Source organism: Siphateles boraxobius, unplaced genomic scaffold (genome assembly GCF_051911475.1).
Source record: "Siphateles boraxobius isolate OS27281-9 unplaced genomic scaffold, OSU_SipBor_1 3, whole genome shotgun sequence".
Classification (NCBI taxonomy): Eukaryota; Metazoa; Chordata; class Actinopteri; order Cypriniformes; family Leuciscidae; genus Siphateles; species Siphateles boraxobius.
The window spans coordinates 3531220-3600391 of NW_027508919.1; the positions used below are offsets into that span (position 1 = coordinate 3531220).

General features: G+C 36.8%; 6 protein-coding genes across 10 annotated transcripts; 1 reads left to right on the forward strand and 5 right to left on the reverse strand.

Annotated features, from left to right (window-relative positions):
• Window positions 1-3800: 3800 nt before the first annotated feature.
• On the reverse strand, window positions 3801-23308 carry vegfba (vascular endothelial growth factor Ba). Of its 4 annotated transcripts, none has more exons than XM_077247418.1 (9): window positions 22773-23308; window positions 21943-22038; window positions 18142-18184; window positions 16592-16788; window positions 14395-14468; window positions 12236-12268; window positions 10693-10776; window positions 8700-8903; window positions 3801-7314 (listed from the first exon to the last, which is right to left on the reverse strand). In XM_077247418.1, exons 2-9 carry the CDS (start codon window positions 22024-22026, stop codon window positions 7293-7295), a joined length of 741 nt encoding a protein of 246 aa, XP_077103533.1. In that variant the 5' UTR covers window positions 22027-22038; window positions 22773-23308; the 3' UTR covers window positions 3801-7292. The 4 variants fall into 4 exon arrangements, with proteins under 4 accessions (XP_077103533.1, XP_077103532.1, XP_077103531.1 ...); XM_077247417.1 differs by having other exon boundaries at window positions 8700-8906; XM_077247416.1 differs by having other exon boundaries at window positions 8700-8906; window positions 21943-22865.
• A 1909-nt stretch (window positions 23309-25217) lies between these two features.
• dnajc4 (DnaJ (Hsp40) homolog, subfamily C, member 4) lies at window positions 25218-34170 on the reverse strand. Of its 2 annotated transcripts, XM_077247405.1 has the most exons (9): window positions 34125-34170; window positions 33867-33935; window positions 32801-32853; window positions 32233-32356; window positions 31115-31205; window positions 29883-30049; window positions 28639-28806; window positions 27981-28067; window positions 25218-26449 (listed from the first exon to the last, which is right to left on the reverse strand). In XM_077247405.1, exons 4-9 carry the CDS (start codon window positions 32322-32324, stop codon window positions 26353-26355), a joined length of 702 nt encoding a protein of 233 aa, XP_077103520.1. In that variant the 5' UTR covers window positions 32325-32356; window positions 32801-32853; window positions 33867-33935; window positions 34125-34170; the 3' UTR covers window positions 25218-26352. The 2 variants fall into 2 exon arrangements, with proteins under 2 accessions (XP_077103520.1, XP_077103519.1); XM_077247404.1 differs by lacking the exon at window positions 34125-34170 and having other exon boundaries at window positions 33867-33993.
• A 1077-nt stretch (window positions 34171-35247) lies between these two features.
• On the reverse strand, window positions 35248-41617 carry tmco6 (transmembrane and coiled-coil domains 6). The gene is made up of 13 exons (XM_077247403.1): window positions 41344-41617; window positions 41109-41218; window positions 40892-41001; window positions 40547-40730; window positions 40355-40459; window positions 39662-39753; window positions 38951-39067; window positions 38670-38784; window positions 37818-37986; window positions 37580-37674; window positions 36517-36684; window positions 35459-35584; window positions 35248-35376 (listed from the first exon to the last, which is right to left on the reverse strand). Exons 1-13 carry the CDS (start codon window positions 41432-41434, stop codon window positions 35356-35358), a joined length of 1503 nt encoding a protein of 500 aa, XP_077103518.1. The 5' UTR covers window positions 41435-41617; the 3' UTR covers window positions 35248-35355.
• Window positions 41618-41870: 253 nt separating this feature from the next.
• eif1ad (eukaryotic translation initiation factor 1A domain containing) lies at window positions 41871-44243 on the forward strand. The gene is made up of 5 exons (XM_077247407.1): window positions 41871-41991; window positions 42289-42406; window positions 42506-42614; window positions 42701-42809; window positions 43750-44243. The coding sequence occupies exons 2-5, from the start codon at window positions 42320-42322 to the stop codon at window positions 43973-43975; spliced, it is 531 nt and encodes a 176-aa protein (XP_077103522.1). The 5' UTR covers window positions 41871-41991; window positions 42289-42319; the 3' UTR covers window positions 43976-44243.
• A 5386-nt stretch (window positions 44244-49629) lies between these two features.
• LOC143756744 (N-acetyllactosaminide beta-1,3-N-acetylglucosaminyltransferase 2) lies at window positions 49630-53676 on the reverse strand. Its single transcript, XM_077247408.1, has 2 exons — window positions 53488-53676; window positions 49630-51516 (listed from the first exon to the last, which is right to left on the reverse strand). Exon 2 carries the CDS (start codon window positions 51511-51513, stop codon window positions 50161-50163), a length of 1353 nt encoding a protein of 450 aa, XP_077103523.1. The 5' UTR covers window positions 51514-51516; window positions 53488-53676; the 3' UTR covers window positions 49630-50160.
• Window positions 53677-59657: 5981 nt separating this feature from the next.
• LOC143757077 (N-acetyllactosaminide beta-1,3-N-acetylglucosaminyltransferase 2-like) lies at window positions 59658-64096 on the reverse strand. The gene is made up of 2 exons (XM_077248066.1): window positions 64010-64096; window positions 59658-61174 (listed from the first exon to the last, which is right to left on the reverse strand). Exon 2 carries the CDS (start codon window positions 61169-61171, stop codon window positions 59819-59821), a length of 1353 nt encoding a protein of 450 aa, XP_077104181.1. The 5' UTR covers window positions 61172-61174; window positions 64010-64096; the 3' UTR covers window positions 59658-59818.
• Between the last annotated feature and the right edge of the window lie 5076 nt (window positions 64097-69172).

The following is a 69172-nucleotide window of genomic DNA, read 5'->3' on the forward strand; positions in this document are numbered from 1 at the left end:
GACTATCTTGTATGAAGGTAAAATGATGACAAAGAATCGCATGCGCAGGGTAAGATTTGTGAAAGACTACATAAGATTGCAAGCGTAAATTAAATTTGCATGTGCAAGAGAAGATTTGTAAAGGTGTAAATCGCAATTCAAGTGTAAGAAAAAAATATTTGCAGCATTTAACTGTTATTCGTAAGTGTAATTCATGTATTTTGAAGCTGCAGCTTCATGCTAATGCAAAATAAATAGGATCTGTATTCTTCAGACTTTCATTTTTCCGCGCTTATACTTTTGGCACGGTTTTTGCGCACAAATGCGGTCAAAAGCACTGCAAGTCTGTGAACAGCAATTTACAAGCGAAAACGACTGAGGCAGGAACTCTGGAACTGCAAAACAGATTAATTGCGTAAAATCAAACTTTGTGTAAAAAAATAAACTGTTGCAAATGTCTACATGACTCTTTGTGTGTATGAGGCAAAAGGTTTCCGAAATAACCCGATTTGTACAGTTGCGTCTTTCATTTTCCTGCGCTTCCGCTTTTGCCATGATTGTCTCACTAACTGAGTTTTGCATAATTTGCAAGCGCGAAGAGGAGGGCGGGTCCACCTTCATGTAGCCAATCAGATGAGCTTCTCGCTGACTCTCGTTTTACTCTGATCTGATTGGTTCAACAAACACGCCAGTCACCAGAACACATCTTTATCTTCATTTGGCTCAGAAATGTCCTCATTACCGAAATGGTACTTTTAATGCACACATACATGTTAACTAAGTAAATAAATTAATAAATTAATAAATAAATCATGATTTCTTAATAAGCTGTGCACCAGGCCGACTGACATTCATATTGAATTTCGAGCTGGTGTTAATATTATTGGATTGAAATTATATATCTTATAAAATCGGTTACACCACTGAGCTGATGTTAAACTTTACAATCAAAACATTTAGTACCCATTCTTTATGTAATAATACCATTCTGATGCAGTGTTTTTCTCATCATGTCTCTGTTCATGGTATTTAACACTCAATTATATATTTTGAAATATTGTCTTGCACTGTCAATATTGATTCTGATTACATCCGTGTGACTGATCAAGATATTATATGTAGATAGTATGACTACCAAAATGCTTTCTCTGTGTCCAGATTTGACTGTAATGAAAAACCTGATACTAAATCAACATGAACTCAACTTTGACAAAAAGTAACTAATTATTTCTGAATAAAAACCCAGCAACCAGGGAATACACAGCATAGATATGTTTATATATAGGGTTTACAGCCATCTAGTGGTTACACGATGGAATTGCAGGTGATAAAGGGTGCATAATTTAGAGATGCTCTTATGATAAAGGGAAAAAATATTATTGTAACTCATTTTAGTAAAATAATAATAATAATTCTGGAATCCCCCCTAGGCCCTGCAGACTTGCAGTGCTTTTGACCGTATTTGTGCGCAAAAACCGTGCCAAAAGTATAAGCGCGGAAAAATGAAAGTCTGAAGAATTCAGATCCTATTTATTTTGCATTAGCATGAAGCTGCAGCTTCAAAATACATGAATTACACTTACGAATAACAGTTAAATGCTGCAAATATTTTTTTCTTACACTTGAATTGCGATTTACACCTTTACAAATTTACACCTTTAATTTACGCTTGCAATCTTATGTAGCTACACTTTCACAAATCTTACCCTGCGCATGCAATTCTTTATGTCATCATTTTACCTTCATAATCTTGTCTCTTTGAATTTAAACCTATATTTATTCACATTGGCTTATGAAAACCTCAACGTGAACACATTTGCCCGAAAAAGGGTGTTTACGAGTTTACGTTTTTAGGGCCCGCGTAGGCTATTCTACGCCCATGCACACACACACACTTGAAAACCAACATGGCATCATGAAACAGACAAGCATCCATACACACAGACTGCTGCAGTCACACTCACATTACCTCACGGCATCAACTACAGTCATTAAACATGCTGTGAAATATTGATATGAGAACTCGGCGCTCCAGCGACTCGCCGCGGTGATACGCTGGAGAGGATGTTCTGTTTTGATAATGTCACAGGAATCAGATGTCTGGCTCTATATTAATGCAAAATCCAATATGAGAGTGTGATGAGGGAACCAGACAGTTGAATAAAAGCGCCTCTTCCGCTCAGCATGAATCTGACCTTTATAAGAGAGTCTGCAAGCACAGGCCAATAAAACCCCTTGTTACAAACTATAATTTTTTCGTTTAAAAAAGAGAGAAAAAAAAGTGTCATTAAAACTCCAGAAGATCCAAATCTCTCTCTCTCTCTCTCTCTCTCTCTCTCTCTCTCTCTCTCTCTCTTGTAAAATTTATATAGGCTATAGATAAAAAGGAAAGAAAACAAAGCCTATTTCAGGATATTGGTTATCTGTAATAAAATGTAAATAAATAATAATAATAATAATAGTCATGCCACATATAATACGTAATAATAATAATAAATGTATAAAAAATAAATTAAATGGAATATAAATATGCAAACAAGTCCCAGTGATAAAACAGGCTTCATTTTTTACATGAAAAATATTTATTTATTATTTAAAAAATATATATTTATTGTAGGCCTATTTATACACATAATATTAAATTCCCAAATTAAAAGATATAGGCATATAGAAGTTAGAAAATTAAACTTATCTTAGGATTTGGTCAATTGTCATACAATTTGAAGAAACTGTTGTTAAAATAATAATAATATGCAGTATATATATATATATAATCATCTTCATCATAATAATGATAATAAAATAGATTAGAAAAATATTTACAAAAATGGTAATAGAAACAGACTTCATTTTGTGTTACTTCATGCTGTATCACTCCTGATAAAAGCCTAGAGAAAACAAGGATCAGTGAATCAGCAAACAGGAGATATCAGGTGAGGTAAGGCAGGTCTGTGCTGTTCCACAGGCGCCGGGGTAGGTGGGATTATTAGCTGTGTGTGTGTGTGTGTGTGTGTGTGTGTGTGTGTGTGTGTGTGTGTGTGAGTCTGACTCAGCAGCAGTCAAGCAAGAGGAGGGAGAGAGATAATATTATTTCTCACATCATTACGGTGCTGGCGGCCCTCTGACTAAGACTCCCAGACGCAGGTGATAATTATCACAATGTTTGTCTTTCATTACCGTTAAACGGCAGGAAAAGAGAGGGAGGGGTGGAAGATGCAAAATAGGGAGGGTGAATTGGGAATATAACAAAGACTAAAGCAAATTTGTCCATTCCCTACAGAAAAGTTGTGCTGCATTTTCATATAGTGATGGTATTAGAGGAATAGTACTTTAATATATACTGAAAGAGTACTATGCCATTATATTAACATGATACTCCAAGGTCAAAGTCTTCTTAAAACATGTTACATGTCAAGCTAGACCATATTATCACAGTAGATTGCCTCAATATTGTTCAGGACACATTTCACCACAAAAAGTAGGCTATATAGGACCATTAAGATTTATTTTTGCCTTATACATATACAATCTTTTTGCCCTATACATATAAAAAATTATTTTTGACTTATATACACACACACACACATATATATATATATATATATATATATATATATATATATATATATTCTGCAGTAATTGCATTGCAATAATGATAATATGTGTTTTAAAAATAATGCAAACAAATTTTTTGTCTTTTTGGGGTGAAATATAAGGTTGTATGAATGAAAATGAGATTATCAGAGTAATACTGTGGCACCTTTTGAAACGTGTGTGAAACATGCTGTAAATGTTTCAGAATTACCAAATCATCACAAATCTTTCTCAAAAATAAGACATTTCACTTTATTTATATTAATATATAGCACATTGCTTTATGGCTGTTGTGTTTTTCTATATGTGTGTGATCAGACCTACGTTTGAATACACATTAGACATAAAGCAGAGCAGGTTATGTCTCTCTGTAACAAATATTATACACACGTTCACACACACACACAGGAGAATCGGGCACAGATGGTATAGCAGCAATAACCATTATTAATTACGTTCAAACACTCAAAGCTTATATTGTGTATAGACTGTGGTACAGAGTGGGTTCTGTGGTGTCCTGTTCTAACGGGATACATGTCAGACAGATACGGTTCTATGCACAAATTACCTTTACATAGAATAGAATGGAAACACTGAAGTTCTGTCGGTACATTCATATTGTATGCATTTTGTGTATTTTTGATTTATATATTTTCACGGTTCTATATTCTTACTGTGATAGTTACGTTAACTGTACAGACACAGAGGTAGTTGATATATGTTACTGTTGAGAGAGAGAAAATGCTACGTTTATAGCACAGGATATTTCACACGGAACATTTCACAGCGGCAACAGAGTTGAAGGAAAGCCATTCATCAAAGACGAGGAAACAGGACAACATATTGACCAGTCGACACAGAAAAGAGCTGAAAGTCAACATGAACTCAAAATCAACCCTATTCACTTTCATAACACACATTACTGGTCTTATTGTACATGCAGTTCATTTCAAAGAAATTTCCATTCACATCTTTCATCAAAATGGAACGACTTGCTGTGTGGGCCATGTGGGCTATTGGATAATGCTAACCAATAGTCAAACGGCTATTTAGGCAAACTAACATTAAGATTTGGCTCCATTTTGGTTTGGAACGCCCACTTTTTACCATTCAATCAACTGCCAATGTATAAAATGAAGAGCCGTCCTACATATCTTTTCTCACTAAAACACATTACAGACGTAAACTGGGTTGCAATTGACATTTCATGTTGACTTTGACAAATATCAGTAGTTGGGGAATGCTGATAGCAAGTGGATATCCTAGTCTGGAGGGTGAACGGGTGCTTAAGGATCTCAATTTACATTATTGCAGATAATGATTAAACAAATAATCTGAGAAATCACTTAAAGTGAGGTCAGTGAGGCCTAAGTTCCTTGCTTTTGAAAATCATAATTCAGTCAATAATGCTACATATAAGGTGGAAAGAAGTGTTTGGCTAAATGACCACCATTTTAAAAAGTAAGTAACCTTCAGCCTCCCTAGCTAACAAAAATATGTTTTGCTAACGTTACCATTAAGTTATGAAAACGTTATTCCTGAATGTTCAAAACGTCCAGTTTTTTTAAATGTGTTTTTTTTTGGTCTTGGTGAACATTAGAGAAAACATTAAGGGAATGTTTTCTCTAGTATAAAATTTCGCAAGTAGTATGGGAACGTTATTTTTGAATGTTCTCTGAACCATCTGAAAAAAGTAGAAAGTAGTAACTGACATCCAATTGAAATGTTTCAGAAAACGTTCAATGAACGAATTTACATTAACATTGTGCTAATGTTTTGATTATTAAATTTCATTTCAAAAATTGGATTTTTGATTTTGGTTATTGAAGACCAGGGGCCGGATTCAAAAAAGTCTTCTTAGGAAAGAAGTTAAGAATTTTTTGGGAATACAAAATATTCTTATATTTTTTCTTAAGTTAGAAAATAAGAAGAAATTGGCAGTTAAGAAGAATTTTATTCTTAAGAATGTTTCGTGAATCCGGTCCCTGATAACTATGAACAAACATTCTATTAACGCTACTGGATGAACGTTGTTCATAACTTTGAGAGTCAAAGTTCTGAGAACATTCCCCGTTAGCTGGGCCTGACATCGGTGGAAACTCACAGTCCTCAACATCATCGACTGAAAGCTACATCATCTGAGCTGAGCTGTATGATTCTGAAGAAATCACGCAAAAATACTGAATAATCTTGGATCATTACAGCCGCAGCAAATCAAATGTCCCACAAGAAACATTGCAAAGCATAATACAAAATGCATCTCAATATAAAAAATAAATACGTCATCCTCCCAATCCTGTGAGATGATAAAGAAAAACTTAACACACAGAATGGGCCCTTCCCTTTTCTGAAGCTTGCCGGGAGCTCTCAAAGCTTCTTTACTCAAATTCCACAAAGTCGAGACTGTGAATTTGTCTATGACGGCCACCCAGCCTGATTCTATTGGTTGAATTAACAAAGATACACAAAGAAACATTCTTTAAAATAAAATGGACTACAATAACATTAGTATTCTGTACAAAATTAATAAGATAGATAAAATAAATTCTTCTTTCAGTATCAACACAGAAAAGCTTATATTTACCTGCTTGCATTTGTATGTATACGCATAAATGTGTGTGTGTGTGTGTGAGGGAGAAAGAATTTAAAAAAAAGAGACAGATGAGGTGAAAAGAATAAAGAGAGAGACGAAAAATGAGTGTGATCGGGGGTTGTGGGAGAGAGAAGACGTGTGTTTGGTGAGCACCAATTGAATATAGCCAGGTTTCTATACTATTGGCATTCCTCTCACTGGCTAGCCAGTGGGAAAAGCTTTCAATTCCCAAAGGAAGGAACCAAACAAAAAGCAAATCAAACAAACACAAAAAGACTCATTGATACAGTCTGTGAAGCCACATTATGGACTTATAGAGGCCAGGAATAAATTAGGATAGACGAGCAGATCCTTATTATTCACAAATCAGACCACACAGACACCCGTCCATCCGTCTAATCACCCATCCAACTATTTAACGCAAGCAGAGGGTCAGAGGACACATCGGGGACGTTCTTAGGATAAGATACTCTGTTTGTGTGGCAAGACACTTGAGTTCTCTCAACATTGAAGGTCTGTCAACATCCATCCCATCAAAAACTCTCCACTGAAGACTTTTGTAGAAAAAAGGCTCCTTCCTTATTCTGTTTTCCCTTTGAAAGTTCTGAGCGCACTTATCGTCCTTAGCATTACACTAGCTGCGTGTCCATGCCTATGAGGACCCATTGAAGCCGAAGAAAAATCCCAGAATTGGTTTTGGATAAAGCTCAATGAGAACTCCACGGTTCACGTCTTGAGCACTACGTATTCCAGCGATATAGCGACTGACCCACTGAACTTTAACTAAATACAATGTCAAATAGTTAAAGGTGATCTGAAGATTGGTTTACAGTGGAGAAAAAGCTTCCTAAACTTAACAATAGGATCTGATGATATTCCATACACACGGTACAGAAGTGGATATACAGTGCAAAGAGAATGTATATGCATCTAATACTGCTGAAATAGTGTGTGGGACATAGCCAGATGGGCCAGGGGGTGGGTCTGTGGTCTATTCCCAAGCGCAAACCCTCTTTCTGGGTGAGACCCAAACTTCAGAGTCCATGACAAAAGAATAAGCAAACCTTTGACCTCCTCAAAGCTGTGCAAAGTTTGATCTGTGGATTATACGGGTGGTTTGATTTCACTATTCACTTTGGGTTTCACATCTGAAAGAGAATGAGAAGAGGAAAGAGATTACATACATGTTAAAAATAGCAAGCAAAACTTTACTTGAAACTTTTTATAAACAATTGTGATCCGTTGTAATGCATTAAAATACAGTACACTGCCATTCAAAAGTTTAGGGTTGGCAAGATTTTTTAAATGTTTCTGAAAGAAGTCTCTTATGCTCATCAAGGCTATTGAAAACTGTATATTTTTGTGGAAACCCTTTTTCAGGATTCTTTGATGAAAATAAAGTTCAAAAGAACAGCATATATTTTATAAAGAAATATTTTGTAAAATGTCTTTACTGTCGAGTTTGATCAATTGAATACATTCTTGTGGGGAAAAAAGTATACATTTTTTCAACAACAACAACAAAAAAAAAAAACTTACTGACCCCAAACTTTTAAATGACTTTTAACTTTTAAAGTCTACCAATTCAAGGTTACAAGCATTATAACACAAGATAATGCACAATATAAAATTTGTTTTAATCTATGTTTAATTCAGTATAATAAAATTAATTCCCAAGGAACGACATCATCCAGGTGTGCAAATCACGAGCTATAGGCAGAAAAAGACTACAGGAGTGCAAAAATTTTCTCTGCACAATATTTATTTTTCAGTATTCTATTTATTTTAAACATTAAAAAAAAGTCAATCCTGTGCACAATTTACTAATTCGTTCCCTCGATTTACTAAATTGTGCGGACGATTTACAAATTTGTTCCCTCGATTCATAAATTGTGTGCACAATATAGCAAATCAGGGGAATGAAATAATCAATCCTCTGCACGATTTATAAATCGAGGGAACAAACTAGTAATTTTCACATGCATGTCAAGTGCGGGGCTCAGTAATTTTGTACTTTTATAACACAAGGAATGCTTTTCAGTTTTGTAGCTGATTGTGACCAGATACCTTTTTGTTTTTATCAGACCAAAAAAAATAAATAAAAGACCCATGCAAGAGGGCATTCTGTTTACTGCTTAGTGCTTAATACACTAAATGAGACTGTACTGTTCCAAATACCTCAGGGGGGATTAAATGCCACTAGGTGGAACAAACTGAAATTTGCACTGCTGTCTGTTCAAAATAAATGAAAAGAAACCTAGCATTGGGGATTGGTAGCTTTTTCCTGTAGTCCCGAACTGATCATATCGTCTCCCTAAAACCGAGTTGCATAAACAAACCGTGACTTGTGTACCGTTACACCCCTATGTTGCTTTCTCTTATCTATGGGTCAAGGATAGAGAAACGCTTCTTTGTGCAATAAAATCCCAAATGGAGGCCATGCCATTGTGTGTAAGGGTCTATTTTTAGCACATTGAGTTGCATTTGAATAAGTTGTTTGGCTCTGTATGTGTGTGTGTGTGTGTTTGTTTACCGGCAGCTGTGCTCGTTGAGTGTCTTCCCTCTCTTTGTACAGCTCACCTCCCTCAAACTGCACCTGCATTCACAAGAGGGAGGCTGTGATGTCATCCTGTGGGCGGGGCATGGTGGACACGCCTCTCTGGCAGGTGGTGGAGGGGCGGAGCTAGGCGGGAGGGTAGGGGGGGGAGGGGGAGGGGGTGTAGTTGGCACAAGATTCCTGCTGGCATGAGAGGGAAGAAAATAAGCTGTTGGTGAGAAATAAAGATCATGGCTGACCTTCGTATGCCAAATATGAGCATTTTGTCAATGTTTATTGGTTTCCATGTCTTTCCAAACAAAAAAAGCATCATGAAAGTAATACCTACGTCTATTACACTATATTCCAAGTGTGCTAAAGCAATGTAATAGCTTTGTGTGAGGAGCAATTTTGAACCTTAGTGTTACAAACCATCGTGAACTTCTTTATTTTGCATTAAACAGTAAAAAAAAAAAAAAAAATTATATATATATATATATATATATATATAATTGATTAAAGGGTCAGAATGGTATGTAAATTACAACAAAAAAAATTTGAGCAAAAAAAAAAAAAAATACCACAGAGGTCCTAAGGATATGAGGAATTTTAAAATAGTAAGAAAAGCCTCCAAGTGATTGAGTAAAGAAAATCTTATCATAATACTTGCTCTGACAAATCCGGCTCCAAGAGAATTATGTAAAACCGCAACAACGGATAAAGAGCACGTCGGTCCATGCAATCATTAACTTTGCAAAACCAGACCTAAGCCTGCATCTCCACATTAGACTTGAAATTAAATTCAGTAACAAACACAAAAAGACCCATAATGCATTCTGAGCATGCATCAGCCCTGATCTTCTTTTTGGACAGCGGCACCACAGACACACTCTGGATATTGTCTGTGGCCGCCAGTTCTCTGATGTCTCATTTGTGACGTCTCTGATGGGATGCTGGCCTGATGGGGCTGTTTTTCCCTCTCCCCTTTATTTAACTAAACCAAAACTGAAGCGAAGTGTATAGCTGAGAGTTAATTAAGGAAGAAAATCAATCTTTTGTGTGGAAGTGGTTTGAGAGGCTGATAGAACATGTGGAGGGGAGGCTGAGGAAAAGGGAGGGGCGTTCTGGCTGGCAAATTAGCCTGATTTCACACTTGCCACTGACTCCATCCATGGAGGAGTGGATGATGGATGGCAGGGAGGGAAAGACGGTCCAAAAGGAGCGCCCTCCACTTGCCCTCACCAAAAACCAATGACGAAGGAGCGAAAGTAGAAAAGGAAGGAGAGGAACTGATGAATTGTTTCCCTTCGACCGGAATTAATTAATTGTTGTCTGAGATGAAGTCAATGTTGCATGAGTAAATGTGCAGTACGGCACGTACAAAAAAAAGGGATTGAGGAAAATTTTCTGTTCTCTTTGACACGAAACTCATCCATGGGATACATGTGCTTTATTGCTATCGAAATAGGTTTTAATATTTAATATTGATGGTGCTAAATAAATAAAGGCAAAGCAAAGATTGATTATTCAACATCTTGCTAAACGGCTTCTATTAAATGTATATCAATGATACGTTCTACAATGACAAAAGATACCAAAATGTACCATGTAAGTCTTTGAAGTGCCTTAAAGTGCAAATTAAAATTCAATGGTAAATTAATGTACTAATCCTATAGTACCAAAGTTAATCCAAACAGCCTGAAAACAAGATTGCAATACTGTGTACAACATTATGATATCAAAACATAAATTTTTTTTAAGCCTCACCAAATTTAGTAAGATGTGGTAAAACACAATTTGCCAATGGGGTAAATAAACTTATCTCAAGATATATTCTTTGAAAAAAATGAATAATTTACAAAAGTTTTGTTCTCAATTGTATCTATCTTGTTTTCAGTACATTCAGATAATAATAAGAAAGTACTGATTAAGAAAATTACTTTGGTGTAACACCACAGTCATTTTTTGTTATAAGATATAATGAACATACAATGAATTTTTCCCCGTTTGTTTCTTTCGTTTTGGTTTCCCCTTTTGTCGCTTTTTGCCTCTTCTTGTTGTCTGTGGGTCTTGCCTAAAAAAAAAGAGAAAATATAACATACATTAAATATAAATATTACATATAAATAAATAGTTATAAAAAGTAATACATGACCATGACTCCATTCAGCTAACCTTATTGCACAGACTCTCCATACTCTTTAAACATTTTATGTCAACATAAGTCAAGTATTAAACTAAATTTTATATATTTAATTCAGAGAGTTTTTAAGATGACTTTGTCACGTCTTAATTCTTGTGATTTTTTGGCCTTGGTCTGTCTGAGGCTCCAAAAAAGGGCCAGTGGCCTAATTAAGCAATAAAATGAATGTTCTGTTCCGTTTCCCAACAAAGGAGGGTTCTAGGTTTCTGACTCCCGTCCAACAGTGCAAGATGCACGCCAGCTGGACACACACACACACACACACACACACACACACACACACACACACACACACACACACACACACACACACACACACACACACACACACACACACACACACACACACACACACACACACACACACACACACACACACACACACACACACAGACAGACACACACAGACACACACACAGACACACACAAATGTAAGTTGAACCGAGTGAATTCCCTGTTAAATGAACAGATTGGCTGTTCCCTGGCAATAAAGAGGGGAGAATTACTTGTAAAAAAAATTATAACACAGGGAAGTGTGAAGCTGAGGAGCAATGCCAAGTTCACACATTAAATCCCACTTAAATATTTTTTTATGATTTACCGCTTGCTCTCACCAGTTCTAATAAGAGTATTGGTTATAATTAGCATTTACTGATATCAGGATACACACTAAAATGAGCCTCAATCTTGCAAGAAAACTATCAAAAACAGTGGTGCCAAATTATCATTATTATTTCTCATACTTAAAAGTAGTTTGTACAAACAGACTAAGTACAGTTTATGCAACAGACAAATCCTGTGGCACATTGTCTAAGCAGTCGGACTTGTGTTTTTCATCTAGAAGTTCCTAGACAGGACAATGAAAGGCATGTTTGTAAAAAGCAGTAGCCTTTCTTTTTAACATCAGGGTCAGAGTAAACTAGTATTAGAGCAGAACAGACTGAACCAACCACTTCTGCCTTTCACACACAATTAACTCAGCAAGCAGCCATCTCCATGGAGTTAGTGTGTGTGTGTGCAGTGGGGCAAAAGGGAAGAGAGGGCAAATGCTGTTCACACTGCTGGTAAACTTCACATCACTCACTCTCTCACTCACACACACACACACACACACACACACACACACACACACACACACACACACACACACACACACACACACACACCACACACACACACACACACACACACACACACACACACACACACACACACACACACACCCCCCCACACACACACACACACACACACACACACACACACACACACACACACACACACACACACACACACACACACACACACACACACACACACACACACACTTTACCTGGTTGGCTGTGCATAAATATTTGCTTTTAGCCTGTAGGGAAAAGACAGACAGTTAGAAAGACAGAATAATAATGAAATTAACAATTAAAAAGAAAGATCACATTATATAATAGCATACGCACAGGGATATTTAATGGTTGAGTATCGTTATTATTGTTCAGAATTTATTTTTTAAAAACCTATAACCCATTAAAAAGTATTAAACTGTGGCATGTAACTCGTCCTGCACTGCTGAATGAAAAAGAGAGCGTCAAATATATCTACGTTGAGAACAAGTGTTGCTACACGAAGCAACAGAACTAGATACACACATTATAATCGACAAAGCTATTCTAAGCACTTACAGTGAGAAAATCTTGTTTTGTTGTTATGCCTCTGGGTGAGTAATAAGATTAATTTACAAAAGGTTTTGCAATTCATTAAGTCATACTTTTATTAATAATTGTGAAACAAAGCATCTGGATATGCTAATACATTCACCACTGATTGGTGCACAGTAATTGCTGCTTGTTCAAATAAGTGCCATCTATTATCCGTAGCAACACAAATAGATAATATTGAAAACTTGACAGTCAACTTAACTCAAAATGTGCAGATTTCTAAACTCGTTCCCGGCTTTAGATCATTCCCCATATACATGTCGGATTTATATACAGTATTTGTCATAAAATAATGGCTTTAGCATGTCAGAGTGAAAACGTTATCAGTGAGATAAATGTTTTATTGCATGATAACATGAGCATTAGCAGAGCGATCAGAACGGGCGCAGGTAAACAGAGTTCAGGCTGTTTGCCTGCGTGGGAGTTTGAGTAACTCAGGGTTGGTCAACAGTAGTGAGTTGAGTTTGTACGGGGCAGATCAGTATTACAAAGAGAGGATAGAGAGGCGAGCGCATGTAAATGCTCTTACCGAAACCTCAGCTCCAACCATGGCCTTAATCCGAACCCCACAACCTCTGAAAGGGCTTTTGAGGAGAACCTCACAATGACCTGATAAAGAGCTGATGGTGACAGCTCGGCTACGTGCCAACAGAACAGTGTTTCGGGGGTGACCACTTTCTGTGACTGGGTTCAGGAAGTACTCCGTGGGGAGATGGGGTCATTCCCAATGTGTCAAACAGGGTGGAAGTGCATTTGTGTGTGTGTGTGTGTGTGTGTGTGTGTGTGTGTGTGTGTGTGCGTGTGTGTGTGTGTGTGTGTGTGTGTGTGTGTGTGTGTGTGTGTGTGTATGGGGGGTAATCTGAAAGTCAGATAGGCTTTGGATTGGTGTGTATGTGTGGGTGGGTTTACTTAGCTATTCTTTGAGGACAAAATTCCACCCACAAGTTGGCAAAATGTTACAAAACCTCCCTTTCGAGTGATATTCAAAGGTTAAAATGATTAATAAATATAGTAACTCTTAAATCCAATTATGCTCAAAAACCCGACAATGAGGTAATGTAAACTCCTTAAACTGTGTTCTTTTATAACATATATTTATGACCATTAACAATTTTTGCTCCAAATACACTTCGTTTAAAAGTTTGGGGTCCATAAGATATTTTTGGAAGAAATTAACACTTTTATTGTACAAGGACAAATTGATCAAAAGTGATATTCAAATATATTCAAAAATATATCCAAATAGAAAACTGTTATTTTAAATTATAATAATATTTATCAATATGACTGTTTTTACAGTATTTTTATCAAATAAATGCAGAACCCAAACTTTTGAACAGTAGTGTATACCTGCTTTCTCAGGAATTATTGAATGTGCAAATGTCATTTTACATTGTCATTTACATTCAAAAAATCTTTTTTCTTAAGTTTTCAGGTTTTTCAATGATCTGAAGTTTTGTTGTACATATAAATTATTTTATTATTGTAAAGATTTAAGCCACAATTTTAAGATTTTAACAACTGTGCATCAAGATAAAAGCAATTAAACTGTTACCATTAAATTTTGTAGTGCTACGTCTAGATGTTTCTGAATACGAGAGCATGTCATGTGAACGGCCTCTTAGAGTTTGGATTCCTCTTTCATAATTTGCTTTATATTAAAACAACACAAATCTATGGTATGCTGGCCCTTATATATATATATATACAAACTGACCTAGCATGTGTATTGCTAGGTCAGTTTGTTGGAATATGTATGTGTGAGTATGTATCTCACCTGCACTCACACTGGTTGTGTTCAATGAAAGGCAGCTGCACAAGTTCATGCTTCATGTATGAGGTCCTCATGAGCTGTGGAGTTTAACAGAGCAGGAGTCAGTACACACACACACACACACACACACACACACACACACACACACACACACACACACACACACACACACACACACACACACACACACACACACACACACACACACACACACACACACACACAATTTGTTCTGCATAGTAATGACTCCATCTTTTATCCTTCAATCTCTCTATACAGTACGTGACCAGGATCCGACCTGATCCATTACACTAGAGACTCCATCTACCCACACTGAATATGTATGACTAACTCATGCTGTGTGTCCTCTGTGTGTTCGTCTCTCTGGCTAAGACATGAGGTTTGAGATCTTGTATTATACGGGGGGTAGTGTGTGGAGTAGTCTTGCATAGCCAGCCCTTTGCCTAATGACATAAGGTCTGGGCTCTGTAGCCACTGCAATTGGCCAATGACTGCACACTTCGTCAGGACGAAGCTGTGTTACTTACATGTAAAGCGATCATTCAGTTTTGTTTTGTTTAAAGTCATGTTTAGGGGTGGGTACAATAACAGACCAGACTATCAATACTTTCATGTTTACCTGCATATGCAGCACATATTTCTTGATCTTCTTTTATAGATGTGAGAGGACACACAAAATATAAAATCACATGGGAATCCAAAGGGTTGGGCAAGCTTGGAAAATAATACTTTCCCTGTATACCGTCGGTAAACATGCCAAAACATCTCTTTTGAATACAACTAAGTGCCTCAAACAAAATACTTGATGTCTTAAAGTTTCAATGCTGTAAACTTCTCAAACTTTTTTTAAATCCATCATTTTTTTGCTCATCTGAAGTATTAATTTGTGCGGCATCAGATTTTTTAAACACTGCTTTTACAGATTATGTGTGGAGGTACTTACTCCAAACTATAAAACCATTTTTGGTCCCACTTTATATTAAGTGGCTTTAAGTACTATGTACTTACATTGAAATTAATAATTTGATAAAATGGACTTATTGTGTACATGCAGGTATTTTCAAAATATAAGTACAATGCAAAAACATGCATGTAATTACAGCTGTAATCAATTTATGTAATTACACAGTTGACCCTTCCCTTACACCTGAACCCACCGTTAAACCTACCCATACAACCACACCTGACCCTAACCTTACCAGTATCACATCTCAATAGCAGCAAAAGTGTTTTACAATACAACCTGAACACAATAAGTACATTGTACTTATTTTTCGATGTAAGTACATAGTACTTAAAGCCACTTAATATTAAGTGGGACCCAATTTTTTATAGGACCTGATCTGTAGGTGTGTGTAATGTGAGTGTCCCATACAGCCATGTTAAGCATGTGAATGTAAGTTAGCACATGTATGTGTGAAAGGTTTCTATGAAGGGAGAAATTAAGAAAATGTTGCATAGTGTTTTATTTAAACTACCGTTCAGAAGTGTGGGGTCAGTAAGATTTTTTAAAAACAAATTAATATTTTTGAAAAAAAAAAAAAATTATGAAGCCACACAACAACATTGGTACAAATAAGAAATGTTTCTTGAGCAGCAAATCAGAATATTAGATTGATTTCTGAAGGATCATGTGACACTGAAGACTGGAGTAATGATGCTGAAAATGCAGCTTTGCATCACAGGAATAAATTAGATTTTACAAGGCATTATAGAAAATATTTATTTTAAATTGTAATAATATTTCACTGCATTACTGTGTTTACTGTATTTTAATTAAATAAATGCAGCCTTGTTGAGCATAAGAGACTTTTTCAAAAACATTTAAAAAAAAATCTTACTGACCCCAAACTTTTGAACAGTAGTGTAGGTCTGATATACAGAGATCCCTCAAAAGTATTCAGACAATTCAGCCACATTTAAGAATATATGAATGCCACTGCATTAGGTATATCAAAACTGACATTAATTTTTACAGATATAAACAGATCTCAAGCACACTTTACAAGCCAAACATTTCAAAAAAAGAAGTTTGTTGAATTATAAATGTTAAAATAATAGATAAACTGTTCAAAATGAAGATAAACAAGTATTGTGACACTGGATGTCAAAACGTGGAATATGTCCACAGTTAATGTGATTAACTCCCCCTACGAGGTGCATTTAAGTGTGTGTGTACCTCCATTACAAGTGTGTGTGTTTGTGATGGCACACACTCGAGCGCCTCATCGGAGCAGCAGCCTCCGCAGCGGCGCAGTGTTACACACGACGGCAGGAAGAGGTGATGCGTCTCCCAAGGAAACTCCCGCCAAACCTCCACCAGCGTCTCTCTGGGATGACATCCGCTTCTCTGATATACATCCAACCACCTCACCACTGAGAGAAAGAGAATAAATGAAAGATACAGAGTAAGAAAACACTTCAGTCTTAAAGGGATAGTTCACCCAAAAATGAATATTCGGTCATCATTTACTCATCCAAACCTGTATGAGTTTCTTTCTTCAGTTGAACACAAAAAAATATATTTTAAAGTTGACTTTAGCCATTGATTTCCTTAGTATTTTTTGCTACAATGGAAGTCAATGGCTGCCGTCAACTGTTTAATAACCAAAATTCTATAAAATATCTTCTTTTGTGTTCAACTGAAGAAAGAAGCTCATACAGGTTTGGAACAACTTGAGGGTGAGTAAAGACACAATTTTGTCATCAATGGTCCAGTTCGGGACAGCATCTTTGACATAAAACTGTGTTTACATTAATGTATTCTGGAAGGTTATTTAGACAACCTACTTACTCATTAATTGAAAATGACATTATATGTAAGTGGAGATCATACAAAATTGGGATGATGTGAGCAGAGCGCTTAGTGTGGGTAAACAAGATTTCCTTGCTTTTATAAACTGTATTTAAATGATTTCCTGTGGTAACTGACCGCATGTCACTATTTATACAGCATAATTTGTATTTAACCCAGAACATTCCTCTGAATATTAAGCACCAATGTGCTGGTACTTTAAAGAAGCCAATACATTGATCCGAAGCACCTATAATAGCATGAAATATCTTTTTAATCTCCAAAACATATGACTATTTTTACAATAGCAGATTCTTTAAGTGACCTTCCGCTAAAATAAACAGTCCTTGAATAGTCCTAGACCACAAAAGTTTGGGGTCGTTATGATAATAACAGTAATATTATTATGCTTTTGAACAATTGTTTTCTATTTTAATATACTTTTAAAAAAGTATTTTATTCCTATGATGGGTAAGTTGAATTTTCAGCAGCCATTACTCCAGTCTTCAGTGTCACATTATCTGCTGATTTACTACTCAATAAACATGTCTTATAATTGTGTATTCTTAATAATGTTGAAAACAGTTGTGAATAATATTTTTGTGGAAATCATGATACATTTAGTCAGGATTCCTGGTGAATGAAGTTCAAAAGAACAGCATTTATTCTAAATAGAATTTTTGTAACTTTATAAATGTCTTTCATTGACTGTCACTTTTGATCAATTATTCCATTCTTTCTGAATTAAAGTATTATTATTATATAAATCTTACTGAGCCCAAACTTCTGAACTGTAGTTTAGTAGACAGTAGCTGGCAAAGAGGCATTTTGCCATGAGCATTGAGGACCAAAACCATCCATTTTATTATATAAGCTCACTAAATGAGTAATGCACCTATGATAATAGGTGTAGAAAAGAAAGCAAGACTCAATACCTTCTCCAGATCTGTGGCTCTCTGTTGGCATCCAGTGGTCTGACTAGAGGAAAGGACACAGACAAGGAGTCAGACACAACATACAGCACAGACAATAACAATACCGCATATATATGCTATGAAGAACTGATTCCAGTGAACATATGCTAAAAACATAAATAATGATTCTTTATTGCTTTTCTAGTGTTTATTTGTGCCAGAGCAAGCATAAAGGTGGACGTTAGCACACATTCACACAAATATGCCCCTCATACAGAGGGGTCCGCGCACTGGAACAAGGTCACCGCTGAGGGAGAGAGCAGACTTTGCACTGCAGCGCAAACAACACATGCATACATGGCTTCCCTGCACCATGCCAGACTACTTTCTGTGAGGGTAGTTTTCTGAGCATGTGTGTCAATCTCATTACAGGTGATCTCACACTGATATAAGCCAGCGCATTCAATTATACCCTCACACACATACTGGGAGAATGAGTGTTTCTGCGCGTTTATTTCGCAACGATGGCATCAAAGCAATAACTAAAGGTTTAATGTAATTAAACACAATATTTATCAGAAGAGATGTCGGATCATTGCACGGCATGGGGTTTAGTTACGTGTGGAGAGGCGTCTGCAGAGTCTGTGTTGCAATGTGAAGGTTGAGTCAGTCAGTTTCTCATCAAACCTCCTGCCTCAGTGCCATTGTGAAATACAGCAGCCAGCTCAGAGCTGGCAAGGGGACTGGCACACACACACACTTTCACACACATATTAACATTCACTTTCACTCCCTGAAATGCACACACACTAAAAATCTCAATGCTGCCAGGTTTTATTTTTTTTGCAGCAGCATTTGGCTGGATTTGGCTGCGTCAGTCCTCTCTTTCTAAAAGCCCTTGAGTTTGAGCACCAATCATCGGCTCAGCTGCCCTGCTCTCCCACAATCCCCCTCCACCTGCAGACCGTGGGTCAGTCTGGTGTTTGTGAACGGACTCGAGCGTGAAGAAATTAGGTTTTCAAACTTTCAATCAAAGGTAACAGGTACTGCTTTATGGCAGATCCAAAAGTCTAAGATAACATGGGAAATGTGGGATTCTTTTTTACATTTAAACTTGGAAGTGATCTGGACATTTTAGGATGTTCATGCATTAAAAAAAAAGAAAAGTTATGATGTCAAATATTTACGATTTTGGACTATTTCTAGGTCAAATATAACAAAAACATGAGAACTCCATTGACAAAAGATGCACTTTGGAATTTCTCTAAACATGCTGGAAAACATGACAATCGGGTTTCGTTCACGTCAGTTCCAGTGCAGCTGTCATTAAAGTCGGCATGAAATGGAAGTTGCGATAGTCTTTTCTTCCTTATTGTGATGAATATCTGAGGGAAACAGCTTCTTGAACAAGACAAAATGTATACTCCTGGGCAAAAAAATGGGCCAAGCCAAAAATGGAAAAATATTTAGTGGTCTTTTCATGGACTCTTAACCATTTCAATCACAAATTACTGGTCAGAAAATGAGCAAGAATTGCACAAATATATGCAGTAACTTAGCACATAGCATTCCCTTTGTATTCTTTAAACGTTTAAGCCGTGTGGTAAACAGCTTCTTACTGGAAGAAGAGTCAATGTAGTTCCACTCAATGTCGATGGCTTCAAATAGTTCATAAGCAGTTGAAAAACACCTCCCAGTTAGTTTTAGTTCAATATGAAACCAAATATTCTCTATAGGGTTCAAATCTGAACTCTGACCAGCCAAAACAGGAGCCTGATGGACTTGTTCTCAAGCCACATCTTGGTTGTCTTTGCAATTTGGGCAGGAGCATTGTCTTGTTGAGAAATTACATCTGATCATTCCAATTTAGATAACTTTTCAGTAGTGGCAAACAAGCCATTCTGCAATATTCTCCTGTACTCGAAAGCATTAAATGACTTTTCACAGTGAATTAGCTCACCAATACCAGCAGCTAACATGACACTCTTCCTGGTAGAGATGTATTAGCAACTTGTGTTTCATTGTGACTCATCACTCTACACACAACTTCCCATATTCTGCCAAAAAAATAATAATTCTGTCTTTGAAGTATATCTGAGACAGCAATGGCTTTTTGAGTAGGCCTAGTCCATTTGTGCTAATTTCCAGTGCAATAATTTGTGGTTAAGAAAGCTTTGTGTTAAGCCATTTTGGGCCTTTTTGTTTTTTTGAGGGTTTTTTTTACTCAGGAGTGTAGGGCGGGACTGGATTTTGTCCATAGAGAATTGATTGGATGGTCGTGGTTTGCTATTGGTGGAGCTCATGTGAGTGGCAGGTTGTCCCGCCCTCACGCCAGTAAACACATCATCAGAGAAGAGAAGAGATGCTGTAAGAAAGAGGGAAAGTTAATTTGATTAAAGATTACGAGTGCACAGGAAAAAAAAGAAAAAAAAGATGTGTACTGTACAGATAGCTAAATCATTTATAATAAATACTGCAATATTCCATTTTTTTTAAAATCCATAAGACAGACAAAAGATTTGTTCATTTTGATTTCATGGTGACTTTAAAGCAAGAGGAGACAAACCAAATACTATGTATATTGTTACATTTTCTCTCACATTGTTATTTTGATAATATTATTTGAAATACAAGTATGCAATATGGAAGTATTATCCCTAGTGGCCTCAGACTTCTGGACTGCACTGCATAAATAAAAAATTCTCACACTGCCCACCTGGCAATATAGCAGCTTCACCATCACTGTGCACGTGACAGGGAGAAACCTAAAGGTCACAGAGTTAGACTTTTAAAAACCGTGCCCTATCATGCACTTTCACCAAGACTGGCAGCATGCAATGTAATGCAATGCAACATTCTGAAGGTTTACATTTCACGGCATCTTCAGCATCATCAAATTAAATATACTAGCGCCTAACTGCAGTCTAAAATAAATAAAAGAAGTTTCGGCTAAACACAACAGGACAAACGACGATTGGAGCTGCATCATTATGAAGACTTATGGTATGCATCCATAAAGCAGAGCTCTGGTCACACGTACACCGACCAGACCACATACCGCTGCGCGTGCGAATAACGGAGATGCGCAAATTATATATTATAGGCTATAATTTATATATTATATATCTAATATATATTGTTATATTAGAAACTGTATGAACTAACCTATATATTGAGACTCAGCACAAAAAAGTAACCATAAATAAATAAAAACGTAATTTAATGTGGTAATAATATATTTTTATTAACACTAGCCTATGTATTTAACTATTTAAAACATAAAAATATTATAGCATTATATTATAGCCATATTATTATAATTAACTATCATCACCACATTATTAATGATCATATAGGCCACACCCCCATGATGTGCTCTTTAACACCCTTAGCTTGCTGTGCTCTCAGACAACAATAAGCACAAAAACATATAGCCACTAGTGATCACAAATAAATTGGTGTGTTTTATCACAGCATTAAAAGCAGCACATTTACCATCCTGCCAAACGTCAATGACCGTCAGGTTATTTCAACATATAAAAGCTCAGAAGAGTGTTGTGCATTAACTCAGCTCTATAAAGTGCCTTTTACAAGCAATAGTGTAAAATCTGCCATAATAAAAGATACTTCAAGTGTGTGATAAAAGACAACCACACCAGAGTAGTAGGCTAATTGAATCAATTTAAGTTTAATTAAAATAATTAAAGAACACACACTTTATAGCAGCTAATTAAAATAATAGGCAGTAGTACTGCGAGAACACCGTAATGCTGCTGTCCAATATTTTAAATAATAAAATTATAATACAGAGCATGTTCTTACCGGTGTCTTGACACATTGTGTGGGTATTCTGGTAAGTGAGACGAAATGAAACATTCCCAGAATAACTCTCAGTTTGATCCCCATTGTTTGAGTTCACTAAGAAAAGTCAGAAATAGTTGAGTAAATAATATAACAAGAGGTCCAACGTCCAGTCCTTACAGTTGTTAATTCTCTATGAATGATTATTCCACTTTCACATCCGAATCCAACATCTTTATTCCAAACAGTGACAATTTACTCAGTAGATTCTCAAAAAACAGGGCAATTGTCATTCCTGTCATGGTTTCACGAGAAAATAAACAAACATCAAATAGCCAATCTTAAGTTTAAAAGCAAACGAAAAGGGACGCAACACGGGCTCCTGGGTATAAAGGCTTTTGAGATGACCAGATGACCGTAGGGCGTATTTATTAAAAATAACTAGCTATAATAATCCCAATTGGCTATATATTATTTTACAGGAGAGTTTTCCATGCATTTCTCTTATACCGGCTCCCTCGCAGCAGAATTCCCGGTGGAAGTAGAGTACGTCCTTATGGTCCAGAGAAACATATATCCGGTAACAAATAAATATATCCTCAAGAATCGATGTAATGAGCCTCCTGAAGGTCTCAGTGTCTCCCGTCTGGTATTTCAGACCCTTTGCTTTGTGTGGCGCATCCCGTGCTACTGTAGGTCACCAGTAAAATCATGCCCACCAAAACCTATGATGACGCTTTGCTTGTCAGACACAAGGTCTTATCATTTAAATGTTCGACACATTTATAATATATACTGTTAACATGCACGATGCAATGCACATGCGCCTAATAGGAATCAGAGAAATGCACCTTGATATGGTTAAGGTCGTTTTCTCCAGTCTCTTATTTGCCCTTCAGGACTCACACGCTCCGCAACTCTCGGTGCGCGTCACCGTCGCGCTCGTGGTGGAACTTTTCTTTTTTCCCCCCTTGACGCGCAGACTTTGCTCGCGCGCAAACCAGCACAGGTGTAATGCTAGCGCATCGTGAGGTGGACAATTATTAACTGACTCCCCCTGTCTATTTTTGAGTAATTGTCTCTGTCAGGGTTTTTGGGTTATTTTTTTAAAGGAGAAACGTAATTTATTTGTTTACAGACAAACTGATCTGACGGATACTTTCGGTTCTGGATGCAGATTGGTAAATATATAGCTGCGATAAACAGTTAAAAGCGGAACTGTGTGGATATTACCTTAATATCTACCTCACTTTGTTCTAACCTTCTTGATTCCATAATATTTAATAATAATTTTAACTTAAATAAAACCAGTTACGACATGAATCGCATTTTAGGTTACCTGACAAGACATTTTTCAGTGTAGAAACGCGAAACCGTTTACCTAGCTACAATATCACTGCGCAGCATCCATAGAGACCAGACTGTCAACCAGGGACTATATCTTCCTGCGGAAGGATGGAACTTAAAGGGACAGTTCACCCATCAAATTAGAATTTCGCCATATTCCCCATATCCTTACAAATCTGTATTACATTTTCTTACGTGAAACAAAAAACAAACAAACAAACAAAAAAGAGTTTATCAAAATGAGTGAGCTGCTTTCAGACAATAAAATTAGATGTGAAAAGGGGGTGTCAAGCTTCAAAAATAAATCTAAATCTTCTGAATACAACGATAAGTTTGAAAAACAACAACAACAACAACAAAAAAACAACAACATTCAAACAGTCACCATTAACTTCAATGTATGGAAAACAGCAGCTTGGACATTTAACTATAAATTAATCCTTTTTTTGTTCTACAAAAATAAGCAACATATGTTTCGAAAGACATAATTTATATTTTGGCCAAACTACTCTTATTCATTTTTACATGATGCAATTATTTTCCAACCAATGTTGTGGACAGGACCATTTGTTGCATCTTTTAAAATTAATTCTGCAGGCGATGCTTATGGTGCAGAATGAAAAACGTTTACGTGCCAATTAAATAACATTTTAAAAAAAATCTAAAAACAATTAAGACTTTGCATTATGTTGATAATGCACACGACTATATTATCAACATAACACGCCTCAGAATTCAGTACTGTGACTATCTATCTTCTGGTGTAAATTCAAAATTATTAAGTTGTGCAGCTTCTGAACTTGAACCCACCACTTTGCTTGCATGTGAAGACCCTCAACATCACCAACAGGTATGTTTGGGTTATACACAGCAAAAAAAAAAAAGAAAGAAAGAAAAAAAAAAGATTCATGTGGGCTACAGGAATGCGGGCTGTTCTATCTCTCCTGGACTGCTTACAGCATTAGAGCTGACAACCGCAAAGAGCCCTTTCAGAGTGTAACTATCTAAAGGCCTTCTGGAAAACCCAGAGTGGTCAGGAGAGAAGGTCCAGTCATCACATATCCAAATAAACAAACTGTGCCAAGGTCACAAGATTTCACCATTGATACTGCTGAACTGTGGGTGATGTTGTTAGCATTTCTGAGAAGTCTCCCCAGACGGTGCCATGAACAAGTTTAGTTTTAAAACGTCAAAATGATAGAAGGTGCTCTTGTACAGACAGACAGGCAGAAAAAAAGCACTCGAAACTGTCCCTGACTCATTCCTGAAAGCTGGTATCTCCAAGATCAGACCTGAGCAGAGAGGAGCACCTGCATATGGGCCCTGTGCGATATCAGAAAACCACATCAGACTGAGACCATGGCTGTGGAGTCACAGAACGTCAACATCCGCACATGGGTTTGGGAATGTCAGGCTTGCACGCAGCTACTGTAGCGGATTCGAGAATGTTGTGAACATTGCTAATTGGGAATGACGTAGTTGACGTTTTTGTTTGCTAAGAGGAGTTAAAAAGTGGGACAATAAACAATAACCAGTCATTGAAGTATGTGGGATGTTTTAGGCTGTTTTATCGTACATGAAGCAAAAAGAGTTGGTCAGACTACTTACCCGGCAAGGTTTAATACTTTTGATCAAGTCACTAATAGCAATAGCAAAAGTGTTGCTTACCTTCTGGAAGAAGTACACTGCCATTTAAAAATATGGGGTCAATAAGATTGTTTCTTAAAAGAATTTTTTTTTTTTTTTAGCAAGCCTCATTTAGCAAGGACACATTAATCAAAAGTGTCAGCAAAAACATTCATAATTTTACAAAAGATTTCATATAAAGGCTTTCTATTCATAAAAGACACCTGAAAAAGTATGTCTGAAATCCACAAAAATATGAAGCAGAACAACTTTTTTCAATTAGAATTACACATTCCATTACAGGAATAAATTAATAAAAAATATTTTACAATATTAAAATGTTTATTTTGTAGTTTTGATCAAATAAATTCAGCTTGGGTACAAGAACAGTGGAGGAGTTTGCAAAAAATTCAAATGAAGAACTTAGTTACATAATTGAGATTCATATCATCTTTAATTATTCATTGCTACAAAAAACAATGACATTAAGGCTTGCATTAGAGTTATTCCACACAGAATCAATATTTGATTTTTAATAATGAAGGCGCTCTGATAATTTAAAGTTACTGACTATTGCAGAATTTACATTAAATGTCAAACCCTAAAAAAAAACATATCCAGTCTTTAAATAAGGCATTTAGTCAATAAGACTTAATTTGCAGAGCTATCCCTTGTGACAGCCAGGGTCTGCCTAGAGTTTATATCCAGGATGAAGGACTTGTTTAATATAATCTTGTTATAAAGTTCTTATATAATAATTTGTAGGAAATGCATTTGATATGCAGCCTAGATCTTTTACATGGGGGAAAGAAACGTCTCATTACTTGCCAAAGCGCCATTTGCTTCCTGTTCAAGAAAGAAAATCTGATGTTGCATTCAATAGGCTGGAAAATAGCCAGCACCTGAAATAAGTCACACTAGACAGCACTGAACATTTTAGCCAAATGTCCATCTTTAGAACATTTTTCCATGAGAAACTCTGCGACACATACACACACACTGAGCTTAACAAAGTGCACCATGTACAGTGTTTTGATGAACTACTTTATCAGGAATGCAATGTTTCCATAACACCCTTTCCAGGTGCAGTTACAATGTCACCTAAAAAGGCAGGCAATACAGTAAATGTACAGGTGTTTTCAACACCTGATGAGGAGCCATGGTCTCCTATAATCAGCCTAATTTCCCTTGCACCCTCTGTGACCTTGTATGACAGAGTTGGGTGAAAGAACAGGCTAGAAAAAAACAGGTAGAAATATTACTGTATGCAAAAAAATGATAATATTTTGAAACATGCAGTGAGCCTTTGAGAACCTTATTCAAGGATCTGACACAATGTGACCCTAGAAAAATGTATAAAAACTATTGACACAAAATACAATTCACATTCATCCACAACCTGCACTCTCTCCATAACCCTGTGCGATGAGCTTTCTTTAGATCTGTCTTTTCCTTGCTTTACTTCTCTTCTCCATTACTGCGGATCTTGTATCTCTCCAGGAACTCGGCATGTTTCTGTCTCAAGATCTCCTGCTGCTTCTTAAAGCCATTCACTCTAGAAGAAAAAACAGATAGCAGCATTATCAAATCAAATTTTTACAATTTCTTAAGAAAAGTGCTATTCCACGCAAAAATCTCTGGTATTATGCTAGGGCAGGGTTTCCCAAATGTGGGTTCGCAAGGGATGGGCAAGGGGTTTGTGAGTTAATGAAAAGCTAGGAATTATGTCTGAACGTCACGATAATCGTGAGATAGCTGAGTGCAATTGTCAATAAAAGGTTGTGATTTAATTAACTACAGTCTGAGTGTTTCAGAGTGAAGCGTGGCACTGTGTTCAGTGCACAGACGAGCAGCTCATGTTTTCAGCAGCTGTTTTCAGCATCTCAGAGCTTCTTGGTTCACAGTAAATGCAGCGAACTCCATCTCTGCATGTGCTGCCAGTTAAACGAAACGAGCTCTAGGTTTACTTTATTCACATATTTGCATAATCTCCAACATTTTTGAAGAGAGAATTTTTCAGCATTCCACTAGTATTCTACCAAAATAAAAGAGGAAAGATTTGAAATGTTAAATGCTTGTAAAAGTTTGAATGTTTGAAGTGAAGAATTTGACATGAATTTTAGTATTAATGTAAAATAAATATATTAAAAAACTAAAATATCATTATTATAATTATATCAATAATATATATTTATTATAGTATGATATTTATGAAGTAAACAACAATAGTAATAGTGCTGTTATTTAATTAATCGATTAATAGCATCTAACAAAAGTTTTTGTATATAGTTTTGTGTGTGTGTGTATGCGTGTATGTATATGTATATATGTGACATTATTATTATTATTATTATTTAGTGCTAAGTATTATTATTATTCAATATGATTGGGCTCCTAAAACACCTGTGTGAATGTAATGTGGACTGAGACTCAACTAAAAAGAGTCCACTTTAAAGTCCAGCTACAAAGTCAAAATTAAACACTTATTTTTAAATATTTTATCTATTTACTTGCCTGTCATGTGATCAACTGATATCAGAGAACTGTGAACATACAAATGTAATGTTAAATCATTGAAATATTAACAAAATCTCATTGGGTGCTTCGAGTACATATTTTAAGGGTTCGGCTGACAAAAAGTTTGGGCATCCCTGTGCAGGTCTGATTTATGATATTCTGGTCCCTCAATATGGCAGCACCATGCAATTTAGCATTATAATAATTACTACATTTTGCACCGCAAAATTTTATTCAAATAAGAAATATGATTTGCACAAGTACTCAAATATTCGACCACCAAATCACAAGTGCACAGTCCTGTTGAACATACTTAAAATCTGTCTTGAATCACTGTGGCGACAACAACCTTCAGTACTTCAACCTAATGAATGAGTTGCTAATAAAATAAATCCATCAAGGCTGTCAAATGAACATGAGATGAACCTATAATCCTCTTACCCTGTCCCACAACTACTCTCCTTTACATTTTAACAATGTCTCCATAGTTTCAAACGCTCCCGCTTTTGTTTTCAAAACCTCTGATGCGCCTCCTGAGGCTACATGTGTAACTTCTAAGTGCTCCCCACCTGGCTCTTTCTTTGGATTCATTGTAGATCTCACTGATGACTCTGTCCTTCTCATCCATGAAGTTATTATGGACCTCTTCCAGTTTCCTGCATGACAGACCAGCCCAGAGGTCAAAGGTGAACAGATTTACTGCCAACATATATATTTGGAGGGGTGAACAGACATCCATGAGGTGCCCACATAACTTCGGGGTCACATTTAAAAGGGCACATGGGCAATAAAACATTTGATCATTTTTCAAAACATTTCAAGTGCACTTCTGCTACGCGTCAGCCGAGCAGTGTCTGTTTATAGAAGATACTTAATCTCAGTCGTCTGAATTCAAGGTGTAAAAACATTACACTGATACTGGAAAGCATAACTAAACATCAGGGATTATGGGAAACCAGTGAACACACTCTACTGGGGTTTGTCTGGCTCTGGGACAGATGAAATGCCTTTCAAAAACAACACACCATTATCACGCACTCATCAGAAAACCGATGCACGAACAAAAGAAAAACATTTTGCACTGCGTTTCATACAAACAGTTGCAAAACACTCACTTATCAGCAAAGCATCATTCAGAGTGTGTTGAAAAATATTAGGATGAACCGCTGTGCATGCATGCTCACCTCAATACTATGTGCACCTCGGTGTGATATGATTAGGTCTCACCTGAACCCAAAGTAATGAGCGGAGATGCTCATTAGCATGGCGAGCACGCAATAGCCCACCAAACGCATGTTCCGTTTCTTTCTCTTTTCCCACTCCTCAGCCGTGTTCTCCTGAGGCTGGGCCTGTCTGAACTGCTCCCAGTAGCGCATGCTCTCTGTAGCCTCTGCACTGAGAAACACAGAGACCGAAAGCAGGTATTTTACCCATTGAACCATAATCTTTTGTAACCACACAACACGTATACCCAGAAGTATCATAAAAGTCATCATGACAAGTGATCCTATTAACTTTCGTAAGAATTTTTTTTTCTCTTATTGTGAATTATACAACAGAGCACATTTTTCTATATAGACTAAAACAAATTTTCATAACCTTTCATAAAAATGTACAAACTTTTCTGAACAAAACGAGTCTAGTTCTTGCCACCGTGATGTTAGGGTGTTCTGGGTGGTTGCTTACTGGTTCAAGTCAAAAGAGTCCATCCCTTAGCATCTATGATATTCTGGGGGCTCAATTATAAAGATGTGCGTATAATAATCCGAAATGTGAACATACAGGGGTTTCCGAAATGTTCCTACGAGTGATTTCTAAAACGTCCGTATGCACAAAGAAGTTCCTAAATGCGACCCTTTTTATAAATTACAGTTAATCTCAAATTCAAGCGTAATGTGTAACTTACACATCATCAGTGGGCAAAGAAATCCAAGTGCACTCTCAGAAAATGTATGTGTGGTAGCAAAGGCCTGATTTCTGTTCGTGTGTGTAGGCATATATTATTATTTTCAAGAAATCATTCATATATGCATGTAATTATCACAAAATAGTTCAAATGTTGCCCATTTGTGCATATAATTATATTAATGCATAATGTGATAACCTAATTATCTTTAAAGTTTAATAAGCAATGTTGAATTCATTTAAGTACTGCTACTGGAGCGCCAAAAAAGTTCATATGCATGCTTTTGTTGCCACATGCATAAGAACAGTTCCACGTAAGTTTATGCTTTTATCAATGCCGTTTTTTTTCCTAACTTTTGACATATGATAAAATCCATGGAATTTAGGATGAAATATGATAGTACGTGTGTTTTAAAAAATGAGGCCCCTGGTTTTCTATATATATATAGCAATGTTATAGCCTTCATGTAGGTATAAAATGCCCCCTTTCACAATTCAGTAAAACCCCTTTTAATAAAGTCAAGTTGGTTGATTGTAGAGCCAACAGTCTCCCAGTTGTTGCTCACCTGGGGCTGTTGGTGAAGCTGGAGGCAGGACCTCCAGAGTTCTGGTACCTCAGCCTGAGGTCATAGTCCCGTCTGGAAACGTCTCTGCTCAGCACCCTGTACGCCTCGTTCAGATGCACAAACTGAGTGTGCAGGCCGGGATTGGAGGGGTCGCTGTCTGGGTGCAACTGAAGGAAAAAAAGAAAAGGGGGATGGAGGGAATAAAAGTTTGTTCAAATATCTTTACCTGTATTATAACTTGATACTTATGTTAGACAATCAAAGGAACATGGAATGAAATACAAATATTTAGTATCCTTAATACATTGAATTCATAAAAGCACTAAATATGAGACATGCATTAATCTGATGGTCTTTATTTAATGAATAAAAAATGCCAAAAGTGTCATCTTTACGACCTTTTCACCTTTCTGCTCTCACTTGTTCTGTATGTCAAATGGCTCTTAAACCTTTTATCTGCTTCTGACTTGGAAACAAAGAGCCCATATCCCCGGCTTGTACCCTCATCTCCTGTCTCTCTCTCTCTCTCACTCACACACACACACACACACACACACACACACACACACACACACACACACACACACACACACACACACACACACACACACACACACACACACACACTAGTTCTATCTTGCCATCACTCTGCCTCCTTGACCTGTAAACAGACGTTTCACATGCATAATTCACACGAAAAAAGTGCTGAATGAAAAGTACAAGAATAAATGCCTAAATATTTAAGATTATGTGAACAGACAACAGTCTCTTTGCCACAACTGAACAGCTCCTTCTAGGGGTGAGGAAGTAAATAACTAGACATCATATATGCACAACCATACAACATTTTCAGAATGCATCAAGGTACTTTTTTTTAACACTAAGGAGCAACTGTATCAGAGAAGAAATTCTGAGGTCTCATTTTTTGAAAAATTAAATGCAAATTGGCAAATACGTTGCAATTTTATACATATTTTGCATGCATATTGCTCACTCCCCTTCCAGTCTCAAAGTATAGATGATACATTAAATAAAATAAAATGTAATGGATAACCGATGTTAAGGCCCATTCACACCATGAAAGATAACTATAGAAATAACCATATTAGCATTCAAACCGGTGGTTGATAACGTTCTGGTTATCATAGGTGCGTTGCAGTTATGTTGCTGTCTGTCACATTAAATTCTCTTTAAAGCAGGATGAAATGACAGCATAATCACGAGAAATTAACCTTTTTGGACTTGTCGAAAAATGCATTCTTAATTTGTTCCAGCGTTGCGTCCGGTTTCACCCCGAGAAGTTCATAGTAATTGGCTGATGACCTATAAACAGAATGAGAGACCATTAAAACAAATAATTTCTCAACACTGTCTTCATGATGATAAGATTTAAAAAAGTTTCTCTACAATAATAATAATAATAATAACAAACAACTGCAGACAAATCTCATAATCGTATGCCCCTGATGATAATAATAATAATTTACAAAATAACTTATGTTTGACTAATATGACAGCCTGATCAGAACAATGTCAAAAGATTTTTATGTTTTCCAACAAAAATGTTGGTGGTTGCCAGGGTGTTGCTATTGTGTTTTTGGTTGTTGTTGTTGTTGTTGTTAGGTGACAAATAGGGTGTTCACACCCCCATGTTTCTATAATATTCTGGTCTTTATGACGACATCAGCTCTGAAGGATGCATTTACATAAATGCTCTGAATCAGGAACAATAAATATAACAATAATATCAGCTCACATTCAGACATATGAAATCAAGTAAATTCAAGTACATTTTAGTTTCAAGTCTATTTTAGACTATTTAAGATTTTCTCTCTTCACAAAATCTCAATGCAAAAAGTGAATTTCTTACTCAGTTTTACTGTAAAAATACTATCTAAACAATACATTTAATTGAGAAGAAAATTAACTTAAGATATTAAGTTTTCGTTTTCTGATAAATTTATACTTAGAAAGAGAGAAAAATATCTGCCAGTGGGGTAATTTTCCTTCGAAATTAAGTTTATTTCTCTTGTCCCACAGGCAGACTTTTTTCTTGATTTAAGCATTAACTCACTTAATTAAAAAAAAATATTCACAGAAAATATTATGTAAAATCTAAGTTACCTGCTCAAGTAAAAGTATCTTGATTAAAGAATGTTTAGATATTTGTACAGGAAAACAAGAAAAAAATACAGAGAAAGACATTCACTTTTCGTAGAGACGTGTCAAATTAGTTTTGAGCATTTGAGGTCAACTATTTTGATCCTGGCAGCTGCATGTATTATTACTGCTGAAATGAAAACATGTTTCATTCATATTTAACAGATAAATGAAGTTTGGTGGTGCGTACCTCTGCGCAGTACAGAGTGAGAACAGCCTTTGAGAACTTTTACAGTACCACAAACAACTCCGACAGAAACGAAGCTGAGCCATCAACTGCATGATGCTCAGAAATAAACTCAATATAGATGAATCTGAAGAACAGGGGAGAGATAAGTTATGTTAGCACAGATAAGAAATACACATATAAAATCAGATATTTATTATGGTAAGAGAAATTAGTTTTTTTGGATGTTTTGTTTGATAATTTTCTGTGGTTTCAGCATATTCAATGTATCCTGCGTTTGGTTGCAGTTTCAGCATGTTGAATGTGGCCTGTCTGAGTGAGGCTTTATTATGTTGTCTTTAAGTTTTAGCACGCTGAATGCAAGTTGTGTTTGGATGAAACTTTATCACGATGAACGCTCGCTGCGATTGGACAAACCTGATTGTGTTCAATGCATGTTGTGTTAGCTTGAAGCTTTATCATGCTGAATGCACATTTCGTTTGAGTTAGGTTTTATCATGATGAATGCATGTTTTGTTTGAGTGAAGCTTTACATGTTGAATGCGTGTTGTGTTTTGTTGTGACTACATACCGCTCAGCAGGATCCCATTGAAATGCAGGCGGTCAGTAGCTCTGCAGGAGATCCTGAATGGACACGAGATTACACAAAAACATGTTTTACATCATATTTTAGGCCTTTCTTTGACATCTACCCCCATTTTCACAGACCAGGCTTAAGCTAGTCCCAGACTAAAATGCAGGTTTGAGCTATATAACTCAAAGCAACTTGAACTTCCATATCTCAAAATATGTCAGTGCCATTGTTTTGTCTCGAGATGCACACCAGTAATATTTGTTCCAAGGCACGTTTAAAAAAGTGACTTAAAATGTCATAATTGAACTAAAGCCTATTCCTAGACTTAATCTAAGCTCTGTCTGTGAAACTGGGCCCTAATCTCAATTACAATCACTACACCCTAAACCCTTGTATAGTTATGTGTGGACATTATTAGTCAAGTTTGGCCTCCACAATGTAGATTTTTCAGGACTTCAGGACCACATAACACACCAAATTAAGATAATGCAATGCATGTGTTTCCTGTCCAAACATCTACATCAACTTGTCCAAACATCTACATTAACTAAACATCATAAATCTGAACAACAATTGATCCAAAAGGAATCTATGACCAATAAATAATAAACCGAGTAACGTTAGATGTAAAAATCTAGTGAGCTGCCTAACGTTAACTAGGCAGCATTTTCTGCACCAAACACGGCTGTCTGGTAACTAAAAAGCTTAAAAATCTGTCGTGGTAATTAGTCAGCTCTCTTGCTTTGAGACACAGCTATTGAAAAGTAACTCAAATTTGCCGATAGCTAATGTAATAAAACAATCTTAAGTGTATGTATATACCAAATAGTATACGATCTTTCAACGTGTCTTAAACCATCTGATAAATGTTTAGTATCAAATTATCAGTTCGTGTGAGAGAAATTCACTTTCCACTCATGCTACTGTTAGCTTAGCTGCAATGCTAAAAACAACAACAACAAACTCAAGGGAAACGTGTAGGTTAGCAGATAAACACTGATCAGACGTGCTGTAAATCTCATTAGTCATAAATCAGCGGATTAAACACAAATAATGGTTTCACCTTCATTCATGGACACGCGCGGGTCGGCTGTGATCATGTTCTGCTCGCTTTCATAACGCCTAAACAGCGCTGTTACATAAAATGACAAAGTGTTTCATATCAGATGCTGCTGTTTGCATTGTTTACCTGTTTTCATTAGATTAACTCTTCATTTACACTAATAATAAAACGATACATTTTAGATATAGATATAGTTCATAAAATAAAAAAATACTAGGGTAATATTTAAATTGCCCAGTTTATCTAGCCGTTCATTACTTGCGTATGTGAATAACAGTGCAGTAATTTCAGGGATCCCGGATACAGCTTGTAATATAACAGTTCAATATATCTGGGTCATTGAAATAAAGCTTTAAAAAAGTGTTTTTTTAAAACCCTTTTCAAAATATAATGCATATTTTTGAGTCATGAACAATGTGTTTAAACAGGTTTCAATAGTTAAAAAACATTTCAAAGTGTCTTTTTTTTATATCATGCAGTATAACTAAATAGCTGTATGTGTATATATACTGTAGTTGTAACACCTGACATGGAAATTGTACCAACCAATCCATACTGGGAATGAGCAGTTTTTACCAGTACTCGAGCTCTACAAACCTTGTCACTCTGCCACATGGATCAGTTGAGCTCCTCTAGATGATGCATTATCATATTTACTGTTATTACCTTGTCTATTCACAATAAAAGAGTCATGTTTGCAGTTGCCATCTTGACATAATGAGAATATACAAATTGCTGGATAAAAGTTTTTCAATGATCTCAACAGCTCTAAAACTACTGATATTTATAAACGTTGTTTATATGAAAGGTTTCAAACCTAAAGTGATGCCATAGCATTCGGTTAATTTTTTTTAATATAATTAAGACACCATTTGAAATAGTTTTCTTAGTCAGTTCATTTGCTCGGACAGTTGCACCACCTGACATTTTGGGAGTTTAAGATAAGATAACAAAGCATAAAATAATATGTATTAGTAAAATAAAACTAAATCGGTTTTATAGAATTAAGTGATATATGTCATGAATTTATCGAATTATTTTTAAAGGATATAATGCACTTGGACACAAAAATATGCACATCGTCTTGTTGACCCATCCACAATAAAACAGTACATTATTATAAATAACTAGTTATATATAATGCATAAAATAAACATTTCAACCAGGCTCTAAATGTACTCTTTTGTCAAGCCCGCAGTTAATGACTGCGTGAATTGAGGAGGAAAAATATTTCTTATTGGCCATAAATCTTAAACAGTATTTGTGCTGTTGTCACAATGATATGAGGGTTGTATAACTACTGTACTGAATTTTGAAGACATGGCAAAGTCCAACTGGGCACTTACTAGGGCACATAGCTTCAAAGGACAGGACATGCTTCACATAACCAGCATAAAAGTAATTTATTTGCTGCACACTTGCATTATTGAAGGAGAAGGTGAAAAAAATGGAAGAGAAAAAAAATCTCTTTGCAATTCTGTCATTGGTGTTATGATGAAAGACTCTCCACCTTTAAAAAAAAAAAGAAAAAATAATAGTGATTCCTAACTTATAATATGCTATTAATATGAACAGGTGAATGCAGTACTGACCTCAGAGAAAGAAGGGAAGAGATGATCGAGAATGTAGGCAGCTTTAAGACGTTGCTCTTCTTCACTGTTATACTGAATCACTTCCAGCAGAGGAACACCATTTAACCTCGTAAACTCCTCAATCACCTGATACAAGCAGGAGTATGGAAAAACTTCAATTGAATTTGCTTGTCAAATGATTCTAAGTAAGCATGTCATGAATCGCCATACATAGATCAATGTAAAGTGATTTTAAATGCAGGGTTAAATAAAACTGAAACCATAAAAAAAACATATTTAAATTTAAATGTAAATAAAATAAAAGTTAACTGAAATAAAAAAAAAATTCAGCTAGTTGCCCACGCAGCACTTCTCATTTTCATTTAGTTTAACTTGATGTATGGAAATAACTATAGCTAAAATAAAAATTCATAAAAAATTCATATACATAAAAAAACAAATAAAGATGACGAAAACACAAAATTATTCACACTTTAAAATTTAAATGATAATGAAACATTATCAAAATCAACAAAATTCTAAAAACTAATTCAAAATATTAAAAGTACATTATGTAGATTAGGCATAGGTTAGTTGTCACAACGAGTGAGAAATATTGCCATAAAGCTCCTAAATCTCCAACCTCCGGAGAATCACCCGTTTGAGAGAAGAAGAAGAAAGAAAAGAAAAAACGCAGAACAGAGGAGAGTCTGCTGGCAAAAAGAGAAGAGACAAAGTTCGTGATAAAACCAGAATCAACATTGGCTTGGCTTTTTGGAGATGGCGAGATATGAAGGATTTGAAATGTTATAAAAGCGATGCAGAGATGGTGTTTATCACTCAACAGGTGAGTTATGCATTTTATTAAACCGATAAATTGCCATTCCTAGCTCTCTAACATAGTTTTTTGTCAAGCATTATCTATTGCGAAGGGTCTTATTAATCCACACAATCAAAATGCATGCAGTTTTGTTTTTTAACCGCTAAAGAGCCAAAAGTTACAAAGTGTACCTTTAATAAAACTATAATAGTCTCTCAATGACACTAAAACAACAGGATTCTTATATGATCCCATTCACCTGAGGGCTGCTGGATAGCAGCATGTACAGCACTTCCAGGCTCAGCGTCACCACCTCCGGCTCGGCCATCTTGAGTGTGGCACAGAGGGCGCTGACCAGCCCTGCTTGTGTCAAACCAACACAGTACTCTGTGCCATGATGCGCGATATTGCCCAGAACTCTCAGTGCCTTGTACAAACATTAATGGTTGTGAGAACGTTAGATGTGCATGTTATCGAAATCTACATGTTTTTGTGAATATGAGTATAGTAGACTAAAGCAGCAAGCACTATATGGCACATTAGTATTTTCACCTTTCAAACATTCATTTTGCCATTAAGTATAAAAATCCAGTGAGATTTTTGTACGCACAAGGAGTCTGACATCAGCCAGTTATGATCCACACGGAGATCTGATCTCACCATCATAGAGTCGGAGAGAAAAAACGGAGACACATTATAAAACGCTTGAAGAAACCTTCCTGCAAAGCTAGCTGAAAAACTATGTGCAAGTGTATGAGGACAAAAACTGTTATAAATGCAAAGGGCGGTTACACCAAATATTGATTTGTTTTAGTTAATAGATTAGTTAATAAAATCTATTTTTAACTTTATTTTTTGAAACATCCTCACTTTACAGCATTTTTAGTGCCTATAACTTTTCACAGTACTGTATCTTTGCAGGCTGGTTTCTTCAAGCGTCTTAGAGACAGTTTAAGTCTGTTAAATCACAGTCAGTTCTCCTGTATTTATTTCGTTTTTTTCTGTTTCTTCTTCATGTAATCACTGATAAACTAGATGATGGTGAGATCAGATCTCTGTGTGGATCATAACTGGCAGTTGTCAGATTCCTTGTGCATACAAAAATCTCACTGGATTATTACAATTAATGGCAAAATGAATGTTTGTAAATGTAGACTTCCTACTGACATACAGCAAGAGATATAAATAACTGGCTTAAAACCATTTTTTGGGTGAAAATACTAATGTGCCTAAGACTTTTGCACAGTACTGTGTATATACACCTCATAATGGGCCGGAGTCCAAAAATGTAGGTATATATGTTAGAGTAATATGTTCCTCACCATTGTGTTAATTCCTTTCGAAAAAGACAGAAATTGTATTAATATGGGAACCATGTTGAGGAGCAGCAGGCCAGAGCAGAACCCACTTGAACCAACTGAAAAATAAATAAAATTGTACAAATCGCGGTCATAATTGTGAGAAATTAAGTTTCCTCCAATAAAACACAAGTTCATTTTAGTTTGAGCTTTACTGCGGAGTTAATTGAGATGAGCAAATGCATGCTAATGTCCTGATCACCGGTGAGGTTGTTGAGCGCCCACAGGCTCTCTCTGGACAAAGCAGGATGAAGGTGAAGGTAAGTCTGACCGATGACACACAGCGCAGCGAGGAGACGAGTGTCCTCTGGCATTACGTCACCTCCACTGACCAGCAGGTTACCAAGGCAACGCAGAAGAGGCCAAATGAGCTGCACAGCAAAAACAAAAGTCAGGGTCCAAAGGAAAGAGGTATGATTTCTATGAGCTTTTCAGAGGATGAGAGACTCATCAGGAACCACATGATCATATTGCTGATGAGCTGTGCAATTTGAACTGTTTGAGAGCTGAAGGTCAAATATTATTGTATGTAAGCTCAACTACGACGTTGCATCAGCATTTATACCACAATTCCATTATGCTTCATGAGATTCAAGAAATAATGTAATGGTAAGAATTCATTATAACAGCATTGATAATTGGATTATACAGGTATATGAATATAGGCACTGTTTCTATTCAGTGAACATGCCAATTTAAAATGACTCTTATTCTAAACCAGATGTGCAGTATGTATGTGATGTACAGGTGAAACTCGAAAAATTAGACTATCGTGCAAAAGTTCTAATTTTTATGATTATGGCTTACAGCTTATGAAAACCTCAAATTCAAAATCTCAGAAAATGATAATATTACATGAAATCAATTTAAAAAAAGGATTTTAAATACAGAAATGTCAACCCTCTGAAAAGTATAATCATGCATATGTATTTAGTTATATATACTAAATATATTAGTTTCACCTTTTAATTTGAAATACGCAAACATTTTTCACGATATTCTAAGTTTTCGAGTTTCACCTGTAGATAATAAATATTTTGCTGTGATGGCTTACCAACTCCAGTCTACCCTCAAGGTTTCCTAGAGCAACAGCGCCTCCTAGTGTGATCAAAACAGCACTGCATTGTGACAGGGCACCTTGTGCAATCAGCATCGAGTTATCCAAATTACTGCAAGCAAAACAACAAACGTCATGCCATATATCAAATGATTAATTTTTTTTACCCCTTTTCCAGAATTTAAGTTATCTTGCAGAACTGGCACTAAACAGGTTCAGAACAATTCTCCATTATTCTGTTTTTGTTGAGTCAAAAGTATGAAAGGAGGAGGCCACACCTGCTGACTAAATAGTGCAAACACCACATACACTCGATCGCTGGCCCAAAACCAAACTCAGGATCTGGAGTCAATGCTGAGATCACATGAGGGACTATTTCTGAAGCCATGACCGCTCTGGGATTTCAAAAACACACAACGGAGACAGAGAGAAGAGTGGCACGTTGAGATTAATATCCTATTTGTCATTGCCATCCACAATTTAGAGTAAACTGTAGCAATTTCAGCATTCCGAGACCTCAGTTCATTCGTTCCACATACAAGGCCAAAGTTATGGAATCACCACACTTAGAGGATGTTCCCAGATTTTTTTTTCTTTATTAGCAAATAAACGAATCACAGATATGAACCAAAAATTTTTTTGTTCAATAGCTTAACATTTGGGCTTTATGAAACACCTCAAATTTTTGGGAACATTTTGAGGGAAAAAGTATGGAATCGCTCAATGTTTAGGACAAAATTAAGAAATCATCAAAAAAATAAAAACACAATTAGTATTTTCTCGCTCTCCCTCTGACTTTTATGACAGTCTAAATTCAATCTCTTTTAACTGGTGACTAACTAGCATTTTTAGCAGCCTCTACTTGATCTGGAAAAAAACATGCCATTATGTGTTTATTTGCTATAAAGTAATAAAGATAGGTGAACATCCTCTAACTTTTGCCAGGGGTTGTACTGAAAATCTTAATGTAACAAGCTCTGGTCACTTACGGGATGATTTTTTCAGTTGCGTCTTTGGCTTGTAGTAGCTGAGACAAAGTGTAACCAACCGCCTCCACCACTGCCAGATTATACCTCTGATTCTAGAAAAGAGAAATCACCTGGTCACATTTCACCCCAAAATCAAAAGAAAGAAACATTTTAATATTTCAGATAGATAGACACAAACACACTGCATTTATGTATACACACACACAAACACGCACACACACACGCACACACACACACACGCACACGCAGTGTGTATGTTGTGCATTGTGAGATTTTTTCTTTATTATTTATTTATTTCATAATTTGTTGCATTACATGACAATTTATTAAGCATATTTACCCCAAAAAATTTCCATTACCGTAATATGAGAAATAAAAAAGTGAAATATAAATCTATTTTAGTAATGAAAATCACAATTGAATATAATAATAAAAAGAAATCCACAAAAGGAAAGTATCTGGCCAGTGGTCAAATTAAAATTGCCCTAAAAATCATAATTTTCATCATGCACAATGTAATTTTGGAAAAAAAAATATGATGCAGAAAAGTTTTTGTGAGATTCATCCTATAAGAATGCACCATCATCCGTATATATGCTAAGGCTTGTGTTTGAAAGCCAGGTTGATTATAACCAGCAAGAGTAAACGGGCACAAAAGTGATCGTTTAATATTAGCAACCCAAATGAGCTTACGTGAATGCAGTTTGCCAGTGCAGAAATGATTCCCTGAGCTAGAAGCTTCTCTCTAACTACAGCGCTGTCAGGACACAGATTTCCCAGAGTGTATAAACAGAGTTCCTAAAGGAAAAGACAAAATAGACAAATTCATGAGGAATGATCGATTGCATCCCTCTGACACTGACTTTACAGCAGTAACTCACTGACCGTTAGCTTGGTGCTCTGGCTGGAGAGGTAGGTGAGGAGGTACGGGCCCGCAGGCAGACAGGCCTGACCTATGATGGGATGAGGAGAGTGAGACAGCTCATGGAGACAGTGTGCTGCTTCCAGCTGACACTGCGCATTATGAGCACTGAGCTGCCCGATCAACATGTGCATGCTGTTCTCGGATCTGAAGGAAATAGAGGGACTGCATTAGTAAGTGAAGTATTCACGGCTACATGGCTATCCAATTATTTTACAGACAGAATAACAGCACTTAATACTGTGAAATATTATATAGGCCTCCTTAAATAAGATGGAGAAACCTCGTGTTGGTTTTTCAGGTTATACTTAATGAAAGTGAGTTGGGTCTCTGGGTTTCTTAGTGCTTTTCTTAGAGATGTAAGACGAACTGCTTTCTCTTCACCCCCAGACTGGACTCCACGTATCAACTCTCTGACCTAATGTTACATAAAACGCACAGTAAATACACAAGTTCTGTGACATAAAAATATTTTTAGTTTGTTGGGGAAGAGAAATAAATGAGCTTTTCTCTCTGAAGACTCACCTGTGCAGGTGACAGAGAAGTGGAGCCAGTCTCCACAGAGTCTTCCTCATTCACATCCTGCAGGAGTCTCTTACTGATGAGCTGTCTGTCTCTACGTGCCTGTCTTAGAGCTATGGACAGATGAAAGCGTCAATCATTTATTATGTTGCCAACATTAAAGCATATGTAAAATCAACATGACAGGGTTAAAATAATATAAAGGCCCAATAGTACAGCACACACATACTGTACACACATTTCTCAAACTCTCTTCTCTTGCGTTTAAACTCCTCCAAATCACTGGCAGATCCACTTGATTTGTGATGGAGGGTTTTTAATCTCCACATCTTTATAATTACTGCATCCAAATGCAAATGAGTTTTCGCCCTGAATATCGTATTCGTTTGTTTATCTATAACAAACAAACAAACCTGAACTCTGCTCTGTAACTCTCATTGCATAATATAACGTATTTTATCAGCCTGGCTGGCTTGATGTTGATATTTTATAATGTGAACCCTGAAACTAATATTTCAAAATAAAAGTTTCCTAGGATCCGGAGAATGACATCCTATATGATAATAAAATGTTATTATTATTAATATGATCATACTAATAAGAATTATTATTATTATTATAAAAAAAATACATGGTTGTGAATAGATATTTTACAGGACGTTCATTTTAACCATCCCTTCCAAAGACATATAAAATATATGTATCTATTAAGTCTATGATCCTCTCACACCGTGTGGCTTTTAATTTGAAATTTTCAAACTGTCTCATCTTTCGCGTTTGGCTTCACACATCACTTTAGAAGATTCGAGTAAACGCTCTCAATTCATCTCAATGCCATTAGTAAATAAATTAAGCAAACAACCAGAGTTTCATGTACAGTTTCTAGGTAAGTGACTATGGCAATGTGAGCTTTTACAATGTAAAATCTAGACATTGAAGGTTTTTATTTGTCAACACAACATGAAGACCACATGTTTCTACAGCATTTATGTGGAATGATTTGCTTTTTGAATAATATATTTATAATTATATAGTGGCCACTGGTTTCCTGGGTGTCAGGATATAGTTTGTGTGTATGTTGATAATGTATTGCAAAGGAACACACTCTGTAACTGAGTTGGCCTAGTGTGATAATTTGCAATAGAAAGTACTACGTACTTTTTAAAATTTACTTTTTTTTCAGGTGACACATTTTTCAGAGGTTTATATCCACCATGTCAAAGGCAACCAAACGCAAACACGTAGTCAAAGAACTTCTGGAGGACTATGTCAAACCCACTGAAGACCAGCAGATCATGAGGGTGCCATTGCAGTAGTATTTGGGATCAGTACGGCTTTGAGAACCCAATATTCTGATTATACTATGTTAGTAATAATTACACACCTCCTTCTCATCACAGGTCTTGGGAAGTAATGGCAATAACCTCCATGAAGCTGTGACTTGCAGTGGCGAGCGCTACCTCGTCAGTATGCCTACTAAGTTCCGCAAGAACCTCTGGATCAAACGAGGTTAGTTTGTTCTGCCTTTCCTGGCCATATAACTACTCTGTTCTTAAAGACCCTCAAACGTTTTCACAATCTTTCTCTGTTTTCAGGAGACTTTGTCATTGTTGATCCTATTAAAGAAGGAGAAAAGGTGAAAGGAGAAATAAGCTTCATACTTTATAGGGACCACATACAGTACCTGAGGAAACTTGGTGTCTGGTAAGGCCATTGTGTCATTTTTGTTTTGTTTTGTAGCCATTTTAGTTTAATAACTCTATAATAACTATTATATTATTATTATTATTATTAGTTTATTATATATACCATATTACTTGTATAATGTATTTAATAAATGTAAATATAAACAGACATTATATGTTGTCCAAATTAATGTAGAAACAACATGAAGACAGTAGCCTATGCTTTAAATATCACAGTAACAATACTGCTACTGATGTCTATGATATAGATCCCCCCTCCCCCCTCAATTTCAGCCATTATAGCCATTCAGCATTACAGTATAATTAAAAGCCATCATTTTAATAAACCCATTGTAATAAATGTCACATTAACCATTGCCCTTCAATATATCAGGGAATGTGTTCTATTTGCCCGGTCAAACTGTTTCAGATTTGCACAAATAATTGTCCTTTGATTATCCTTAATGACAGACAGCAGTGGATTTATTAGGCTGCTGTTACTTTAAGACTTGCTGCACATGACGCATCCCATTTTCTCAACTCTTTACGTTAATTTAAGACTTAATTTAACTAAGACTGTGCTTGCAAGGATACTCGACAAACCGGGCATTTTGGCATATTTTTGTGTGTTTTTGAACGTTCAAGCATAGTCTGAACTGGATGCACTTTTTCACAAGAGTGTGTGTGTGTCACACAGACAGGAGATTCACAGACGTGTGAATAAGAGCGTGTTAAAATAATGTAATGCTAGTCAAAGGATGGCGGGAAAAACAGATGCTGCGTTAAAAATTATAATATATATTATATAGCAGTTGCAGTATGTTTGTCTATAATATTTATATGTGCATTATTATTACCCCTAGACAAAAGTAATTCTTCCCATTATCATGTGTTCAGATCTGTTCAAGAAAACAAAGCTGAAATGTGTTTAGTAAACCTCATTTTCACACTTCACACAGGCCAGCAGGATTCCAGGAGGATTGCACATCCGGTAACCGGAACGAGGGAACACCTAAAGAAAGAAGTGAAAGAAAAACCAAGGAGGAGGATGACAGCGACTCAGAGGATGACGACAGTGATCTTTTCGTGAACACCAATCGTGCCACTGTTCTCTACAGTGAGAGTGAGGAAGAGACTGATGAAGATGATGAGGAGGAGGAAAAGGAGGAGGAAGGAAGAGCATAAAACAAGCAAACTGCAAATGATACTGGACGATGCTTAAACTACAGCTTGACCAAGACCAGTTTTCTATGATAATGAACCTTAAAAAAACAAAATGTCTGAGAATGAGATTTTCAGAGCTGAATAATTTCTCTCTAATGGCTTTCAGATGGTGTTTCTGGTTTAGTTTACTGGTTTTCCAATCTAAAAGTCATTTTTGTTTCATTAAAAGGAAACAGATTATGTATCATAATTCTTGTTAATAAGGTTTTGTAATAAACTTTGTTTTGTATGCTTGTTGTTTTGCCCACAGTTTTGTCCATATACAAATAGTTTAATCCTTTGAAGGAAGATTTAAAACTTTGAATGTTAGCATGAAATGATTCATCTTATCTATTTTGTAAATGCATGTTATAGATCTTAATGTGAACGACACGTGCTTATGTTAAATTTTTTTATCTCATAATTTGTAATCACATGTTACAACATCGACCAATTAAATGCAGACTTCTCCTTACGTCACAATGTGACTGGAAAAACTTGAAGGACTTTAAGAGAGGGCCACTCTCTGAGAAAACAAAGGAAATTAACATTTGAACTCCCCCTCATGCACTATTGAGACGAAGGTCTCACCTCCCTCGTCCTAATCTACATTTCTGTCCCCCATTCTTCATCCTGGCAGAGATCTCCCAAACTCACACAAGAATCTAAATGGTTTAATGTAAATGATTATCATCAAGGTTTATACATGTTTGGTATCATTTGAAATGTCTCGGTGCGACTGGTACAAATGTCTCATTACCAAAGAAGTAAACCAAAAGGTAATAAAGTTCTTAGGAAGTTTAGAAATATCTTCCACACTGGAGGGTGTGTCTTTGAGTTAACAGCTTCTGAACATTTGACTGAATGCTAATTTTCCACTGCTAGCAAATGGTGACTTACAGGTAAAATTCCACTGTGGATGATGTTTAGATTTGAAATGAGGTCCGAGTATATAATGAAACGCAGCGAGAGCTCGGGGCTCTTTTCTGTATCCAGATCAGCCCGTGAGGTCAAGAGGAACAGAATGTTCCATTGTGCTCCACTATTTAGCTCGCTTCTCCAGAAGGCTGTCGCAGGATTGGGAGTCAGATCTCTGGAGAATTTGAGACCGGCAGTAAAGTGTGTCTGCAGTACAGGAGGAACACCAGGTGCACCGTGTTTTATGACATAGATGTAGATTGGGAGCAGCAGTATGCACAGCAAACAGAAGAACAGGATCCTCCGGTGGTATCGACATGAAGCCATATACTGAGGAAAGGAAGATTTAATGTCAAACTTGCCATCCAAATTGATTGTTTTATCTCGAATCACTCAGACTGTCAACACAGGTCTGACTAGTATTATTACACAAGATTAAATCTACAAAAAATACCCATGGTTTACTGTTACTTATGGTAGGGGTAAGCGGGACACAAACTAACGTGGGGCTGTAGTTGTAACACACATGGTTTAAAACTTTCCACACATGCAAGCATGGCATATAGTTGCCTTAACAGTATATAGAGAAAAAAATTCACCCAAATTAAAAAAAGTGTTTGGAAGATATCGCTGAACATTTAACCATAGCAAAAGTAAATGTTTTACATAAGTTATTTTTTCATCTCTGTTTTTTGTGTTTCTTTAAAATTAGACAAATCTTATATTATTTTAATCTTATATCTGTTTAAGAGTTGAGGCTAGTCTTTTAATGCTGATCTATAGCAGAATACACTAGCTGGGTTTAAATTAAGCGTAGCGTCCATGGCAGGTTAAGTTAGCCAAACTCGCATCAGCTGATACACATCTATACCTATAGGAATACGACCCCTATCATCAGTATACATATAATCTCCTTCAGTATTATCAGGAGATCGCATTTCTCAGGAGCTTATTACCCTCCTACATCCCCAGCTCCACCTCTCTTCCAGTCAGTATGGGATTTTGAATCCCCTTGAATCAGAATAAATTCTCGAATTATGTTGTAGCCTACTTTAAAATCTTGAATTAATGATATCTGCAATACATTCATGTTGGTTCTGCTCTGTTTACCCTAAGGGGGTTTATTGAGCGCTCTTCCTACTCTTATCCTCGCTAGGCTGCATGGATGCGCAGGGAGTTCTTGCTGTTATGTGTTATAATGTCAGAATTGCGGATAAAGTCGGAATTGCGAGAAAAAAAGTGTTTATATATCACTTTATATATCACAATTCTGACTTTATAACACGCAATTGCTTATATCACGCAATTCTGACTTTATAACACGCAATTGCGACTTTATATCACGCAATTCTGACTTTATATCTCGCAATTCTGAGAAATAAAGTCAGAAACGAGATGTAAACTCGCAATTGTGAGAAAAAAAAGTCAGAATTGTGAGATAAAAAGGCGCAATTATTATTATTATTTATTTATTTAATGGCGGAAACAAGCTTACCGCTCTTCCTTACTTATTATACATTTATTTTATTAAAATGTATTAAAATTAAATATACAACTAAGGTGAGACTGCAGTTTTCACATAATTTCCCACTTGTGCTAGGCCTACTCTAAAAGATAAAAGTAATCCACTAAATTATACAACTATCGTTTTTACTTCTCTCTTTGTGATTATTTTATTGTTCCAACAACGAAACTTATATTTAGACTATGGACTTACCATTCTGGTTATGTAGGGCTATTTTTATGATGAATTTTGCGTAGCCTAATTCACGCAATAATAGGCTCCACGTGGATCAAGTGAAAACGTCTAATAACCAAACAAACAAAGAAGGTAAATTTGCCAGCGTTTCGAGTACTGCGGAGCGCGTGAAGTGATCTCAAGTGTGTGTGTGTGTGTGTGTGTGTGTGAGAGAGAGAGAGGCCACGCCCACAATACAGGTGCATAAAAGCTAACAGATAAACAGGCCGCCACACTTTTCACTAGAATATTTCTCATATTTTAAAAAGTAAAATTTAAACAAACCTTAAAGTCTTGGGTACCTAAAAACTGTTGAACAGGTACAACCATGGACAACAGCCAACATGAATTTTCTTAAAAATAAATAAATATGTTAATTAATTGTAGTTTTGACCTAAAAAACTTTTAGTTTAGTTTAAAACCTAATTTTTTTTAGTTATATAGCAACCTCCACTCAAGCCCTGCAATTTTATATTTATTATTGTAATATATAAACACATATGATTTCCACCCGTATCAGATTTTTCTCCAGACACATTCGACAGCTGTTTTTGTATGTTGTGGTTTGATTTAAATGTTTGATGTTGTTTGATACAAGTGTTGCGAGTTGACACCATGAATTGTTTCACAGATCATCAGAGCTGCGTTTCCCAAAAGCAAGTTAATTGTTGAACAGTTGCCAGCAATTGCCTGCGATCAAATTAGGTTTATGCTTTTGGGAAACGCAGCGAGATTTATTCATTACAAAATGATATCAACTATTTCATTTAGGTTGATTAGAATTTAGAGTTCAGAATGAAACATGCTTTTCATCAGTGTGACGATAAAATTAGTATGAAGCTATGGACTCACCATACCTTCTGTATAGAACCAATCACGAGTAAAACGCTCTCATCTTCTCTCCAGAAAAGGTGCTAAATGTGCTAAATGTGTTACATAACAAACATATTTTGACAATATCACCACAAAAAATAACTATTCCTCGACTGAGTCTTGGTCAAACAAGTTGAGCTGTTGAATGGGTTTCGTGGGTCTTCAAAATCAGAGCAGAAAGTCAGAATGCTTTCCTCAGTATTCTTGTCCTGTTTTTCAATATAATTATCTAAACATCTTTGAGTTGAGGTTATGCTTAAAACAAAAACAAATATCTGTAACGAGTTATGAAAACTGCTTTGAATTAAGTAAATTTTTCTCAAGACAAAAATATAGAGGAAGAACATTTCTTTTGGTTAGGGTAAGGGTAACCTCTTGTTCGTAGTGTGAATGTGAATGAATAAGTAATGGACATATCTGCCTATATTAGTCTGCGCTGAATTGCATTTCATAAGAATCTTTCTCCTTCAAGCGCGAAGATCAAGCGTGGCCTGAGCCTAGCTATTCCGGGCAATTTCTTACCTATTTTTCACCCAAGTATTGCCCATGAATTGCTTGTTTAGAGGCCTGGACGTGAGTGCCATAGGGCTGGGCTCACAGGATGGGGTTCGGTTCTGCGTTTGTAGCACAGAGCTATTGGATTGTGTTCCCCAAAGCTTTAGCAACTGAGGCAATGCGAGTGAATCATATTGAAGGGAACCTTGGTTCACGAATATTGCGTAGCTGGCCGCGCTACAGCACTTACACGATTCTATGCTTAAAAAGTGAAACTGAAAATGACATGTAAAGGCCAAGAATGGAAACCCATACCCAGAATTTGTCTTTGGCATTTAACCCATCCAAGTTGGTGCACACACATTAGGAGCAGTCACTCTGAACATACACATACTGCAAATAGTGGACACACACACCCGGAGCCGTGGGAAGCCATTTTACTATGGGCACCTAAGTAATTTCCTGCCGGTATTGAGAATTGAACCCGTAACCTTCGGTTTACCAGTCTGAATCTCTAACCATTAGGCCATGACTGCCCCTAATGCTTGCCACTCCTCAGTCGAAAGATTCTGGTTAAATGCATTCATCACTGACTTATATAGGCAGGCGGGCCTGGTTGGCTGAAATGCCATTTGTCTGTGCAAGTGCACAGATGTTATTCACCCAGGCTTCAGTATTTAAAAAAAACATGAGTCCCCCCAAGAGTTGTTCCTGTTATCTTAGGGAATCCAGGTTACGTGAGTAACCAAGATGTTTTCTAGTTAGCCTACATATTTCTTTTCCTCCGAAATATCAGCAATAGCTTTATGTATGTATCCTCTGTAACCCCTATTACACCAAAGCATTTTGAGAGCCAGTTCGGAGCCGGTGCCTACTCGCGAACCAGTTCTTTGTGTTTCGACAGCCAAAGAACCGGTTCTCGGCCAGGAAAACTGGTTCCAAAGCGGCACCAACTCTTTGCTGGACTAGAATCGTTCTTTTACTACGTCATGCTTACGTCGGGGGCTGGGGGCGGGTTTAGATGTGTTCTAAACATCTTTTCTGACCATAATATAGGATTGCAAAGCCAGGAGAAACATTTGCAGAGACACAATGTAGTCCGCCATTGTAATTGTTATGCTTGAAGTTGGCGCAAGCGTTTCTATTTTTTATTTTTTTATTGAAAACATTATGTAAGCAAAGAAGAAAACAGCCACAATATAGAACAAATAAACGGAAAGAAAAAAAAGACACAAGACAGGGGTACATAACTAATCAGAAAAGATTACATACCAAAGGAAAAGATTAAAAGACTTACATATTTCAATTGTTTTTAAAGCCCTCTTGGTACACAAGTTAGAGATAATCCCAAAGTAATGTTCTACTTGCAAGCGTTTCTAGCTAAGACGTATGGCGACGTACACAGTGACGTTACGACATCGTTCGCTTGGCGCTCTAGTCAGTGGAAAAACAAACAGGTTCTGAGAAGGTTCGCAAGTTGAACCAACTCAGAACCAACTTTGAACCAGCACCAGTTCCGAACCAGTTCTTTTTTGGTGGAAAAGGGGTATGTGTATGTGTTCAGTGCATTCATCTGACTTCAAACGTTTTTGAAGCAAATTATTTTCATTGCTCTTTTTGGGCTGAGGACTTTATTGTACTTTCCAAGCACTTTTATCTCTAAGTATCATGGAACAAATGACTCCTCATGATATGATCCAGGCCTGTAACCAAACAGACACAGAAGAGGACTCATACTCTCTGATATTAGTTGTTGATCAATATAGGTTTTTTCAAAGGCCAGTTGTTAAAATTTTACCTTCAGTCTCCTCTAAAATTGAACATTTGGTTGCATCCCTCGTGCAACTCCTTAAAAAGTTCTGTCAATGAAGAATGTTGTTCCCCTGAAAATATATTATTATAAAGACATATCATTCAGCAAAAACTTGATCTTCAAATGAAATGCAAAATTCTCTTCCCGGCACAATAAGGAAGAAAAGATCTGCCACTACGTCTATTTTATCACAACTTAAATGTGTTAAAAAAATTCAAAATTACAAAAGTTTATACAAAAGACAGTGCAATGCATAACATGTTTTTCAAGTGTTCGGAAAAAATTAGAACTAGCTTTGACTAAACAAAACTTGTTGAGATCTTTTTTCTGTCATCTGAACTCAACTCTAGTTTTGACTCTCAGAGTTGCATTTCTGCATTCAGAACTGGGCATCGACGTTTCGGTCCAAAGTTGGAACATCTCAGCTGGGCTACGCTTGTGCACCAGGAGGATGGTGTGATACGCACAGGGTTCCTTGGGCTCATCCTTGGGAAAGTCAAAGGTGAGGAAGGCAGGGTGGTGGATAGGGTACACTCCCAGTCTCTGAAGACACATGCCCAGGTAGACATCATCAATGGGGAACAGGTGAACCTTTTGTGACACCTCCAAAAGCCTATGGGCCAGAGAACCAGAGTAAACCACCCCCCCTCCACCAGGGTATGATGGGTACACCCCCTTAAAGAAGCTCTCTGGAATGTAGTACTTACTCCCATTAGAGCGCACAGGTGCTGCACTGTTTATCACGTCCCCCACAACAAACGCCTCCATTTTATTTGACCTGAATCCATTTGCCTCCTCAGCCAGCAGATAGTCTAGGAGAGCAGGTGTCCTCACAAAGATATCATCATCACCTTTAAAAATGAAACGGGCATGTGTGCATCGCCTTGAGAACCAATCCCAGAACAGCACATCCTTCAGGGTGAGGTTAAAAAACGTGTCCATGAATTCCCATTGGATGATGTCACCATATTTATCACTCTCTAATTGCAATTTCTCTTCAATATGCAAGTCTTTGGACTTCCCCAGAAGGAAGACCCTGCGAACAAGCCTTTGCCGCCCACCTCGGCTTTTTATTCTTCCTGAACGCCCCCAAGTTTCTCTTATCGCTTCTCTGTTCACAAAATCCGCAGGCTGAGTTTTGATGGCCAGGAGCAACGTAGGTGCCCGTTTCTTTGCTAGTGGACCACCATCACAAACATCTAAAGCATCTATGATCAGCGGATATTCTCGACAGTGCATGCTGGTCACAAAATCTTTCATCTGCGTTGGTAGATTGAAGAAATCTGGTATTGTATTGTTAATCTCATAATTTGGAGAGCATCCATTCCCACTTCTTCTGGACCTTTCTGTTTTGTAAGAAATACCGGGTCGGTTTGCAGCCAGACGAGGTTTAAGGATGGGGTTATGCTGGATATCCATCATATACTGGATGACGTTCCATTGTGCTCCACTGTTTAGCTTGCTTCTCCAGAAGGCTTTCACAGGATGGGGAGCAAGATCTCCGGAGAATTTGAGACCACTGGCAGCAAAGTGTGTCTGCAGCACAGGAGGAACACCAGGTGCACCGTGTTTTATGATATAGATCAGAACCATGGAGACATAGATGTAGATTGGGAGCAGCAGTATGCACGACAAACAGAAGAACAGGATCCTCCGGCGGTATCGACACAGACATGAAGCCATATACTGAGGAAAGGAAGATTTAATGTCAAACGGACCATCCAAATTGATTGTTTTATCAGACTGTAAACACAGGTCTGACTAGTATTATTACACAAGATTAAATCTACAAAAAATACCCATGGTTTACTGTTACTTATGGTAGGGGTAAGCGGGGTACAAACTAATGTGGGGCTGTAATTTTAACACACATGGTTTAAAACTTTCCACACATGCAAGCATGACATATTTACTAGTTGCCTCATCAACACTATACAGAGTAAAAAATTCTCCAAAATTAAAAAAGTCTTTGGAAGATATCACTGAACATTTAACCATAGCAAAAGTAAAAATGTTTTATATAAGTTATTTTTTCATCTCTGTTGTTTGTGTTTCTTTAAAATTAGACAAATCTTATATTATTTTAATCTTATATCTGTTGTTTAAGAGTTGAGATAGGCTAGTCTTTTAATGCTGATCTATAGCAGAATACACTAGCTGGGTTTAAATTAAGTGTCCGTTCTGGCAGGTCATGTTAGTCAAACTCGCATCAGCTGATACACATCTATACCTATAGGAATACGACCCCTATCATCAGTATACATATATAATCTCCTTCAGTATTATCAGGAGATCGCATTTCTCAGGAGCTTATTACCCTCCTACATCCCCAGCTCCACCTCTCTTCCAGTCAGTATGGGATTCTTATTCCCCTTGACACGAATTATTTTTTACTTTAAAATCTTGAATTAATGATATCTGCAATACATTCATGTTGGTTCTGCTCTGTTTACCCTAAGGGAGTTTATTGAGCGCTCTTCCTACTCTTATCCACGCTAGGCTGCATGGATGCGCAGGGAGTTCTTGCTGTTATGTGTTATAAAGTCAGTATTGCGTGACCAAGTCGGAATTGCGAGAAAAAAGTGTTTATATATCACTTTATATATCACAATTATGACTTTATAACACGCAATTGCTTATATCACGCAATTCTGACTTTATAACACGCAATTGCGAGGGAGTTCTTGCCCAGAACAGAACCATACCGCCAATTCTAAATGTATGCTAATTGTCAATCGTATTTGACGATAGTGGTCCTGACAAATCCCAGTTACGCAGGTATGGGGATGTTGTAACACTGAGTTACAATGTGCCCCTATAACAATGCTATTCTATTTTATTCTATTCTATTCTATTCTATTATATTCTATTCTATTCTATTCTATACCTTTATGATCTCTATTGAGAAACCATGAGAAAAAAGTGAATAAAGACTGAGTCAATGTTCAGAAATTATGAATTATTATTATTGTTTTGAACTCTGCTTTATAGCTGTGTTTTGCGGTGTGTTTGTCGTGAAACTGAAATATACACACACACACACACACACACACACACACACACACACACACACACACACACACACACACACACACACACACACACACACACACACACACACACACACACACACACACATATACAACATTGCTGTTGCAACATAACCATATGAAAGATTAAAATGTTATCAGAAAAAAAAAAAAATATATATATATATATATATATATTATTTTTTTTTAGATAACATTTTAATCTTTCATATGGTTATGTTGCAACGGCAATGTTGTCACATTTCACTTCCATTCTTTCGGGATATATCAAGAAAAAAGTACTGTATTAATGAAACAAAACCACACGATGTGGTAAAAAATTAACTCTCTGAACCCCAAGTGCATTTACACAAACTGAGAAAGTCAAAGAGCGATGTGCCCCGTACTTCCCTATTTATTATACATTAATTTTATTAAAATGTATTAAAATTAAATATAAAACTAAGGGGAGACAGCAGTTTTCACATAATTTCCCGCTTTTGATACTCTAAAAGATAAAGTAATCCACTAAATTATTAACTATCAATTTTTCTTCTCTTTTTATGATTATTTTATTTTTCCTACAACGACACGAAACTTATTTAGACTATTTAGACTTTGGACTTACCACTATTCCAGTTATGTAGGCCTATTTTTATGATGAATTTCGCGTCATTCACGCAATAATAGGCTCCCCATAAATCATATGCGGAAAAGAAAAGAAAATGATATTATGTGGATCCAGTGAAAACGTCTAATAACCAAATAAACAAAGAAGTTAAATTTGCCAGCGTTTCGAGTACTGCGGAGCGCGTAAAGTGATCTCAAGTGTGTGTGTGTGTGTGTGTGTGTGTGAGAGAGAGAGAGGCCACGCCCATGATACAGGTGCATAAAAGCTAACAGATAAACAGGCCGGCCAGGTGCCACGGACAACAGCCAACATGCATTTTCTTAAAAGTAAATAAATATGTTCATTAATTGTAGTTTTGACCAAAAAACTTTTAGTTTAGTTTAAAACCTTAATATTTTTTGTTATATAGCAACCTCCACTCAAGCCCAATCTTCTATTTATTATTGTAATATATAAACACAGATGATTTCCACCCGTATCAGATTTTTCTCCAGACTCATTCGACAGCTGTTTTTGTATGTTGTGGTTTAATTTACATGTTTGATGTTGTTTGATACAAGTGTTGCGAGTTGACACAATGAATTGTTTCACAGATCATGAGAGTTGCGTTTCCCAAAAGCAAGTTAATCGTTGAACAGTTGCCAGCAATTGGCATGCGATCAAATTAGGTTTATGCTTAAACGGAGCCCAGATGATTTCTTCATTACAAAATGATATCAACTATTTCATTTAGGTTGATTAGAATTTAGAATTCAGAATGAAACATGCTTTTCATCAGTGTGACGATACAATTAGTATGAAGCTGAACTCACCAGACCTTCTGTATGGAACCAATCACGAGTAAAACGCTCTCATCTTCTCTCCAGTAAACGTGCCCACAAATACTAGTTTTTTTCAGACTGCTTATTGATAAATGTGTTACATAACTATTATATGAGGAGTTCTTTTCCAAAACGCTATAAATCCATTTCAATAGTTTTCAGGAAAATTACATTTTTTACCTAGACCCACACATTTTGTGAATATTCAATGTATCCTGTTAAAATGTTTTATTGGCTCAGTCTGAACATGTTGAACAATGATTATTAAATCAAACAAGAATATTGTTTATGATAAATTAAAAGTTTTTTTCCCCAAAACGCTATAAACCCATCCATTTTTTTCAAAACACTATAAATCCATCAATTTTTTTCCAAAAATGTATGGTTTGCCTTAAAAAAAAAAAAAACATGCAAAAAAAAACCAGAACATGCAACATACTATAAATTAATATAAATTTAATTAAGTAACACATTTAGGCTAATAGTCATTTGGTGCAGAACCTGAAGAAAGTAGGCTAATGATATCAATAGATATTTAGCTAAGTTATTTAGTAATGCACTCAGAGTCATTTTTAGTAAAGTGTCAAACCTGTAACAAGTAGGACCAATTTGTCCACTACATATGCATGAAAAAAAACGAATTATTAAAAATATTCAATAATGATAACGATATTCAAAAGTAGGGATGGGCACCCCTCCACCAGATGCACACACACATGCATGAATAGGCTAGGCCCTAGCATGTGAGCAAAGCGGAGGGGCGTGACGTTTAAAGGGGAACTGAAACGAACAAAATATAATTCAATAACATGTTGGTTATTAAAATGGTAAACAAACTAATTCAAAAATAATGTTAAAAACAAAACATATATATGAAGTTTTCCCCAATACTGAAATTAACATTTGTTGTTATTAGAGCGCAGCCGTGTTCGATGACGTCACTGGCATGGTTCCACTGTAGGCTACTAACATTATGTCAGGCTTCTCTACTGCTACTCTGACTGATTTTGACCGTATGGATGGAGAACTGTACAAGCTAACACCAAAAACAGCATTTAAGTAAGAAATTGAATAATCAAATGAAATAATAAAACTGCATATTCTTCACTGTATGAATGAAACGTATACTGCTTCTTAGATAGACTGCTGTCATTTTAAGAACTACAGTAATGCAGGGATCTAGAATATACTGATACACATAGAACCTTGTGTTTTTGACACTTTAAATGCAACATGACGATAAAGATAATTTAGTTTAGTTTAAGAAGGGTTGGGTCTCCACAGAACATAAAATATTCTGTGTTCGCATTTATGAGGAAAAAACAATGTTACAGACATGAAACTCAGCGTAGCCTATAAGGTAGCCTACTTGCCTCACAGACCTGAAAAAAAATAAAATAATAATATATATATATTATATATATATATATAGAAAGAACAATTCAAAACGAAAGAAAACAGACTGCTCTCTGCTTATGTAATCCGTATGAAATGTGCATTTCTCTCTGGCGCATTCACTACTGCAAAGATCGCAGTAAGCATAGTCAACTTCATCTTTGCAGCCGACACAAAAAAACACTTGTTTATTAATAAACAATTAAAATGTCTCCATTTGACATATTCATAATCCTTGCTTTTGCTGGTTCTTTGTGAGAGCTTTTAGGTGCTTTATTGGCAGCGCCACCCATACGCTACATGTTACATTAACGTGTCACCACCGCATCACCACACCCCGAAAAGAATCGAGGTTTGTATCGAATTGTGCGTCAAAAATCGTGATACGAACCGAATCGTGGGTTTGGTGTATGGTTACACAGCCCTATCAAATATCTATCCCGCAGCATTTTTTGGCGGTAACGACGTTATTAAGATGGGAAGAGTAATCAATTAGACCACTGCAAGTGACTGAAAAGTAAGCAAACATATGCGCTGAATTAGAGACAGTAAAGCTGAGTGGGTCCAATATCATTGGTCTTAAAAAGTGGGTGGGTCTTGTCCCACCCATATAAAATGGTTCCGACACCCTCACATTTAGTGTCATTCTGCAAACAGGTTATTCGGTCCTTGATGGCATCGGATGTGTTATATTTGCTTGTTGGACATATCACAATGCAATAAGACCTCCCTCTCGATTTGTTATGGTCATGAGATGCTATTTTGCTGGAGCTCTCAAGGTAGCCTGCCATGCCAGTGACATCACGGCTGAAGATGGCTGGGGCCTAGTAACAAAACAACAAACTAACATCACTGTTTCCCCCCCCCCTTATAACTACTTCAGTAGTTTTAAGTGTCCTACCCATAGACTGTAAAAAAAGTTGGACAACGCCCCTTCGTTCTCTTCCATTGGTGAGAAGTTAAGCCGCCATTGTCCCGATATGGCGCTGACATCTTGGGACTTGAGTCTGCGCAGTTGGGATTTCGGGACCAGACATGCGCAGTAGTGAGCAGGAAGTATAAAGCCGCGAAATCAACGTCCCCCTCTGGTCCCGCCCTCACTCTCGCTGAATCAATCGTAAGCACGCGCCTCTGCTGCAGAACAAACCATTATGTCGGTGTGAAATAATTAATTATAGAAATAAAGCTCCAATCTCCTCAGTCCCCCAAAGATCCCGAAAAAAAGTCTGTTGGTGCTTCAGTGACTACTTTGCTCAGAGAACCTGTCAGCAGTTGTCAATCATGTACGCCACGGCGCCGTTTTTATAGCATCAAATAACTAATTAAAAACATACTTATTTTAAAAAAACAAAACATCAGCGTGATGAAAACTACAGTAAATGACAGAAACTATCTTTGGAAAAAAGATATGTGAAGTGTAATTTAATTGTTTAGTTGGTCTCACGCCCCATTGAATAACATGGGGAGGCGGGGTTTATGAGCTATACTAGGACCGGTCACCGGGGGGCGATCGAGACGCTTTGGCTTCACTTTTCAGGGCTTGTGCCGCACGCTTGGTCCTACCACAAATAGCAATGATAACACATCTGTTATATCACCTTTACTTCCTATTTCGTTTCAATTCCACTTTAAATATAAGTAAAAAAAAACTTAAACATAGCCTACGTTTCATATTTATGTTTAATAATATAATGTTATTTTTTTTATTTCATCTATGTTGATTATAGGCTATGAAAAGGGAACCGCATGAGATGAGTAGGATCATAAGATGCCCAATATATCGGAAAACATTTGGAATGGATCAGATGATTTTGACCACTTACTAAGTTTTGTTTAGTAGAAAGCCTTTCTTTAAAGCGAATTCCGTTGTGTATAAATTGTATCTTCATTTTAATCAATGTTTCATCAACAAATTGAATGAATTAATAAATAAGAAGCAAATATGGCAGACATATAATCAGGACACGGAGGCGCCCGCGCGTGAACTGGAGCGCGTCTCATAAATGAACCGAAACACAGGGATACTTGCCTCACATTCCTGAGAAGTATATCTATAAAAAGCTTGAAATGTATTCTTTTAAACAAAACAATAAAAAACGAAAAGAAATTGGCTACTCTCTGCGTATGTAGGCTAATTCGAAGTGTGCATTTCTCTCTATATGCGCGTTCACTACAGCGAAGATGGCGATACAGCATCTCAACTTTATCTTTGCAGCTGACACTGACAGAAAACACTAGTTAAATAAAAAAAAAACAATTCAAATGTACTCGAATCAATGAACAGTAGGCTACTAATAAAGCCCCATTCTTACAGATCATTAACTAAAAAAAGTTGGTTTAGGGTTTAGTTACCCTTTAAGTAATAAAATCAATATAAATATGATTAAATAATGGCTTATATGAACTACTACTAGTCGACAAGAGAACTAGCACTCATTTTGAGGAATGAATGAACATAAACAAACCTCTGTTCAGAGTGCCGCCGTGCTGGATTGCGTAGAACGCTCACCGAATTCTGATTAGTCGAGAGGATTTATTGCGTTTAGGCTAAAAATAGGTTTGGCGCTTATCGCGGTTTGGAAAGAAACTGGATCTTGCAGTACATTTTAAACAAGGAAATATAGCGATTTGGCATGAAACATTGATGGAGCAGTGAATAGGTTGAGTACACAGCAAAATGACATGACAAACTAAATTTTTTTTTAAAATGGCGTTTATCGCGTTTTGGAAAAGAGCTCTTCATATTTTGACAATATCACCACAAAAAATAACTACTCCTCGACTGAGTCTTGGTCAAACAAGTTGAGCTGTTGAATGGGTTTCGTGGGTCTTCAAAATCAGAGCAGAAAGTCAGATCGCTTTCCTCAGTATTTTTCTTCCTGTTTTTCAATATAATTATCTAAACATCTTTGAGTTTAGGTTATGCTTAAAACAAGAACAATTATCTGTAAAGAGTTATGAAAACTGCTTTGAATTAAGTAAATTTTTCTCAAAACAAAAATACAGAGGAAGAACTTTTTTTTTGGTTAGGGTAACCTCTTTTTGGTAGTGTGAATGTGAATGAATACACATACTGCAAATAGTGGAAACACACACCCAGAGCAGTGGGAAGCCATTTTACTGTGGCACCCAGGAGCAATTGGGGGTCAGGTGCCTTGCTCAAGTCATTTTGCCGGTATCGAGAATTGAACCCGCAACCTTCGGTTTACCAGTCTGAATCTCTAACCATTAGGCCATGACTGCCCCTAATGCTTGCCACTCCTCAGTCGAAAGATTCTGATTAAATGCATTCATCACTGACTTATATAGGCAGGCGGGCCTGGTTGGCTGAAATGCCATTTGTCTGTGCAAGCACACAGATATGATTCACCCAGGCTTCAGTATTTCAAAAAAACATGAGTCCCCCCAGGAGTTGTTCCTGTTATCTTAGGGAATCCAGGTTACGTGAGTAACCGAGATGTTTACTAGTTACATATTTCTTTTCCTCCGAAATATCAGCAATAACTTTATGTACCCTCTGTGTATGTGTTCAGTGCATTCATCTGACTTCAAACGTTTTTGAAGCAAATTATTTTCATTGCTCTTTTTGGGCTGAGGACTTTATTGCACTTTCCAAGCAGTTTTATCTCTAAATATCATGGAACAAATGACTCCTCATGATATGATCCAGGCCTGTAACCAAACAGACACAGAAGAGGACTCATACTCTCTGATATTAGTTGTTGATCAATATAGGTTTTTTCAAAGGCCAGTTGGTAAAATTTTACCTTCAGTCTCCTCTAAAATTGAACATTTGGTTGCATCCCTGGTGCAACTCTTTAAAAAATTCTGTCAAAGAAGAATGTTGTTCCCCTGAAAGTATATTATTATAAAGACATATCATTCAACAAAAACTTGATCTTCAAATGAAATGCAAAATTCTCTTCCCGGCACAATAAGGAAGAAAATATCTGCCACTACGTCTATTTTATCACAACTTAAATGTGTTAAAAAGATTCAAAATTACAATAGTTTATACAAAAGACAGTGCAATGCATAACATGTTTTTCAAGTGTTCGGAAAAAGTTAGAACTAGCTTTGACTAAAAAAAACTTGTTGAGATCTGGCTTCTGTCATCTGAACTCAACTCTAGTTTTGACTCTCAGGGTTGCATTTCTGCATTCAGAACTGGGCATCGACGTTTCGGTCCAAAGTTGGAACATCTCAGCTGGGCTACGCTTGTGCACCAGGAGGATGGTGTGATACGCACAGGGTTCCTTGGGCTCATCCTTGGGAAAGTCAAAGGTGAGGAAGGCAGGGTGGTGGATAGGGTACACTCCCAGTCTCTGAAGACACATGCCCAGGTAGACATCATCAATGGGGAACAGGTGAACCTTTTGTGACACCTCCAAAAGCCTATGGGCCAGAGAACCAGAGTAAACCACCCCCCCTCCACCAGGGTATGATGGGTACACCCCCTTAAAGAAGCTCTCTGGAATGTAGTACTTACTCCCATTAGAGCGCACAGGTGCTGCACTGTTTATCACGTCCCCCACAACAAACGCCTCCATTTTATTTGACCTGAATCCATTTGCCTCCTCAGCCAGCAGATAGTCTAGGAGAGCAGGTGTCCTCACAAAGATATCATCATCACCTTTAAAAATGAAACGGGCATGTGTGCATCGCCTTGAGAACCAATCCCAGAACAGCACATCCTTCAGGGTGAGGTTAAAAAACGTGTCCATGAATTCCCATTGGATGATGTCACCATATGTATCACTCTCTAATTGCAATTTCTCTTCAATATGCAAGTCTTTGGACTTCCCCAGAAGGAAGACCCTGCGAACAAGCCTTTGCCGCCCACCTCGGCTTTTTATTCTTCCTGAACACCCCCAAGTTTCTCTTATCGCTTCTCTGTTCACAAAATCCGCAGGCTGAGTTTTGATGGCCAGGAGCAACGTTGGTGCCCGTTTCTTTGCTAGTGGACCACCATCACAAACATCTAAAGCATCTATGATCAGCGGATATTCTCGACAGTGCATGCTGGTCACAAAATCTTTCATCTGCGTTGGTAGATTGAAGAAATCTGGCATTGTATTGCTAATCTCATAATCTGGAGAGCATCCATTCCCACTTCTTCTGGACCTTTCTGTTTTGTAAGAAATACCAGGTGGGTTTGCAGCCAGACGAGGTTTTAGGATGGGGTTATGCTGGGTATCCGTCATATACTGGATGATGTTCCATTGTGCTCCACTGTTTAGCTCGCTTCTCCAGAAGGCTTTCACAGGATGGGGAGCAAGATCTCCGGAGAATTTGAGACCACTGGCAGTAAAGTGTGTCTGCAGCACAGGAGGAACACCAGGTGCACCGTGTTTCATGACATAGATCAGTGAAGTCGAGACATAGATGTAGATTGGGAGCAGCAGTATGCATGGCGAACAGAAGAACAGGATCCTCCGGCGGTATCGACACAGACATGAAGCCATATACTGAGGAAAATAACATTTTAAGTTAAACGGACCATCAAATTTTTGATATATCAATGACTCAGACTGTCAACACAGGTGTCACTAGTATTATTTAACAAGATTACTCAGACTTTAATAAAAATCAACAAAAAATCAACATGGAAACTCCAAAGTTTCTACCAAAATACCACAGTTATTGTTACTAGCTATAAAAACACACACACACATAAAGAAAACAAAGTATACTTTCTGCTTAACTCTACATAGCATGAAATGCGCTGATGACGTGCAGTGTACGCGGAGGTATGGAAATACATACTTTGACAGGCAAATAGAACATTGTATGATTGCATTCTGACCGCATTCAATGATTTGGATGAACATTGTATGGTCCGACGCCTTTCACAGCCGAATTATATAAATATAAATCCATTTAGACCACTTAATTTGCTGTCAGGATGTGAAGAAACTTTTAACCAGCATAACAAAAAACGTTTCTGGAACAAATCGCCTACCCTGCCTTTAATACAACATGATTAAATGTGGAGGTGATTAAAGCAGCATATAAACGTTTCATGTATGTGTTTCTTACATCTCCGTCACATTTAAAGCAGCATTATGCAGGAATTCCGTTTTTGTCGCTGTAGAGTACTTGTATTTAACGTTACTGGCGTAAATACAACTCACGCAGAGCGTGACAGTCTATGATCTGCACTCACGGCCTCTCCACTTTATAATAATAAAGTAGCCTACCGCGTTAGGCTAACCTGAGCCTAAATGCCAGATGACATCAATAAAGTTACATCATGTACGTCGCATTATTTAATAACAATGTCCGTTATTATGATGTTGGTAGACATGATTATTGCAATTTATCCTAATAGTTTGCAAATTGCGCTCATTTACACTATTGAAAACGTGTAGGCTTATTTATGTCCTGATAATTATGTGAGATATTGACAACTGTTCTCATGATAATCGCAGGAATCAACTTTAACGGTGAAAGCCTGAGCGAGTAGGACTCTAGTCCGGTGCCTCGCGCTGTCAGATTCTCGTTACCTTTTTCTAGACTCTTCCGACCGCGCCTTCTTCGTTTTTTTCTCCATTCTGAAAACGCAGGTCCGATGTTTACTCGTGTCTGACTCCTCGCTTGGTCAGTCTGCCGTTTCCGCTTTCTCTGTTCCTCCGACAATGCTTTCCTAGCTTTCTGCTTCTTATATGCCGGTTTAGCCATGACGATAGTTGTTCTTATAGCTAGCCGGATCCTGGATAGGGCGGTGTATGCGTGTAATGTGTGCAGTGCCGTAAAGCAATTCGTTACATCGCGAGAGCTGAAATCACCTGATACTTCCTGACGCTGAGGCGGACCGCCGGCCCAAAGTTGCAAGTGCGGTTTTTCCACTCACAGGCACCAGAGGGGGGCGAGACGACCACCATTCAACCCGAAAAGAGTCATATAACCATTCCAATAACTCTGAAGCTGTTCAGTTAAGCTAAAAAAACTGCATAGTGCTGCTTTAAGAACATGTCTCTCAAATGTATGGGCTAAAATATACTGCAATAAGAGAACAATGAGTCACAAATTGAGAAGTATTTTTATATTTAATTTTAATGCACAAGAAATGTGAGCACTGTGCATTTGTACTAGAAAATATGTGCCAATTTTGTGCTAGTTGGTAAAGTGCAAATTAAAATAGATCACATTTAGTGATCTATAAAGTGCATACAACAATTTACATTTTGGCTTTTTTGTGCTGCTTGCTTCCGCAGATGTATTTTGACACATTGTCCCTAAATGTGCGAATGTCGATATCCAATGTCAAGCCAACTTTATGCTAGTATTTCACTGGGAATTGCTCAGCGTGAAACTTTGCACGTTATACGTTCATATTCTGAGTCCACTTGCCTGGTCCTATATCTGGTAGGCTATAGCCTACATCCCCAATAAGGTGTGAGTTTGGTCTTTTTTATTACTGTATTAGTTAGGGGTGGCACGGTACATGAAAAAACATCCGAACCGTTCGGTTCGCTTGTCATATGTTTCCAAATACTGCACTTTAATTTCAAGTGAAAAAATTTATCCTCACTCTCAGGGAATAGAAGCATTGTTGATACTGTTTTTGTGTTGAGGTTGAACTTATGTTTCACTTTATGATTATGCCTTTGCTATTGTTATAGCCTCATTATAGGCAATTATGTGTAACATATTTTGACTTATTTAAAAGATAGTGCTTTAAGAGTTTCTCTCCTTTTCTTTTAAAAGATAAACATTTTCTTAGAGCTACACTGACGTTGACAGTTTGATAAATGCAAGTTAATTTTAATCTTTGTGTGCTAAAAATGCACATAAGTCCCTGTAGAGATAGCAATACACACTCTCCTTTTTTGCCAAATAAACAAAAGCATTTCATCAATGTCTTCTCTCTTGCTGTATCAAAATGTCACCTAACTTTCCTCAGAGATGGTCTCAATAATGTGCTCAAAGTCAAATCAAATTCAGTTTGTGCATGATTACATAATATAATTTTTTTTAATACTGTATCCTGAATTGTGGATAATTAAGCTATAGCCTATACCATATGCTCGAAGTACATTTCTGGAGTGTTAAAGATTAAAAGAAAAAATAACAACAAGAACCGTACAGAACCGAAAACCGTGACCCTAAAACCGTGATACGAACCGAACCGTGGGTTTTGTGAACCGTGCCACCCTTAGTTTTAGTCTATTAATCCTTAAGTGTCCTGACCACAGGGGAATCCTGGAGAATGACATATTGAGGGAAACACTAGTACTGCAGCACATCACCACAATATAAAGTTAAGAAAACTAAACAACCGAGAGAAATATATCTACTACCTCAGATTTAATGTTGTAGGCTATCTGTAGCCTACATCAGCATCGGGGAATACCATTATAATCTCGTTCATGATAGAAAAAGCTGCTTACATCTGCAAAAATAACTGTGAAGATTTAAATATTAACACAGCTTTTGTGTCTTTATCAGCTTTCCCATATCTGATAATCATCACAAATACTTTACCGCTTGCTCCATTTCTGTAAATCCGTTTTTATGAATGAATGACTCTCTCATCCGTTGCTCTTTAGTTTTCTTCGTCAACAGCCGCTTGCACTGCTGGTGAGGTCGACTAACAGCAATTGAGATTGTCAATCGACAATCTACTGATATTCCTGCCGTTCACGGATGTGAAACGTTGAATTTTCTGTCGAATAGAGTTCCGAAGTTATGACGTCACTTTTTAGGACAACTCGGAAGTTAGCGGCGCATGGGTTTCCTTCGATCGAAAAGCTATGTTTTTCCCCATAGCCTTTTGGAAAATCGCAAAAAATAAGATCTGTGTTCAACAAAGAGTTGTGACCCTTACACGTTTTGTCTATCAAGATAATCTTTACAAGTTAATCCAAAATGTATACCTGGTGTGTTTTATGTCATAGATCAAAACGTGAAAATATTTAGAGCCTTTGTTAACCACAGATCTTATTTCAGGCGATTTAACAGAAACCCATTCAAAAAACCCATAGACTTTAGGGCGAGGGAACAGGAGGGAACTCACTTCCGCGTTTTGGCCTACAAAGTGACGTCATAACTTCTGCACTCTATTTGAACCACTGAATTTGTGCAAGCGAATTTGTAAAGCGAAATAAAATGGACCAAAAATTGCCTGCTGAATATTATACGTTGTATTTTTAAAAATAATGAATATTTTGGAAGTGAAATTTGAAAGGTGAATAGTAGCCTAGGCCTATGGATTATTGAATTTTTATCATGAAAATGTGTGTGAAATGATTTGAATTGAAATATTCACAGCTTAAATATATGCTTAAAATATGTTGAATGCATAAAAATGCAAGCAGGGTTAATGCAAATAATATTTTTTCAAGTAGGCTAGTGCAATTCAACAAGCTTTTTTGTTTCAAAAGCATTTGTTATTATTTTACTTCCGAAACGAGAATCTGACCGCGTGAGGAACCGGACAAGAGTCCCCTTCGGTCAGGCTTTCACTCGTTGGCGAGAGCTGGAAAGCAGCATTGGACGCAACAGCGATGCTGACCTGGCATTCTTGTTGATGGACTAGTAAGTAAATCTCTTATTTGTAAACTTGCTTGCGTTCTATGTTGTAGGCCTAGCGAAGGCTACACAACTGGTCAAATTCATTCAGTATTACTTGATCATATTACCACCATCTCAATTACGATTGAGTAGACTACATATTAATTGTACTCGTGTTAAAACGGTCCAGTACTTTGTAGTCAAATTTTAGGTTGAAAAATGTCAGAGCCGCCCTAGATTGGTTAGCCTACTGGTTAATGGTTACTGGCCCCTGCCTGTGAATATCCTGTCTCCGCCACTGGTTGTAGAAACAATAACTTTAGTAAATATGGTATTTTGGCTGAAACTATGAATATCATGGTACATTTTTGTAAGGGGTATATTAGATATAAAATCATTTCATTATAAAGTATAAATTTACAGAATACAATTATTTATCATAAAGTGTAGTAAGCTAGCCTATAATTTAGGATAGGCCTACATTTTTTTTAATAATAAACTTATTATAAATATATTTTTAATTTTAATACATAATTATTATACGTTTATTTTATTAAAACTAATTTAAGTTAAAAAAATAAATAAATGCAAAATAAAACTAAAAATAAACATTTTAACGGGAAAAAACTCATATGAGGAGACTGCAGTTTTCACTTCATTTCCCACTTGTGCTGCTCCATAAAAGTACTAAAATACACTATCGTTTTTTATTTCTCTTTTTGATCATTTTATTGTTCCAAAAAAGAAACGAAAATAAAGCAGCAGTTACTTAAAAATTACTACTATTTAGACTTTATAGACTTACCACGTTTTTTTTTCAGTTGTTTTTGATGATGAATTGGGCGTCATTTGATGATGAATTCACACAATAATACTCATTGTGTAAATAATGTATGCGGAAGATAAAAGAAAAGGATATTATAAAGGAATCGAGTGAAAACGTCCAATAACCAAACAAACCAAGAAGTTAGGTAAATTTCCCAGGATCTTGAGTCCTGCTGAGCGCGTGAAGTGATCTCAGGTGTGTGTGTGTGTGTGTGTGTGTGTGTGTGTGTGTGAGGCCACGCCCACTATACTCGGTAAAGGATAACAGATAAAAAGGCCAGGGCTAGTTGTCATTCTTTTCATTCTAGAGAATGTTTCTCTTATTTTTAAAAGTCAAATTCAGAACCTTTGCTTAGTTTAAAATCTTTTTTTTTTTTTTAAATATACCTTCACTCATGACACCTAGCCCTGTAATCCCCTTATTATTATAATATACTATAATATAAACATGCGATTTCCACCCTATCTGTATCAGATTTGATTGCAGACACAAGTTATCTGACTGATTTAACAGCTGTTTTGTGTGTTGTGGTTTAATGTACACAATGCTTGATGTTGATTGACAAGTGTTACGAGTTGACATGAATTTCATGGCTCATTTTTTCACAGATCTGATTGAGCTGGTCAAACAAGTTGAGCTGGTTGAGCCTTGTTCACTTCAATCAGAGCAGAAAGTCTTAAATGCATAAAGTTGTAGCATTAAATGTTGCATGCCTTGCAAAAATGAATATCTTCCTCTGTATATTTGTCCTGTTTTTCAACACAAATATCTAAACATCTTTGAATAACGATAATTTACTTGAGATTCAAATGTATCGAAAAATGAAAACAAAATGACGTGTTTAGTTTATGCTTAAAAGAAGAACAAATATCTGTCACTGAGCTATGAAAACTTCCAGTTAAATTAAGTTGATTTTTCTGAGCACATTGGCAGATATGTTCTTGTTTTAAACAAACTCACTTCATTTTGATTAATTTCACAGAAAAAAAAAGATATTTTATGATATTTTGTATCTCCAGTAAATACATATTGATTTAAGAATCTTGCACTGGAAAACAAGACAAAATACAGAGGAAGAACATCACTTTTTTTGCAGTGCAAATTTGAATAAATTAATAATGCATTTTTTATTTATTTAATTGAAAGTCTTAAACCTTCATAAAACCTGCAGAAACCCTGGTAACAGAATTATGAGTTTCTCTCTTGCTTTGAGACAAAAAAAAAAAATATATATATATATAATTTAACATCTAATCAGTATTGTTACTAATGTAAGTTAGTAAGCACTAAAAGCACTGACATTTTATTTAAATAAAATATTATCTAACTGCTATAAATGTAAACTAGTTCAAGCTTTATGTTTGAAACTTAATTTATATTAAAAAAAACATTTTATTTGAAAAAGATTCCCAAAACTACTGCTTGTGTCTTAAATCCAATGAAGAAATATTGTTCACCTGAAAGTGTTAAAAGGGTTGCAAATACAGTGTCAGCATTTTGTTTTTCTAGCATTTCCTTCCTCCCAAAATATCAGCAATAACTTTGTTTAGTATCCTCCGTGTATGTGTTCAGTGGATTCTTCTGATTTTGAAAGTTTTTGCAACATATTTTCATTGCTCTTTTTGTGCTGAGGACTTCATAGTACTTTTATCTCTAAATATCAAGAAACAAGTGACTCCTAATGATATGATCCAGGCCTGATATTAAAATAGGTTGTTGATCAAAATAGGGTTTTCAATGGCCAATTGTTATAATTTTACCTTCAGTCCCCTCTAAAATTGATTATTTGAATGCATGTTCTTGCTTTGAAAATATATTATAAAGGCACATATCGTTCAGCAACAAAAAAAGAGAAAAGAACCAGACACACATCCTGATGACTTAATTTTTTAAAATGGTAGGAATTAAGATTTATTTTTTTCCATATGAACAAGTGGTTTGATTTTATTTTTATTTTTTTACAAGTACTATTTTTTGAGAAAACTTGCAAAAATTTCTAGCATATTCCAAGTCAAGAATGGACATGAAAAAAGGAGATTTATTGCTGAATGTCAAATGAAAACTACACTTTCACCGTGTGAATACGACTCAGTTGCTGCGGTTACCATGCACCCATCTATCTGAACCACTAGAACATGCAGAGGGAGGGACGCCTTCACTGGCAGAGAGGAAGAACAGAAGAAACAGAGAGAGTAAAACAGGAAGAAAATCAATCCGTGAAGACGAGTGGTGCTTTAAACGACTGTGTGCACAGAATGAATCTTGAGAATGTGTGTGTGTGTGTGTCTGTATGCATTTGCATGTGTGTCAAAGTGTGTGGGTGGGGGGTTTGTCTTCTCAAATGTAGTTGTAGGTTGCTGGGCTCTGGAAGGAGGGGTTTACGCTTGATAAACCAGAGTAACACGTCTAGTAGCCGTATAAGCATTGCTTCGACCTTGCATACAGCACGGACTTGGAACGATCCCACCGAAAAACAAAACAAAGAAAAGCCGGCAAAACATGGAGCGTTCGCAAACAAACACACCTGGTCGTATCGTTCCTCGTAGTCTTCCCATCATTACGCAGACACGACGGGCAGGAATGGATCTGTTTCATGAGTAATGCAGATTTCGATGAAAAGTCCTGAGACACAGTGCGGCTTAAAGCTGCTGGTATAGGAATGGGAACGTGTGGGAGAGAGATGTAGGTCCGTGTAGGCTAGAATCAGGCTGGATTGGTTCCTCCGCAGGCCAATGACTACACAAGGAAGGAAGGTTACAGTGCAATGAGCTCATGTCACCACTAGGGGGTCCGGTTTAACCCATTAGCGCTAGCCTAGTAACGCTATAGAGCTCCCTTTCGACAAAGCCAACATCCTAAAAAGAGTAAAAGCATACGTATATACACACTCACAACAACACGCACAAGTGCACGCGCTCGAAACGTTAACCTGAAAACGAACACTACGCGAACGCACAAACGGAACGTGTTCTTGCACGAAACTGCGCAGACAAAGACACGTACGTATACACTGAGGTTCAACGATACTCTCACGCACACGGACAGAAGTGTAAACACATTCATTGGACGTACAGACCACCGTTTTGAAAACCCTGAACACCAGGGCCGATACTGCGACCCAGCG

Excerpts from the sequence above, each read along its gene's own strand:
- tmco6 (XM_077247403.1), bottom strand. The coding sequence starts at position 41,434 with ATGTGGAGATTAAAAACCCTCCATCACAAATCAAGTGGATCTGCCAGT. Across the intron at positions 40,460-40,546 it reads GCCAGAGCACCAAGCTAACG|GAACTCTGTTTATACACTCT; the intron begins GTCAGTGAGTTA and ends CTTTTCCTTTAG. Across the intron at positions 36,685-37,579 it reads CGAAAGGAATTAACACAATG|GCACTGAGAGTTCTGGGCAA; the intron begins GTGAGGAACATA and ends TGTTTGTACAAG.
- LOC143756744 (XM_077247408.1), bottom strand. The coding sequence starts at position 51,513 with ATGGCTTCATGTCTGTGTCGATACCGCCGGAGGATCCTGTTCTTCTGT.
- LOC143757077 (XM_077248066.1), bottom strand. The coding sequence starts at position 61,171 with ATGGCTTCATGTCTGTGTCGATACCGCCGGAGGATCCTGTTCTTCTGT.
- vegfba (XM_077247417.1), bottom strand. The coding sequence starts at position 22,026 with ATGGGGATCAAACTGAGAGTTATTCTGGGAATGTTTCATTTCGTCTCA. Across the intron at positions 16,789-18,141 it reads GAGCCACAGATCTGGAGAAG|TGGTGAGGTGGTTGGATGTA; the intron begins GTATTGAGTCTT and ends TCTTTCTCTCAG. Across the intron at positions 8,907-10,692 it reads CAAACGGGGAAAAATTCATT|CAGGAATCTTGTGCCAACTA; the intron begins GTATGTTCATTA and ends CTCTCATGCCAG.
- dnajc4 (XM_077247405.1), bottom strand. The coding sequence starts at position 32,324 with ATGCAGTTGATGGCTCAGCTTCGTTTCTGTCGGAGTTGTTTGTGGTAC. Across the intron at positions 28,807-29,882 it reads AGCTTCACCAACAGCCCCAG|TGCAGAGGCTACAGAGAGCA; the intron begins GTGAGCAACAAC and ends TGTGTTTCTCAG. Across the intron at positions 26,450-27,980 it reads GAATCCAAAGAAAGAGCCAG|AGTGAATGGCTTTAAGAAGC; the intron begins GTGGGGAGCACT and ends TTTTTCTTCTAG.
- eif1ad (XM_077247407.1), top strand. The coding sequence starts at position 42,320 with ATGTCAAAGGCAACCAAACGCAAACACGTAGTCAAAGAACTTCTGGAG. Across the intron at positions 42,407-42,505 it reads AAGACCAGCAGATCATGAGG|GTCTTGGGAAGTAATGGCAA; the intron begins GTGCCATTGCAG and ends TTCTCATCACAG. Across the intron at positions 42,810-43,749 it reads CTGAGGAAACTTGGTGTCTG|GCCAGCAGGATTCCAGGAGG; the intron begins GTAAGGCCATTG and ends CACTTCACACAG.